We start from the raw sequence: 72,089 nt of genomic DNA on the forward strand, positions 1-72,089 counted from the left end.
CCCAGACAATGGGGGGAAAAATAATAAATACATCGGAGCGTGCCAGCCGCGGGGCTCCTGGTTAGAGAGGCGGGAGGAGGTGGGGAGGGGGAGACGGGGTTGGGGGGAGGGGCAGGGGGCCTGCTCGGGGGCTGGGCAAGCGCATGTGCTCCGGCCTCCGAAGCCAATTCCTTTTTCATGACCCTTGTCCGGTACCAGAAGGGTGTCACCCGGCAGCTCTGCCTCCCTCCATTAAGGAGGGTTTGTAAATGACCCTCTTTAAGGAGCGAGTTTCTCTTTATAGACCCCACTGCAGAGAGGGGAAGGAGGAGGGGGAGCTGAGTGAGCCCCCTTCGCCCTCTTGGGGGTCATTAAGTGATTAGAAAGAAGGGGCCAGTTCTCCAGCCGCCATTCAGACGCGGGGATGCATTTATCACCGGGCGCTATTATTTATTGTTTTTTAAAAGGTTGCATTAGGCTCGCCCTGCTGTCTCCTGGCTCCCTTTGTGTGGTCAACTTCCTTCTGGGGCCGCCTCCTCTAGGATCCCAAAGGCAAGGTTGCCCTAGCACCCACCCTGAGCCCACTTCCCATCCTCTCTCAGTGTCGCTCTCCACCCCACAACATGCCTGCCCCGCGCCTCGCTCCATGGCCTGCTGCCCTCCCTCACTTCCATGTGCAGGATAAGAGGCAATATTACCACGAGGATCCCGCTGCACCGGCCTGGCCTTGGCTCCCTCTCTCGACACAGGATACCTGTCTACTTCTTCCTCCTCTCCACCAGCACTGGAATTTCATGAGGGCAGCAGCTCTGGTGTGTTCATGGTTGTATCTCAGATTGCCTAGCACAGTGCCTGGCACAGAGCAGACATCCAGGGAAAGCATGCTTGCAAGCACCACAGGGGAGATATCATTTATCTCCTCTGGGAATCAGAGAACATTTGACCCACATTAGACAGATGGGAATACTGAGGCTCAGGGTCACTGCAGAGTTGTGTGCACTGAGATGGGCAGAGCAGGGACTTGAAGCTGGCTCTTGGCACTCATGAGAGAGAAAAAGACATTTGAAGGAAAGGAGGTCTATGCAGCCCTCTGATTCTAAAAATCTCTTTGCTTTTGGAAAAAGAAATTTGCAGCCAGCCATGGCCGGAGGACCTAACTTCTCCATTTTCTCATCTGTGATCATTGGAAAATATTAACTTGAAAATTTCCCTCCTCTGCTTAAAATCCGACTCTCCGTGTGACCCTACAAATCTTACCTCCTGTCACTCTCCCTTCTTTCTGTTCCTCCAAGCAGCAAGCTCTTTTAGCTCACAGGCCTTTGCTCAGGCTGACCTCCTTGCCTGGAGAGCTCTTCTCACTTTCTTGGTCTGGCCTGTGTTCCCGACTTTGCATGTTAGAATCCCCTGGTCAAGTTTCTAAAGCTCACCAGCCCTTGAATCCCACACAAGACCAATCGAGGCAGTCTCTGGGGGTAGCACATGGCTGTGGGTCATTTAAAAATCACACTAGGTGATTCTGAAGCCTTGGGGCAGTTGAGACGCCCCGAGCCAGCCACTTCCTATTCCCGTACCTGATCTGAGCCCAAAGGCCACTCCATGACTGCTGGGCAGGTTTAGGTCACCTTGCATTGTCTCCCAGTCAGTTCGGACTCCTCCCTTCACGTCTTTGTAATCATACACTCCTTTGCACGAGCGTGATTTGCACACATGTGCCTCCCACATTCACCTGTAAGCGCTCAGGGACTCGTCTGTTCCGTTCACAGCTGTGTCCTCAGTGCCTGGAGCATCGTGTAAGTAGCTGCTCATCAAGGTTTTGGTGAATGAAGGAGTAAACCCTGAAAGAATGTGAGGCATTGAACCAAGACCTTGGAACAGAACGAACTAGGGGATTTTATGTGCTTCACGGATTCGCCCTTTCGCTGTTCAAAGACTGGAGCACAGATGGGGTGATGAGATGCCCAAATACCACCTGACTTTCCCAGCGCTCCTGCTGACCACCTTGCACCCCTCTGCTCTGTGCAGCTGCCCTTGCCCACCATCTCCCTGGCCTGCCATCACTCACACCCCCACTTTGCCCCCACCACTGTCATCCCCAGGATGTCCTCTCCAGTTCTCTCTGCCAGGGCGTGGAGCTAGGGGTCACCCCCCAGCGCCTAGTAAAGAACTTTCCATGGAGTAAGCGTTCAATGGATTTCTGCTGAATAAACAACTAAGAGTCGGATCTGAATCTTGAAGGAAAGAACGGTAGGGTGTGTGTGCAGTTTGAAAAAGCATTTTCATCTTATCATGTAATTTTATAACGTCATTGTATATCTGGAAAGCAAAGGAGGAAAACCTAAACGACAGTGGAAAAATGAAACTCACGGGCTCTGGAGTCAAGCTGCATGAGATCAAACCTCAGTTTTTCTTCTACTTATGAGCTGTGTTACTACAGACAAGTAATGTCTGTGCCTCAGGTTTCTCATTATAAAACTAGTCTCAGGGCTTCCTTGGTGGTCTGGTGGTTAAGACTCCGTGCTCCCAACATAGGGGGCCTGGGTTCGATCCCTGGTCAGGGAACCAGATTCTGTGTGCCACAGCTAAGACCTGGAGCAGTCAAATAAATAAATATTTTTAAAGAATCCTCCCAAAACTGTGGTCTTTGCCTTTTAAGGTTATTATCATGCAATAGCACAGATATATAATACTTAGTATATGTGTATTATATACAATACATTACAATTATTATATAATCTTGTTAAATGAATAAATATGTATAAAGCTCTTAAAACAGTGCCTAGCACATATGAGTGTTCAATAAACAGTATCTGGATTTTTTATTAATTGTATGTATATGTGTGAGTATGTGAAAGTCACTCAGTCGTGTCCTACTCTTTGCGACCCCAAGGACTATAGCCCACCAGGCTCCTCTGTCCATGGAATTCTACAGGCCAGAATGCTGGAGTCGGTAGCCGTTTCCTTCTCCAGGGGATCATCCCAATCCAGGGAACAAACCCAGGTCTCCTGCATTGCAGGAGGATTCTTTATGGTCTAAGCCACCAGTGGAGCCCAAGAACACTGGAGTGGGGAGCCTATGCTTCTGGGGAGGACACCTGCCTTTTATGACTCAGAGACCCTCACATCTGGATGGGGCATCTTAGCAAGGAGGGAGATGGAGACTAGATCCAGATTCCTCTTTTAGGCTTGTCAAAAGTTTGGCCAATGGGAGGCACCATCAAGGGATTGGAGGGTGGAAGGAAGGGAGAAACCAGGATATTTCTCTCTTTCTCTTCTCTGATAGCAGTTGCATCTCTGTGGCTCCAGCTCCTTCTGGAGTGCTACCGGCTGTGGCTCTAGTTCCTTCTGAGAATCCCCAGTGCCTGGGCTCTGGTGCTGCCACCCTCCTTCCCCTGTCCTTCCTGGTTAGGATGGAGACGACTTCCTGCTCTTGCTAATCTCCCGGTGTCTCCCCACTGTGCCCCCTCGGCTGTCGACACCTTCATCGCCAGAGTAACCGATTCCCTGCATCATTCCTTCTGTTGTGAACACTTCAAGTGGCTTCTTCTTTTTAAATTATTTACTTATTTATTTTTGGCTGTGCTGGGTCTTTGTTGCTATATGGGCTTTTCTCTGGTTGCAGTGCGTGGGCTTCTCATTGCGGTGGTTTCTCTTGTTTCAGAGCACAGGCTCTAGGGCACGCATGCTTCAGCAGTTGCAGCACGAGGGCTCAGTAGTTGTGACTTGCACGCTCTAGAGCACAGGCTTAATAGTTGCTCTGTGGCATGGGGAATCTTCCCCGACCAGGGATCGAACCCATGTCTCCTGCGTTGGCAGGCAGATTCTTTACCCCTGAGCCACCAGGGAAGCCCTCAAGTGGCTTCTGACATCCTCGGAGGACCCTGACAGGTACACGCGGGGACTCTGGGAATCCCGGGGAGGGGCAGGTTCTGTAGCTGGTGGAAACTTGGAGCAGCTTCACAGACGAACTTACACCTAAGTTGAGTGCTGCTGAATGTTTGGTGTCAAGGTTTCCTAGTTGGATCTTCCCTGAGCTTGGCACTCTCACAACATTTAGTAAGCCCTTCTCTCCTCATTCCTCAGTCTTGACACTGTGGATACTTCTTCGTTTGGAGGGTGTCCTGGGTATGAATGTTTACCAGCATCCCTGTCTCCACCCACTAGATAGGCCAGCATCCTCCAGCCCCTAGCTGTAACAACCTCAAATGTCTCCAGACATTGCCAACGCATGCTATGCACACTAAGTTGCTTCAGCTGTGTCTGACTCTGTGTGACCCTATGGATTGTAGCCTGCCAGGCTCCTCTGTCCATGGGATTCTCCAGGCAAGAATACTGGAGCGGGTTGCCATGCCCTTCTCCAGGGGATCTTCCTGACCTAGAGATCGAATCCCGGTCTCCTGCATTGCAGGCAGGTTCTTTATCATCTGAGCCATTATGGAAGCCCATAATATTAACCAGATTGCTCTGGTTGAGACTCCCTTCCTGATATCTATGTAAGACATCTAGCCCATGGTGTCTGTGCCCAAGAGTCATCCCAAAAGGGCCACTTGAAACATGCTGATAGCCAAGCCCTACCCCAAAGTGACTGACTCAGAATATCTGGGGAAGGAACCCTGGGCATTGGGGCATCTTGAAATTTCCAAGGTGATTTTGATGCACGGTCGAAGTTGAGAGTCACTGAGGTCACCCAGGGACATGTGACTTCTCCCTTGATTACTTCTCGATTCACAGAGAAGGAAACTGAGGCTCAGGCAGCCTAATTGTTGTCACACAAGTCTCCTTCCAGGTGAAGGGAGCAGCATACAAACTAGGTGTTGCCGAAATGCCTTTGTTAAACCAAATATCACATCTAAAGGGAAAAAAAATCCATGCCTTCTAAACAGTCGCAGGCGTAAACTCACACCAAGCAACAAAGCAACCTCCACTTGACAAGTGGTGCCAGCCCTTTCTTAACACAGATGACGAAGACCCCCTGGGGTGTTTCCTTCCCCTCGGCGAGGTCTCCATTTCCCAAACCCATTTCATGCTCCGGAATAGCATCTGTGTCCTGCTTTCTCTCCTGGGACGATCGCGGAGTGCCAATGGATGGGAGGTGTTGCCAGCCCACACATCTGTGATGTTGGTGACTTGGGGTGGCCAAGATCCCCCACCTCCTCAGGTCCTGTCATCAGCCAGCCCGACTCTGGGCGGGGACTCTGCTCAGTCCTTCCTCCCACTGCGGTAGGCAGGGCTTTTAGTGGAGCTGCTGCTGCTGCTGCTAAGTCACGTCAGTCGTGTCCGACTCTGTGCGACCCCAGAGATGGCAGCCCACCAGGCTCCTCCGTCCCTGGGATTCTCCAGGCAAGAACACTGGAGTGGGTTGCCATTTCCTTCTCCAATGCATGAAAGTGAAAAGTGAAAGTGAAGTCACTCAGTCGTGTCCAACTCCTAGCGACCCCATGGACTGAAGCCTGCTAGCTTGAGGTCAAACGTTACCGTTTCTTTGCATTCAGCACCTTCATTTTCTCAGGGCACAGAAGTTCTGTCCAGTGAACCTGTGCTCAGTCAGTCGCGTCTGACTCTTTGCAGCCCCAGGGACTGTAGCCCACCAGGCTCCTCTGTCCATGCAATTTTCCAGGCAAGAACACTGGAGTGGGTTGCCACATCCTACTCCATCATATATTCCCGACCCAAGGATCAAACCTGTGTCTTTTGCATCTCCTGCATTGGTAGGCAGATTCTCTACCACTAGCGCCACCTGGGAAGCCCATCCAGTGAGCCTAAATCAGTTAATAAGGTTATTTTTGCACCTTTCAAAGGCTTTTTAAAAATCACTCACTTCTTCTGAAAGTCTTCCTGGGCCATTTTAAGTCAAGAACCAGCAAACTCTGCCCTCCTCCCACAGCCACCTGTTTTTGTAAATAGTTTTACTGGCACACAGCCACGCCCACTGGTTTGCATACTGCATAGGACTGATTTTGAGCTACAACAGAGTTGATAGTTGCAACAGAGACTGTATGGCCTGCAAAGCCCCAAATACTTATGATCTCGTCCTTTACCGGAAAGCTTTACAAACCCCAGTTTACGATGGTGACTTGGGGTGTAGAGGGGATTTTCATCTGGGAATCCTGAGTATGAGTCTCACTTCTACCAACTCATGGGAAGCCTGGGCAAGGTGTGCTAACTTTCCGAGCCTTAGTTTGCCTGTTTGTGATTGAGGATTATTTATTCTTGTTAGCTTCATCTCTGAATTGTATCTCCAAATTGAAATCCCAGATTTCACTCCATCTCCAGTACCACTGCCCTGGTCTGAGTGATGGTCTTCCCTTACTTCTACTAGAGCGTCAGCATTTTCGCTGGTTTCTCAGCTCCCATCTCCTTCTACACACACTGCCAGAGGGAACTTTGTAAATTATCAGTCAGATTACATCACTCCCAGCTCAGACCCTCATTGCCTTACCTTCTTCCCGTGGCTCCCAAAGCCTTGCTAGCTGACACCTTTGCCTCCTACCCTTACCTCCTTCCATCCCTCTCCCTGGCTCACTGCGTGCTAGCCGTCCTGGTCTTCAAGCTGTCGCTCAAACCCACAAGTTCACTCCTACCCCAGGACCTTTGCACTTGCTGTTTTCTCCACCTGGATGGCTCTTCCTCCATCAACATGACTTGTACCCTCAATTCATGCAGCTCTCTGCTCACATGTTGCCTGACTCCTTAGAAAGACCTTTTCCAATCACCTTCTAAAATCCTTAAATTACTTAGTTATTTGTTCATTGTTTGTCTCCCCCAGCTAGATTGTAAACTCCACGAGGGCAGGGACTGTGTCTGTCTGGAAAGGTCATCACCAAATGCTCAGGATGGAGAATTGTGCCTGAGTCTGTATGTACTCAAGATATACTTGTGGTGAGAAAGGAAGGAAGGAATACTCACCTTGCAAAGGTTGTCAGAAAGATGTAGATACTGCTTGTAAAATACTGAGCACCCTCCCTGGCACGTAGCAGGTATTCACTGGACGGTAACTCTTATTAGTCATAGCTGTCCAACCCACTGCTCTTAGCTCCTTGGGTGCTCCGCCTGCCCCCTCTCTGCTCATCTACAAGTTGAGCAGGCTGGGAGGATTTTCAGGTCCTTCTTTGCTTCCTCTCTCTTTGGATCTCTGCTTTCCGGAGGCGCTGCCTGGAGGCCCCCCATCCCCCGGCTCCTCTCCTCCCCCACCTCTCTCCCCATCAGGTGTTTCGCTCATCTTGGGTCTTAATTGAGATGGCAAATTCCAGGGACAGGGCTTGCAGCCAACTCTGCCAGCCTCCCCTGCCAGGAGGAAGAAAACAAAACCCCAGCAACGTTTGGAGAGCAACCCCCTTTCTATCCATAAGAAGGAGTCGCCCGTCTGGCCCACTTGGTCCAGCCCCGGGCGGCGGGAGTCCAGACTGGCCCGGAGGCACGGGTCCCAGCTTCCTCTCTGCTCTTGGCCGAGGAGGACCTGACCTCCCCTTGCCGCCCCCACGGCCGCTGCGCCAAGCGAAGGGGCAGTATTCTACTAAATGGAGACCAGGTGGTTCCTCAGGCAATTAGAACACCCTGAGCTGGCGGTGGGCACTGATGTGTAGGAGGGCGTGCTTTCCGTTCTCTCTTTTCTGGCTTTATTTGTTTGCTTTGGATTAGAAAGGCTTGTGCAAAACCAAGCCCTTGTTTCCACTCCCCGCGGGCTGGGAAAGACCTGACATTTGCAGACACCATCCCCGGTGAGCTGGAGGCAGGCCCTGTAACCTAGGAGCTCATCTGGAAAATGGGAGACTAATTCCTGCCCTATGGGATCGTTGTGAACACGTTTTTGTAAAGGTTACTTCTTATACCTGAGTATTTGAGTCACTTATGTAACAAGGATCTGAAGGTAGGACTTTCTGGCGAGAAGAAACAGGAGATGCAGAGGTGAATGGGTATCAAAAGTAGCAATGCTCACGGTATGGTTGAGGTTGGTGGGATGGGGCCCTATCCCATGGATTTTACTGTGTATCTGGGAGGAAACGAAAGGTTAAAGAGGATGGCAGCATTCTCAAGAATCAAGGGAGATTTGCTTTGTTGGCTTGGGAGCAGGACCTACAGAGACGTGGACATCCACTTCCTGCCTCCAGTTTGGTTGAGGGTGGCAGGGCTTACAGGACAATTTTAGAGCAAACCAGTTCTCTGCATTCCAGTCCCAGCCCTGCCACTAGGCAGCTGTGCCACCTCAAGCAAATCACTTAACCTCTCTGAGCTTTCTTTTTCTCATTTATAAGGTGAAGATGGTAGGGCTGTTGTGAAGATTTACTGACTGTAGCATTCGGAGGAGCTTAGTACAATGCCCGTTATATCATGAGCACTCAGTAAACTTTGAGGTTATCATTATCCTTTGTTTGTTTTTGTTTTGGCTGAGCCATGAAGCATGTGTGATCTTAGTTCCCTGACCAGGGATCAAGCCCATACACCCAGCATTGGGAGTGTGGAGTCAACCACTGGACCACCATGAAAGTCCTTCATTATCCACAATAACAATAACACCTCCCCTCCCATTCACCAGCCACTGGGTACTGTTTTCAGATTGCAAACCACTTTTCAAGTACACACTCCTATTTAGAACACAAACAAGCTCCACTTATATTCCCCGATAGCCTACGGGTGGAACTGGGAGGGAGCTTGGTGTCACCTGATGGAGGTGGCCTTAAGTTAAGCCAGAGGATGGGCTGGATTGGATGGATGGGGGCAGGCAGGGTATTCCAGGTGAGAAGAACCATGTGAGCAAGGACACAGTGGTGGGAAGGTAACAGGACACGGGACAGTGGGAGATAGGTCCATCTGAAGTGGACGGTCGTTACCAGGGGAAATTTAAAATAAGATCTATGTGTGAATCCTGTTTGCTGGAGTTTCTTCTCTTATGGTGTCCTTCCTAGACAATCCCTTGGCTACCGCAGCTCCTTGAATATATTTGAATCTCCTGGTAGCTACCCAACACCCTCTCTCTTTCCTTCCTTCCTTCCTTGCTTCCTTCCTCTGTCCTTCCATTCATTTATCTATTCTTCTATACACTCATTCTTTTTTAAAAAATTAATCATCCACTCAAATATCTATCCAGCTATTTATCAGTCCATCCATCTACTGATCCTCTTCCCTCTTTTCCTTTCACAAATCCTCTACCAGTCTTTTGTAGTCTCCCCTTCTTTCCTTTCCTCTATCCTTCAGCTTCTCCATCCATCCATCCAGCCATCCAGCCATCCAGCCATCTATCCAAATCAATTCATTTCAATCAGCCATTCATTTGTTTATTCCTCCAACAAACATTCAACTGCCTGCATGCCAGGCTCAGAGGGAGAGCTCAAAGATGAGTTCAACAAGGCACATAGTAGGTTCTCAATCAAGACTGGTTACTGGATTTCCTATGAGAGTTCCCCAGCCCCTGTTGAACCTCACTGATCTCAAGTAGATTTCCCAAGGCAATCCAGCGGTAAACAGCATGATTCCCCTCGGAAGTATTTGGATGGAGGAGAGGGGAGATGTCAGAGGTGAGAAAGAGAACATAGAAATCAGTACTGAATCCCTCCCCGTTTAGCCTCCTGCCTCATGGCTTCCCGGCTCTCCCACAAATCCTAGGGCATCAAGTTACCACTCTCATTTCCTCCTTGTGATCCTACTGGGGCCTTAAGCAATCAGTGACCCCCAAAGCACCTTCTTCTCTCAACAAGAGCTGGTTATAGGCAACACGCAGGGTTCTTAATTTCAGTGGCTGCTGGTTCAGTGGGTAGAAAGGGACGTCAGGAAATACCACACCAGTGGTTTTGGTTTGATTCTTTAAAAAACCAATATGGAAACCTATAGGAAGTGGGATGCTGCCTAACCCAGACCCTAGTTAGATCTTGATCGAATATTCAAATTCCACCACCTGTTTGGGAAAACCACTGATGCTTCTCTCAGCAGCAAGCTGGTCTCACTCATCCCAGGGCCCAGGGGTACCAACTGCCCAGAAGTCAGGGCGGGAATAGCCCCAGAAGATCATGGTCCGCAGGGTGGAATGTAAGCCCGTGGGGCTCCAGGAGAGGGTTTTTACCTCTATGTGTGCAGGACAGTATCTGACACTGAATCTCATGGTGAGAAAGTGACTCCCTTTGCATCCTTTCAATCCCATCACGGATGAAGTCTCAGCTGGGTACTGCTTTGCCTGTACCACCACCCAACACTGGCTAATCTCCATTTCTAACAAGAGTGAGCCAAGCCAGACAATGAGCTTTCAGCAGATAGTAGGAACTAGCTAGAATTTAATAATAATATTTTCTTGTGATATTTTTTTGTCCAGTTAGCTTCTGATTATGACATTTCAGTGGTTTCCCACTTAAGGTCAGGATAAAAAGTTTTCCTCTTAAATAAATCTAGAGGAACTTCCCTGGCAGTCCAGTGGTTAAGGCTTCACTTTCCAGTGCGGGGCGTGAGGGTTCAATCCCTGGTTGGGGAGTTAAGATCCCACATGCCTTGCAGCCAAAAAACCAAAACATAAAACAAATGATATTGTAACAAATTAAATAAAGATTTTTAAAATGGTCCACACCAAAAATAAATCTTAAAAATAAATTTAGGTAAAAACTGAGTCAATGCAAATAAACATATGAAGTAAACGATGTTAGGAGTGCTAATATCTGACACAGGGCTTTTGGAAAGGAGTCAAGTTTGAGAGATTGTCATTATATCTAAATTCATAAAGGTAAAGAGTAGATGGCTAATGCTGATATAGTGCCTACTATGTGCTAGACACATTTCTAAGGTTTTAAATGGGCCTCGGGACTGAGGACAGCTCAACAGCCCTAGGAGGTAAGTAAAATTGTTAGCCCATTCCACAAATGAGGAAACTGAGACTCAAAGAGGTTAAGCAATTTGCCCCAAATCTCACAGCTAGCAAATGGCCAAGGCAGGGCTTGCACCCAGGGAGTCTGGCTCTTAAGGACCGTGCTCAGCACCACTAGGCTGCAATTCCAGAAGGGGAAGAGGTGATGACACCCAAAGATAATATTGGGTTAACCAAAAAGTTCATTCAGGTTTTCCTATACGATGCTATGGAAAATGAACTTTTTTGCCAACCCAGTGTATGTTTTACATACTCCCTGCCTCGTGACCACCCCTGGATTATTTCTCTAATTGGTTTGATCCAGAGTCTTAGCAATTCCGAAAGTACAATAGCCAATGGCACTGTTAACACCTAGCCTGAGCTGGGTCCAGTGAGAATCATCTTTCTTCCCCCAGGGAGGTTCGAGCATCCACCAATCTGCTCCTTTGGGCCTTTCATTCTCCCCTTTCATTCTTCTGTTTTGCAATCCTGACTCTGGGCAGCCTTTCCCCAGGGCCCCCTAACCCTGTAAACCCTGCCCCCCAGCTGGCCTGCCCTCTACCCAGGCCTCCCAGGAGCCAGGTACCCCGGGACGGTGGGCCAGGCCTGCAATGCCCCACTGCCTGCCTGTACTTGAGCACGGCCTCTTTGTCTCTCTACCCTTGGGACAAATGTCTCATTCCCCAGGGTGTCAAGGGGAAAATTAATCACCCGGGGGAGATCAGTCAGCCTGCTGACTTGGCAGGGGAAAGACAAAGAGAAATAGGGTGTCTCAGGGATTGGTTGGGTCCCCCATTAAGGGTGGAAAAATGCTTGCTGTGCGATTACAAATGGGCAACAGTCCTGTTGGCGACTCCTGTCCCGTCACCTCGGGGAAATCGCTGCTGATGCGGTTCTGGCTGGAGAAGGTGGCTGTCTCCTCTCCCGGTCACTCTGGCGCTGCCCTCTTCCAGGTCAAACCCCAGCCCCTCCGCCTGCCTTCAGGGCCGGCGTCTGCTTTCTCTCCCCAGCTGTGCATCCTGCCTGGTCACTCAGAAGTCAAGGTCCAGTCACTTTGGCATCAAACCAGGGGCACCTTAAAAAAACACACAAACCAGGAACTTCCCTGATCTAGTGGTTAAGACTTCACCTTCCAATGCTGGGGGTTTAGGTTTGATTCTTGGTCAGGGAACTAAAATCCCACCTCTGTGTGTGTGTGTGTGTGTGTGTGTGTGTGTGTTAGTTGCTCAGTCATGTCCAGCTATTTGTGACCCCATGGACTGTAGCCTGCCAGGCTGCTCTGTCCTTGGGATTCTCCAGGCAAGAATACTGGAGTGGGTTGTCATGCCCTCCTCCAGGGGATCTTCCAGGCCCAGGGATCAAACTCGTGTCTCCTACATTGGCAGGTGGATTCATAACCACTGAACCACCTAGCAAGCCCATTCAACTATACACTAAGTGAATTAGAAATAGAAGATTTGGACTTCCTGGTGATACAGTGGATGGGAGTTCACCTACTCCCTTCTGGACCCAGGGATCAAAACCATGTCTCCTGCATTGGCAGGCAGATTCTTTACCATTTGAACCAACGGGAAAGCCCCAAGATCCCACAGGCCCCGAGACCCCACATGCCCTGAGACCAAAAAACAAAACATGAAACACAGACAATATTTTAACAAATTCAATAAAGCCTTTAAAAATGGTTCACATCAAAAAAAAAAAAAAAAAATCAAACCAGTGGTTCTCTGTGGGGAGGGAGCTGAGGGGAGAGGCAGGATAGGGGTAGGGTCTAAAGAGCCACAAACTACTCTAGATAAAATAAATAAGCTACAAGGATATGTTGTGCAGCACAGGGAATATAGCCAATATTTTATAATAACTATACATGGAGTATAACCTTTAAACATTGTGAATATCTATGTTTATATTTATAATTTATATAATGTGATACAGCAACTACAATAAAAAAGTAATATTAAAAAAAATTTTTTTTTTGGCCACACTGTGCGACTTCACTTTCACTTTTCACTTTCATGCATTGGAGAAGGAAATGGCAACCCACTCCAGTGTGCTTGCCTGGAGAATCCCAGGGACGGGGGAGCCTGGTGGGCTGCTGTCTATGGGGTCGCACAGAGTCGGGCACGACTGAAGTGACTTAGCTGCAGCATGCAGCACACAGGATCTTATTTCCCCAACCAGGGATTGAACCTGTGCCCTGCAGTGAAAGTTCAGAGTCTTAACCGATGCACTGCCAGGGAAATCCAAAAACTTAAATCAAACCAGTCAATCCTAAAGGAAATCAACCCTGATTATTCACTGGAAGGACTGATGCTAAAGCTGAAGCTCCAGTATGTCGGACACCTGATAAGAAGAGCTGACTTATTGGAAAAGACCCTGATTCTGGGAAAGACTGAGGGCAGAAAGAGAAGGAGACAACAGAGGATGGGATGCTTGGATGGCCTCACTGAGTCAGTGGAGCTGAGTTTGAGCAGGCTCTGGAAGGTGGTGAAGGACAGGAAAGCCTGGCGTGCTGCTGTCCATGGGGTTGCAGAGTCTACTTAGTGACTAAACAACAACAAGGTAAAGAAAATGGATCTTAAAAAAAATTGAGCTCCAATTCACATATAATAAAAAATTGTGAATCATTATTTTGTACACCTGGAACTTATTTAATATTGTACATCAACTATACTTCATTAAAAAAAAAAAAAAAAAAACCCTGAATGACTCTTGAACCATCGTATGGGAGGTACCATAGTGTAGGGTTTATGGGCACGGATTGGAACTGGGTTACGGGGAGCCTGTGTGACCTCAGGCAAGTTGCTTAATCTCTCTGGGCACCAGTGTCCTCCTTTGGGAAATGGACAGTCCCTACTGTGCCAGCCTTGGGCTTTGGATCCCATCCCTGCTCTCCTGTCTTTCCCACAGACAGCCCAGCCCAGGCTCCCCTGCGTCAGCCGCGTCTAGCCGTTGAGAGTAGAGGGGAAGGGAGAGGCCGGGGGATTTCTCCCTCTCTCCCCCTGCCCTGGGGGCATCTCTGCCAGCGGCTGCCTCTCCTTCTGCTGGGTTTCCAGCTGTGGGTCCAGCTTCCAGCAGGAGGCTCTTGGTCGCTGGGCTCTGGAAACGTCATTTCACTCCCTCTTTACCTCCAGCCTAAGTGGAGGGAAGCACTGGCTGGTAACCAATTTCTTGCCTTAACTTCCCTCTGGGCTTGTACTTAAAGAGGTGTCTGTCTCCTGGTCAGATGCTGATTGATATGCTATCTCATAGGGCTGTTATGGGATTGGACAAGTCAGGGTGTGAAGAAAGACTGAAGCACTTTGAAAAGCATCTGGCACAGAATAGGTGCCACACAAGTGCTTGTTACATAAAATAAGAGCAGCTAATATTGAGCGCTTACACCCCAATAGGCATTTTGCCTTGTTGCATGATCTTGCTTAATTATCACAAGGCCAGTCCATCCTAAAGGAAATCAGTCCTGAATAGTCATTGGAAGGACTGATGCTGAAGCTGAAACTCCAATACTTTGGCCACCTGATGCGAAGAGCCAACTCACTGGGCAAGAGGAGAAGGGGACGACAGAGGATGAGATGGTTGGATGGCATCACCGACTTGATGGACATGAATTTGAGTGAACTCCGGGAGTTGGTGATGGACAGGGAGGCTTGGCGTGCTGCAGTCCATGGGGTCACAAAGAGTCGGACACGACTGAGCGACTGAACTCAACTGAGACATTTTGATCATCTCCAATTTACAGGAAGCACACTGAGGGCTCAGAGAGGGTCAGGGATGCACAGGGTCCCGTAGCTTATATGTAGTAGAACCCACAGGTTGTGTGCCCTTTGACAGAGACTCTGTACATCTGTGGGTCTCGGTCGCCTCAGTCTCAGTCGGGTTGTTTAATTCCTGCCCCGTCTGCTTCAGAGGATCACTGTGACAATGAGATGAGATGACAGATTCTGCTGCTGCTGCTGCTAAGTCACTTCAGTCGTGTCCGACTGTGTGTGACCCTGTAGACAGCAGCCCACCAGGCTCCCCCGTCCCTGGGATTCTCCAGGCAAGAATATTGGAGTGGGTTGCTATTTCCTTCTCCAGTGCATGAAAGTGAAAAGTGAAAGTGAAGCCGCTCAGTCGTGTCCGACCCTCAGCGATCCCGTGGACTGCAGCCTTCCAGGCTCCTCCATCCATGGGATTTTCCAGGGACTGTTATTGTAACCTCAACCTTTCATTGCAGAACATTCAACCATTCATTGTGAGTTACACACAGTTGTCCCATTTCACAGATTGGCAATCTGAGGCTCAGAAACAGCTAAGTATGTTTGCAAAGTTGGATGTCTGGGCACCATTGTGTGTCTATAGGTTAATATCATCACATTTTTCCAGTTCTTTCCTCCTTGCCTTTCTCTCTGGTCTTGCTCTTTCTTTCTCAGGAGAGACAAGTCACCCGCAGACGTATCCGACCTCTTAAGGGGCTCAAGTTCTGTGTTCTCTTTTCCTTCACTCCTCTGCCCAGTTCTTGAAAGCTATTTCTAAAGATAGAAAGGATTGATCTAGCAAAAAATGGGTTAAATCCACTAGCCACGTGTGGCTATTTACTTTTACATTAATTAAAATTAAACAAAATTTAAAGTCCGTTTCCTTAGTTGCCCTGGACACTTTGAGGGCTCCGTGGTCACCCTTTTGAATAGCACAGGTCTAAAACATCTTCATCATCATGGAGTTCATTAGTAAGGCTGGTTCATGTTTGACATTTCACGTTGAATATTCCTTGCCGTGGGAGCAGCAACCCTGACCTCTACCCACTGAATGCCAGTAACATCCCTCTCCAGTACTGACAACTCAAAATTGTCTCCTGACATCATCAAATGTCCCCTGGGAGGGTTAATGTGGCCCCTGGTTGGGAACCATGGCCATGGTGATTTAAAAAAAAATTCTTTTCTGACTCAGAACTAAGAGAAATGGGCATATTAATGCAGCCAGAAGGACTGAGGTTTTAACGCAGAGAAATTCCTTGCTGAGATGGTGATAGAAATATGGATTTAGGGATCAGCTAGACCTTTATTGAAAGCTCCACTCTGCCACCTTCTTGCTGAGTTACTTTAGGCAAGTTGGTTTACCTCTCTGAGCCTCAGCTATAGTGTTCTCAGCTATCAGATGGGGGTAATCAGATGATGTATTTGAAGTGTTTGGAACACAAAAGTTACCCAGAAAGGGTAGCTCCCCTCTTTTTTAGAGCAAGGGTATCTCCTGCAGACAGGAAATCTTTGACCAGTGGTCTTAGGAAGCAGGGGATGGAAGATCTTGCCTGCTGTGAGGCTCCCCGAGCCTGGAGCCAGACAGACCTTATCCCTGATCTCCAGGGGGACGCTCTGGGGGCCCTGCCCTCAGGTCATGTCCTGCTGGGGTGGGGGCGGACAACGGAGGTGCACCGCTGTAGGGGCCAGAGGAAAGGGGGGACCAGGGGTCCATTCATCCAGAAAATCCATCAATGCAGAGGAAGGGGGTGGGCAGCTCCACCCAGGAGGGGTTTGCAAGCCAGGAGTGAGGAAAATTGATGCCTGCAGGAGACAAAGAGAGCAGGCCAGAGTGGGCCCCCAGGCCAGCTCCTTCCACAGGTGATAAGATTGATGGGCAGACGAAGGAGGCCATCTGAGTGATAGATAATTTCAAATCGGCAGTAAACACGGCTGTGGGGACTCCTGGCTTTTTTAACAAGTGTGACACACCAGTGTGGAGGGGAGATCAGGTGACTGATTAGCAAACAAGACAGCCAGAGACCCTTCTGAGAGGCAGCTGGGCTTGGCGGTGCTGTCTCTGGAGGAGGGAGCGTGGAAATGAAGCTCGGGGTGGACAGAGGTGTACGCAGCACTTTGAGGCTCAGGCATCTCAGCCGTTGTGTGTTCTTTTTGTTATTCACACAACGAGTATCTACTGACCTCTTATTATGTGCTACGTGCTGGGCTCCATGCTGCCGATACAGCTGGGCGCACGGCAGACAGGGTCCCTGTCCTCATGGGGCGTCTAGTCTTGTGGGAGAGACACTGAGTAAACAATGAAACGAATGAACAAGTCGATTTTTGAGTTGTTACGGTCTCTCTGAAGGATATAAAGCAGAGGATGGGGGCTTCCCTAGTGGTGAGTGGTTAAGAATCTGCCTGCCGATGCTGGGGACACGGGTTCGATCCCTGGTCTGGGAGGATCCCACACGCTGCAGAGCAACTAAACCCATGTGCCACAACTGTTGAGACTGTGCTCTAGAGCCTGGGAGCTGCAACTGCTGAAGCCTGCGTGCCATGGAGCCCGTGCTCAGCAACAAGAGAAGCCACCGCAATGAGAAACCTGAGCATCAGAACTAGAGAGTAGCCTCCATTTGCTGAAACTAGAGAAAGCCTGCACACAGCAAAGAAGACTCAGTGCAGTCAAATAAATAAATAAATATTTAAAAAATAGAGGAGAGGGTGGGAAAGAGTGGCAGAGGGGCTGCTTCAGATCAGTAAACTCAGGCACAGCCCCTCTGAGGACAGGACGTGCTGCTGAATGGTGAGGAGGAGCAGGCCATCCAAAGAGTGGAAACTTGAGGACAAGCAGGAGTCATCGTGGGGCTTCCCCAGTGGCTCAGCTGGTAAAGAACCTGCCTGCCAATGCAGGAGACATAAGAGATTTGGGTTCGACCCCTGGGTTGGGAAGATTCCCCTGGAGGAGGGCATGGCAACCCACTCCAGTATTCTTGCCTGGAGAATCCCCACAGACAAAGGAGCCTGGAAGGCTACAGTCTGTGGGGTTGCAAAGAGTCAACACGACTGAGTGTGCACGTACGCACACACAGGAGTCATCTTACCTACATGGAACTTTTTCACACAGTGCTGTGCCTGGCATACAGTAGGTGTTTAATAAGGAGGAATGAACATGGGAGGAGAGTGGAGGGTGAGTGAGAAGGGCCTGTAGGAGTGTGGGCTTCCTCCTCCCTGGGACGTTTCAGGAACTTGGCTGACTCTCTCTGGGTGTCTTAGGACAGTCTGGGCCCGAGGCAGGGGAAGGAACCACGTGAACTGGCTGTGTGTGCTCTTCTGTGTGTGTTCTTGTCTCCTCTCATTAGCTTGCAACCTCCAGAAGGGCAGGGATTTCTGACAATTTGTTCATTGCTGCATCTCCAGTGCCTCGAACAGTGCCTGGCACATAGTAGATGCTCAATAAATGTTTGTTGAAGAATGAGCAAATGAATGAGTGAGTGAATTAAATTCTCACACACCTCATCGGGTAGGCACTTTTATCATCCCCATTTGCAGATGAGGAAATGGAGGCTTAGAGCTTTCAGTGACTGAGCAAAGTCTATGATAAGTAAAAGGCAGGTTGTCTGATGTCAAAACCCAAGGTTTTCCCCTTTAGTCCAAATGGTCTCTAATTTCATAAGCAGTGTATTAACTGGTAAATGAAAATAAAAGTGTTAGTCGCTCAGTTGTGTCCAACTCTTTGGGATCCCATGGACTGTAACCCACCAGGCTCCTCTGTCTATGGGATTTCCCAGGCAAGAATACTGGAGTGGGTTGCCATTCCCTTCTCTAGGGGATCTTCCTGACCCAGGGATCGAAACTGGGTCTCCCACACTGCAGGCAGATTCTTTACCATCTAAGCCACCAGGGAACTGGGACAGCAAGCAAAAGGCAAGAGAAAAAGATTCCCCTATCATCCCACTGGATGAGAAACTCATCCTGATTATTTTTCTAAGAGTTGGGATCAGGTCTTGTCCACAGGCATGGTTCCTTTACATGCTTTTTGTTTGTTTTTGTTATTTGTTTTTTGGGGGGCATGCTACGTGGCATGTGGGATCTTACTTCTCAGACCAGGAATTGACCCTCTGCCCTCTGCAATGGAAGCATAGAGCCCTAACCACAGGCTGCCAGGGAAGCCCACGGCATGTTTGTTTTGCGGCTGGATCTACTTTGAGAGGTCATCAGCTACTTCTTCCAGGAAGACAGTTTGGGGCCCAGAGATGAGGTGATGCTTTTGGCTGGGTTCTTCCTCCTCACCCTGTTTACCCCAATAAATCTCAAGTTGTGTCTACCCAGGTCCCTTTGCAAGAGTACCTGGCAGGCAATAAATTCAGTTCTTTATACCCAGCCATTTTCCAGGCGCCAGAGGGCTTGGTTACATCATGAGACAGGATGCCTAGGACACCAAAGCAGCCCAGACTTTCAACAAATCTTTCTCATCCAGATTCTACGTGTGACTCATGGAAGTGTCTATCTTGGGGCACAGCTTTCGCAGGCAGAGCTGGGGGAGAGCATTGTCACCTTTTATCTCTTACAACATCCCCCGCAGAGAAGTTGTCTCATTAGCATAAAACATAACAAACCACTCTGGGCCTCAGTTGCCTTTTCTGTATAATGGGAATAAGAGCGCCCATGTCGCGGGGTCACTGAGGGGTTGCCTCAGTTGTACTCAGAGGACACGTAGAACACAGCCTGGATGTGCAGGCCCACAGGCCATGGGGGTGTTAGACTCCCCCCTGACCCCTGCCCTGGGCACTGAGCTGTGCGCTTCTCACATACCCTGTGCAGCCATGTGCTGTCCGTCCAGACAACATTCGGTCTCAGGGATATGGTCAGTCGTAACAGCACATGCTTCCAGATGCTCACTTGGTACCAGGTATGCGGGGCTAAGTTCTGCACACAGATTAGCTATTGAATCCTTCCAATAATCCAGTGAGGTGGGTGCTACTGTTCCCATTTTACAAATGAAGAAACAGAGGCATGGAGAGTTTTGATTGCTTGCCCAAGCCGATGCCCAGTGCACAGGCCTCTGGCTTTCCTGCTCTGCTGTTGAACTCATTCCAGGGACACAGACCTCAGAGGGGACCGACTAGGCCCTTTGTGCCCTGTTGGAGCCCAGAGAGCGAGGAGAGAGCCCACCAGCCCACACTGGCCTAGCTTCCCTCTGAGGGCTTCAGTCCTCTGCCCTTCCAGAGTCCTTGACCCTGTGTGGTGAGGGGTCACCGTCTCATCTGTATGACTCCCACAGAAAGCCGGTGACGGCTCCCAATGCATCACCGGGTGGCAGTCACGCCAGAGCCAGCGTGTCATTTCCATCCATCTTTTTTCCAACCGCTCCTTGTCAGGAAGCAGGAGAGGCCAGGAGGGGGTAGGGGGAGAGGAACAGGGAAAGATGGATGGGGTGGGGGCGGACAGGGATGAGGAGGATGGCAGAGAGGAAAAGGGGGAGAAAAGAGGAAAGAGAAAGAAGAGAGTGGTTGAGGAAGAAGAGGCTGATGAAGAAAGGAGGTGAGACAGAAATGTGGAAGGGGGACAGAGGTGTGTGATGATGAAGGAAGGGATGAGAGAGAAGGCAGAGGTGCCCAAAGAGGACTCGGAGAGGGGAGCAGGGGTGTGGGAGGGACAAGGGAGAATGGTGAGCAGCAGGGCTGCAAGGGAATGCAAAGTGTCAGGATAGACTTTTGCAAGGGAACCCAGGCAGGAGGGAGCTCCGAGGGAGGGGTTGAGAGGCAGGAGGCAAGGAGGCTGAAAACCACCAGCTCCTTCATTTTCTTGTTTTCTCAATCATGGCTGGTCCCGCCTGTACTAGGTGGCCCCCGCGCAAACACTAGATCAAGGCGGTGGTCATCGGAGGGACATGCCCGTGTGCGATGGGGAAGTAGGAGGCTCCCAGCAGATGCCCCTCTAGGACTGGGCCGTCCCTGTGTGTCCTGGGGCTGAGACTTAACCTCTCTGAGCCTCATTCCCTCATCCACAAGGCAGGTGTAATAAAAGCCTTCCAAGGCATGGAGGGCACGCAAGTGAGGTAGGCACAGAGTACCAGCCCAGTTATCGTAAGGGGTATGCCCCTTGTGGTCAGGAGAGAATTTCTCAGAAAGAAATCATTTCTCTACTCCCCTTCCAGGTCTTGGAAATCCTAGAGGACTGTCGAACGAATGATGGAGCCTCTTCCTGGAGCAGAAATGTCCCAAGAGGGTATTTTTGTGGCAGAAAGGGCACTGGACTAGGCGCAGATTTGGCAAATTCTTGATAACACTGAGTGAACATCTTTGTGCATCCATCTTCTGGTTTCTGAGGAATTGTTTCTCAGAATAAATGTGCAAGGTAGAGTTTAAGGCATTGAGCAGGGAGCTGGTTATTCCCCATCAACCCATTCATTCTCTGTCAACCCATTCATTCTCTACCTTCTTCTGCCCTGCTCTGTGCCCTACGAAGCTGAATATACTTCCTGGGCTCTCTTGCTTTGGGGCTTATATATCCAGCAATGGAAGGCTCCCACAAAAGACTGGAAGTGAGAGGAAAGAAAGACTGGGCTATTGCTTCCTGGCTCCCTCCTGGCTTCTACACTGCCTTGAACCATTCTTGTCCCTCCAGACTACAACTCCTATGGTCCCTCCCCAAACTTAACTGTGCCTTCCTGGAACCATTTCCTCCCCTTCAGCACTAGGATCGGGGGACAGCTCCCCCATTGTTGCTAGCCTCTGGGCCCTTCAACCTTTCTTACTGATTCTCTTGATTCTCCGTACATCTCCATAAGCAGTCCTTTCATTAAAATCTTTTTATTTGAATCATCTTGGAGGCTTGCACCATTTACCAACAACATCACAAGCATTAGCTGATGAGGTTTTAAAAAAAATAGTATAGGGGTTGTGAATGGCATTTCCAAATTTTCATTTGCCCTTCTTTGATGATTAGTAAAGGCTGCACTCGGAGAAGGCAATGGCACCCCACTCCAGTACTCTTGCCTGGAAAATCCCATGGATGGAGGAGCCTGGGAGGCTGCAGTCCATGGGGTCGCTGAGTCAGACATGACTGAGTGACTTGACTTTCACTTTTGACTTTCATGCATTGGAGAAGGAAATGGCAACCCACTCCAGTGTTCTTGCCTGGAGAGTCCCAGGGACGGCGGACCCTGGTAGGCTGCCGTCTATGGGGTCGCACAGAGTCAGACACGACTGAAGTGACTTAGCAGCAGCAGCAGCAGCAAAGGCTGCACTATGCTTCTCAATGAGTGGCAATTTTGGACCCAGGGGATGTTTGACAATGTCTGGAGACATTTTGATTATCTCCAAAATAAGGAGGCTACTTGAAGCTAGTGAGCAGAGCCCAGAGATGATGTTAGATGTTCTATAATTCACCGGACAGCCTTCACAACTGGAAATTAGCTGGCCCCAAGTGTTCCAAGATTGAGAAACCATTGTCCACAGACCACATGGGGGCCATTTGTTTAACCCTTGATGGGAACATCTGTGTCCTAAGAATTTGGCAAATACAGACTATAGACCTGACTTGGCAACCATTTGTTTTGTGATCTTGGCTGACATTCTTCATCAGTTCAGTAAGGCCTTATCTCCTTGTTCTGTGCCCCCACCCCCCACTGACTTTTGGTGATGACCAAGTGGGGAGACAGGCAGGAAAGGGTTTGAAAAAGTGTACAGTCTCTTGCAAATCAACCAGACTTATGGTTCCTGAGCACCTAGTAGGTGCTGAGGGTTCAGATCAGGAATTCACTGCCCTGGAAAAGTGTAACAGAGATGCATGTAATCCAAGAGGGGCCACTGCACATGTAGGTCTCCAGAGGGTGGGGCTGCTGGTGGCCAGAAAGCCATGGGAGCTTCCTGATCCAACTTTTCCTTACACAAGGGAAAAGGTCTTGAAACAGTCCATATTTTCCCTACTGGCTAGGACACAGGAAGGGCATTTGTGGGCACTGACACTTAGAATTTTTTAGCTTTGAGGGAGGAGAGGGTGAAGCTGGGGTGGAACCATCGACCGCAGGTCCTAAGATAATAATAACAACAACAGCTCACCTTCATGAGCACACACCAGGCACCAGGTGTGTAACCCTTCAACCCAGCCCCCAAAGAGCAACAGTCCTGCTTATCACCCCCATTTACATCTTGGGAAACTGAGCTGTAGAAAGAGCAATGACCCGTTCAAGGTCACACAACTTACAAGTGTCTGATCAAGGATTGAAAAGCGATCCCATTTGATTCTAGCATCAACACCGCTGACCACCGAAAATACTTCCTATGTCTTGTTCCTTCCATGGCATGTTTTGGTGGGATTGGTACATTTGTCCATGAAACTCTCTTCTTTTCTAGAAATATATAGTCAGCTCTGCCTTTGCTGCTAAAGCCTGGGAGCTCCCATCTTATTCCCCACTTTTCTCATCACAGCTTAGCATGTTGTGTTTTGGGTGTTGGGGGGCCAAGGGCAGAGCATCCTATTCTCTGGGTCAGTGTCCTCAGCACAGAACAAAGCCAGGTCCACATCCGTGGATGTGTGCCTGTGTTGTGCACACATGCACACCTAGTTGGTGCTAGAGAAACATGTGTTCAAGGAATGAAGGGAAGGTATCTGCTTCTTCCTTGGGATGGGGGCACTTTTGTCTTTGTGTTTGAACATAGGTGCGTTTGACACGAAGGCACCATCTCACACTGTGAGGATGGAAATCGTGCATTGATCCCCAGTTTTGGTTCAAGCTCTTTGCGTCCTGCACTTCACTCCCTCCTCCAGCCCCATCCTGGACTAGGCTGCCCTTCTCCATCTGCCACGCTGCTCCTTCCCTGCCTCACTGCCATCCCAGGTGAGCAGTGCCGATGCTAGTGATGGAGGAGAGGGAAAAAAGGAGGGCCTTGGGCCTTTCCTGGTGGCTCGACTGGGCTGCAGGGAGGGACCTCACACTCACACGTCTTCCTTCCCCATCTCCTGCTGAGCTGAGAACAGACCTGGAAAAGAAGCAAACCGAGGTGGTGAGAATATCAACAGAGGCCAGACCTGTATGGTCTCTGCTCAACCTTTTGCTGAAATGCTGAAGGTTGGCCAAAAGAGAGAGAGAGAAATGGAAGAGAGCAAAGGAGACAATCCACTGTGGATTTCTGTTTACACAGAGCAGAACTGGTGTATAAAAGCACTGAAACACACACACACACACACACACACACACCCATTTTATCTCCTCCACTAGACTATAAGCTCCAGATACTCTATACAGACATCTGATTGAGTGTCTTTCATGGGGATAGCAATCAAGAACATTTGAAACCAAAATGGCCCCAGAATATGGCTTGTGTGGTTGCTTTTCAAACAGACCGTAGACATATCACCCCTAGTAGAGAGTATTTTCTTGTGTCCTCCCTACCCATTACCCATCGTCTAGTCCCTCCCCATCACCACCTATACAAGGGGAAAAAGATCAGGTCAGAAGCTCAACTGATTTACAGGCGCCATTTTCCCCATCCTTAGACACACAGGCATGACATCTAGTGTCCCCAGCAAACACTCACACACACACACACAGATACACACTCATATAAATAGCATACACACTCAGGTACAGACACAACTCCTCCTGGAAACATACACCCAAATACTTGTAAACAGAGTTGTGATGCACAAAAACATAGGCTATATGTACATATATATACATATGAAGTGAAAGTGAAAGTCGCTCAGTTATGTCTGTCTCTTTGCAACCCCATGGACTGTACAGTCCATGGAATTCTCCAGGCTGGAATACTGGAGTGGGTAGCCTTTCCCTTCTCCAGGGCATCTTCCCAAACCAGGGATCAAACCCAGGTCTCCTGCATTGCAGGCGGATTCTTTACCAGCTGAGCCAAAGGGAAGCCCATGTGTATAAATATATATATACACACCCACACAAACCACACACACAAGAGGCACATTCACACACACCCAAACTACAAGTAATCCTCACATGACTAATCACTCTTCCGTGTGTGCGTGTGCGTATATCCCAGCACCCCTCTGGCAGGCACACGCCGACCAGCCACCACTTGAATTAGCACCAAAGGATTATGGGACCCTGGGCCATTAATCTAGGTGACAAACAGGACTCAGAAGGCATATTTGCACCCCGAAATTGAAAAGATTAGGCCATATTTGTCAAGGATTGGTAGGGCTTTATCGCTTCCACGGCAGATGCTGTTAAATATTCATGAGCTGCATAAGTGGGAGAAACCCTAGCTAGACCTGACGACTTTCAGCTGTAGAGGGGGAGGAGGGGGGAGATTTATCTGAACTCGGCAAGGGATGAAAGGTATGAGATCATGTACCCCGGCTTGCCGGGCACAACACGCCGCTGCCGGCGTCGGGGGAGGGGGCCGGCCGGACGGGCGGGGCCTCCGGGGCTGCTTTGTGCGGCTGGGGGCTGGGCCAGGCCGAGCAGAGGTGATGGGAGGGGGACTGGGAGGGTGTTCTCTGGGCTCTAATCTCGCGCCCGTGTTGTGGGGAGCGGTTAACTCGCCTGCTGCCCTCCCCGGCAGTGGATGTGTCCTTTGAAGGAATGAGACATGTAAGGGTCTCACTGCTGGATCCCAGGGCTGGTTCTCAGCTTGTTCTAGAAGCCAGTCTGGGCATAGAAACATCTCTGGGGATTAAGAGTCAGGCAGACCCAGACCCACATCCTGGGTCCATCTCTTCTCAGTTGTGGGCGTTTGAACACACAGGGCTTCCCTGTCTCATATTCCTATCTGGAACGTGGATTTGATAAGCAGAGTACCCACCTCCCTGGGTTGTTGGAGGATTAAATCAAGCTGTTGGTGTGGTGCTGGCATATAGTAAGTGCTCAATAAATGGACAGAGATGGTGATTTATGGGAGGGCCCATGTGGTGCCAATCGCCATGCCTAGTTGGTCCAATCTCAACAGAAAAACCCAGGCATTGGGCAGAAATTAGATAGTGAAGGAAAATTGTTGTCCAATAATAATGGAAATATTAGCCAGGTGCAGTTGTTTAAAGTTAAATTAATTAAATATTTTTTAAAAATGTAGTTCCCTGGTTGCACTAGCTACATTCTAAGTGCTCAAGAGCTCCATGTGGCTACCATATTGAATAGCCCAGATTTACAGCTCTTCCATCACGGCAGAAAGTTCGATTGGACACAGCTGTGTGTGCTCTTCCCCCAGCTTAGAAGGGTTGAGATTCCAGTGACTTGCTTGGCCCAGTTTTGCTGGGTTGGACTTGAACCTTAGACAATAAATAAATATTTATGTCAACTCTGGGTTAAACAAAGTGAAGTCAGTTTCTTTTTTTGCAGGGCTTATCAGAGCCTTTACGATGTCCTGACTATTGAGTATAGAGTATATAGTATTTGCCATGTGATTTGACCACAGTTCTTTTTCTCCCCCTCAGAGCATCTCCTGGGAGTGGAGATCCCTGGAATACATTTTGGGAAACACAGTGGTCACATGAATCCCCCATAAGGTGTTCATGAATGATTATGACTAAAAATAGGCGAATGTCTCCTGGGGTCGTTTGCACTCAACTATTTCATTATGGTTCGCTTTATGTGTGTGTATCAGTCTTCTCTGCTGGCATGAGTGTTTCAAGGGCTCAAGGTTAGCTCTACATTTTCAGAGCTCAGCATGATGCCAGGCACACAGAATGTCATTCATTCAATCAGTGAACATCTACTGCATATTGAAGCAGACACTGTCAGGGTCCCACCCGTACCCACTCAGCCCTTGACCTCTGCTTGGGGAAAGGATGTTTACTTTCTGCCTGATGCTTCTGCCTGTCCCAGGGCACAGGCTGGCAAGGCAAGCAGCCCTCACTAAACACACACAAGAACTCAGGCTTTCTTGTCCCGTGGGAGGGAATGGCCCTGAGGTGCATGGTGTGCAGTCTCCCGCGTTTCCCAATGGGTTAAACCCCAGTTGTGCACAGAGGCAACTGCCTTGATAATATCTCCTTCCTCACGCCTCTCCCTGTTGAGAGTACCTCCCCAATAAACCACCAGCATTTGAACCCCCATCTGGGGGAACCAAACTGAGACAGGCTGGGACCTGGGACCCTTTGCTGCCGAGCTGCAGTGTGCTTGCACCTGGACAAACCTTTCCCCGATCAACAAAATACAAAGAAACTGTAAAGGGACTGAAATAACTGTGTACAAGCTCAGTTGGCTCAACATTCAAAAGCTGGCTTAAAACTCAACTTTCAAAAAACTAAGGTCATGGCATCCGGTCCCCTCACTTCACGGCAAATAGAGGGGGAAACAATGGAAACAGTGACAGACTTTATTTTCTTGGGCCCCAAAATCACTGCAGATGGTGACTGCAGCCATGAAATTAAAAGATGCTTGCTCTTAGGAAGAAAAGCTATGACCAACCTAGACAGCATATTCAAAAGCAGAGACATTACTTTGCCAACAAAGGTCTGTCCAGTCAAGGCTATGGTTTTTCCAGTAGTCATGTATGGATGTGAGAGTTGGACTATGAAAAAAGCTGAGCGCTGAAGAATTGATGCTTTTGAACTGTGGTGTTGGAGAAGACTCTTGAGAGTCCCTTGGATTGCAAGATCAAACCAGTCCTTCCTAAAAGAAATCAGTCCTGAATATTCATTGGAAGGACTGATGCTGAAGCTGAAACTCCAATACTTTGGCCACCTGATGGGAAGAACTGACTCCTTGGAAAAGACCCTGATGCTGGGAAAGATTGAAGGCAGGAGGAGAAGGGGACAACAGAGGATGAGATGGTTGGATGGCATCACCGACTTGATGGACATGAGTTTGAGCAAGCTCTGGGAGTTGGTAATGACAGGGAAGCCTGGCGTGCTGCAGTCCATGGGGTCGCAAAGAGTTGGACATGATTGAGCGACTGAACTGAACTGATGCTCAGTTAGGGCAAATTTCAGAAAAAGATACAGAAAGACCAAAAAGGTCCAACTGTCACTTCTGGAGCAAAAGTGGGGGCTTCCCTGGGAGTGCCAGTGGTTAGGACTTTGCACTCTCAATGCAAGGGGCATGGGTTCAATCCCTGGTCTGGGAACTAAGAGCCCACATGCTGCTCAGCCAAAAAAACACCCTCAAAACAAAACAAACCAACCAAACCAAACCAAACCAAACAAAACAAAAAACCTAAAGTAGGGTATGCATATACCCTCTGCACTCAACACCACCAGAGTGGTGGGCAAAACACCTAAGCCATCCTTCCAGCCAGACTCCTAGACACAACCCTAACCTCATTCCCATATAAAGAACCAGCTCTTCCCCTTACTCCTTCAGCGAACAAGCCAGCAAGGGAAACTGTTACTTGTTTTCACTCCTTCCTGTGGCCACAGGGGCCCCAATAAAGCTCTGCCTGAATTTCTTGCCTGGCCTCTAGTCAATGGAAGGCCAGGCACCCTGATCGGTATCAAAACCAAGACAGGCACATACTACACTCTTCTGCCATCCAGAAGCCAAGTCCTTTACCTCTGCTCAGACCCTTCAATGTTTCCTTGCTGCCAATCAGGTCAAGTCAAAGCACCTTGGGCTGAGCTGCAAGGGTCTCCCAACACTTATCTAGCCACGTCGTCCACATCCCCATGCTCTGTTTGGATTAGCCCCAGCCCTGGAAGCTGGTCCTTCTCCCTTAAATCATTGCCTTCATCTCCTTTCCTGCCAGGCTGCTCTGCCTGGTCAAGTCTCACCTCAAATGTTGTTTGAAGTTCCCACACATTCTTCCTGGGATAGTAGCTATTGATAAACACCCAACACGTGCACATCCGACCCTTCAAGAGGTGCAGGGCAAGGGGACATGGAAGCCCATGGTTGAGCTGATGTGGGTGGGGCCTTGGGGATTTATTTTGCCCAGAGAAGAAATTGCTGAGGTTTGACAATGAGGCCATTTCACTCTGGGTGTTACGGGGGCTGCTGAGCTGGCAAAGCTTTCTGCTGAGAGCCGGAGGAAGCAGAGTAGGATCAGAGTGGGGAATGTTTCCCCAAAGCAAAGATTCTGAATGAGAGAGGCGCCCTGGAAACTCTTCCCCTAGATGCTTTGAAGGACGGGATAGATTCCACGTAACTTTGATCTCTGATGTTTTCATGGGTCATCATTCCCAAAGATTTGGGAACCCATGGTGATCCTTCAGGGTGAATCTGAACATGCCAGTCCTGTATCAATGACCAGAAATGACCCAATGGATGAAACAGGGGAGAAAGAAACTCAGTCAAGCACCTGAGTGCTGGTCACCATGAGGTCAGACCTCTTAGGACCATCTGGATTTAGGGCTGGGGTTTTGGTCAGTCCCCTAATGGAGGCTTCCTTGGTGGCTCAGATGGTAAAGAATCTGCCTGTAATGCAGGAGACACGGGTTTGATCCCTGGATTGGGAAGATCCCCTGGAGAAGGAAATGGCCACTCACTTCAGTATTCTTTCCTGGAAAATCCCATGGACAGAAAAGCCTGTTGGGCTACAGTCCATGGGTTTGCAGATTCTGACACAACTAAGCAACTAATTTTTTTTTTTTTAACTGGTGGAGGCAGGCAGGAATTGGAGAGCGATAGGGGAGAAAGAAAAGAGAGAGGGAATGAATCAACCTTTGTTGAATATCTACTGTGCCGAATCACGGAATGCTTGAGAGCATTGACTCTGGAGCGGGGCTGTCTGAGTTTGCATCCCAGTTCTGCCTCCTTCTAGCTGCCTGATCTGGGTAAGTTGCCTTGCTTTTTTGCACCCCAGTTTCCTCACCTGTAACATAGAGATAATAGTAGTACCTTCTCCACAGGGTTCTTGCAAAGATTAAGTGAGTTCATCCATATGAAAACACCTACAACAATGCCTGGCTCATTTCTATATATGTTAGCTATTATTATTATTTTTCTGAGTATTTAATATACATGATTAATCTCATTTAATTCTCTAGTCAAATCCCCTGGAGGTAGACCAGGGATCCAATTTTATGAATGAAAACACTGAGGCTTGTGGAATTTAAAAAAACTTTTCTGAGGTCACATGGTGGGTAATTTAGTGGACTGGCATTTAAGCAGAGGACAGAGTACAGAACCCTTATTCTCTCCACTTCTTGGTATGAGGCTTAAGGGTAGGGGAGAGGGAAGCTGGTGAGAATGTTAGTAGAGGTCCGATCCACATGGTTCAGCCCAATCTTTTGGTGAAATGTTGAAGGTCTGCCAAAAGATGATGGGTCAAGCTGATCTGTCTACACCATAGACCTGTCTATACTTCAACAGAACTAGTGAATGGACATACACACACACACACATGCATGCATGTGCCCATTTTATCTCCTCTACTAGACTGTGGATACTCTACATGGACATCTGTTTGTGTGTCTCTTGTGGGGACAGCAACCATGAACATTTGAAAGCAAAATGGCCCCAGAATATGTGGCTTGTGTGGTTGTTTTTCAAACAGACCACAGATGTATCGTGCCCTGTAAACAATATTTTCTTGTGTCCTCCCCACCCACTTTCCATCATCTATTCCCTCCCCATCACCACCTATACAAGGGGGAAATCAGATTAGGTATTTAACTGGTTAACCACCCCACAATAGATACATGTGGAGGGGGGAATGGGGATGCAGAAGAGGAAAGAGGATGGATAAGGCTGAAGACCGCCCCTCACCCCCAGCCATGGCCAGGTCGGCTCTCCTCTGTCCAGAAACACCAGGAGCTGAGTCCCAGCCTGCCCCCACCCTGAGGTTCGTGGCGAGGAGAAGCAGCGTGCCAGGAAAAGGCAATAAGTATGGTGGAGATGCGTATTCTTCTCCTCGGTGACACAGCACGCTCTCTCACCGGCAAAATGTCCCTTGATCTATTTCCCCTGGTAGTGATTTCAACAACAACAATAACAGAAATCCATCATTTCCTTAGCGAGGGATGAAGGGTGGTGGGGTTTGTTTTTCTTCTGGTGTGGACAGAAAGCTCTTTATTCTCTTCTTGTTTGGGAAGACTTCCTGCCAGTGGAGTCCAGCCCGGGTCCTGAGAAGGTACAGAGGTGAAAGATGGTGAGAACGGTAGAGTCCTGGCTGACCCTCTGACCTTGGGGAAGCCACCGCCTCGGTTTGTTCCTCTCAACAATGGGGAGAACCAGCCGGTAAGGCGAGAGGGAGGCAGACAGGACGAGGTAGCCTTGGGAGCTGAAGATACCGGGCCACCTGCTACCACTGGTAAAAATAATAATGAACTTATGCTTGTGCTGTGCTCTAGTCTAGCGGATGTAATGATTACGGATTTTGTGTTCTGAGCACTTCTCTTGTGCTGTGTTTTTTTTTTAATCTTATTTTTATTTTTTAAAATAATTTTATTTATTTTTGGTTCTTTGTTGCCGTGCAGGCTTTTCTCTAGCTGCGGCAAGCAAGGGCTACACTTTGCTGCATTACCCAGTGTTGTCACTGGGGTGACTTCTCTTGTTGCAGAGCACAGGTTCTAGAGCTCACGGCTTCAGTGGTTGCGGCACCTGGGTTCAGTAGCTGCCGCTCCCGGGCTTTAGAGCGCAGGCTCAGTGTTGCAGTGCATGGACTTAGTTGTTCCTTGGCATGTGGGATCTTCCCAGACCAGGGATCGAACCCGTGTCTCCTGCATTGGCAGGTGGATTCCCACTGAGCCACCAGGGAAGCCCATGCTGGGTATTTTTACATTCATGATTTTTGGATTTTCCAGTTAACCCTCCAGAGTAGGTTCCACCCACATCCATTTACCCCATAATAAAATAGAGTTTCAGAGAGCTTACGTAACTTGCCCAAGATCACACAGCCCCCAAAAGGTGGTGTCAGGACTTAAAAGGTCTCTTTGAATCTAGACCTTATGCTTTTGTCCATAAGACCTCATGCTTTTTGTCCACTTCAACTGGTGGTCCTCAAGGTGTATTTCCTGGACTGGCAGCATCAGCATCACCTGGAAACCTTTAGAAATGCAAATTTGCAAGTCCCGCCTCAGGCCTACTGAGTCCTAAACTCCGAGGATGAGGTCCAGCACTCTGTTTCAGCAACCGTCTCCTCTGCCAGTGATCCAGATGCACACCTGAGTCTGGGAACTTCCTCACCACCCTAGCCTGGAAGTGGTGATGCCATTGCGGTTGTCGTTAATATTGTCTTTTCCACCCACCTAAAGAAGCTCACAGCCAACAGGGAGAATACAACCAGCTGTCCTTGCTATCTGCAGGCTCACATTTCTCTTCTCTCTAAAGAAAAGGCAAGAGGGGCTCAGGGTCTGGTCCAGGCTCTACCGTTTATTAAATGGATGTCTCAGGACGGGTTCCCTGGAAGGAAACCGTTGTGGAGGTGGGCGTGCAGGTGGCTGGTTGGGCAGTGCTCTCAGGACAAGCACCTGGGAGGAAGTAAGGGAAGCAGGGTGGGCAGAGAGGGACGTTGGGCTGTGATGTGGTTGCAGTGGGGGCCTCAGCCCATTTCAGGGGAGCTTGGGAGCTGGGGTGACCTATCAGAGATGCCCCAAATGCAGGCAAAGGGGGCTTGGCCATTATATCTCCTGCCTCAACCCAGTCATTGGATATGAGCTGCTCTAGGAGAGGCAGAACCCTGAGTGGGGTGGCTCCCTTCAGCCCATGGCAGGTGCTAGGGAGGGCATGCAGCTGGGAACCATTAGAAGCCACCACTGCCAACAACTGGGGAATGAGAGTCAGTCTGGATCCTGGGTAGCACACCACAGCAACCACCACACTCGGTATATGACTTCTCCTGAGTCTCTTTATCTGTAGAATGGGAATCATGATACGTTTCTTCTCATCCAACCCCCCCAGAGTGTTTTGATCAAGTGACGTGGTGACGATATAATAAGAGTGGCTGTTGCGCTTAAGGACGTCCTATGCAATCACAGCTCAGCTTCATTCCAACCCTGGGAGATGGGAGCCACAGTGATTAACTATTTGCCCAGGGGCCTCTCAGCTATGAAGAGGTGCGGTTGGGCTTTAGAATACACCTCCTTAACCATTGCACTACCTACCCTACCCCAGTGTCTGCTAAGTCGCTTCAGTTGTGTCCGACTCTGTGCGACCCCATAGACGGCAGCCCACTAGGCTCCTCTGTCCCTGGGATTCTCCAGGCAAGAATAAATGGAGTGGGTTGTCATTTCTTTCTCCAATGCATGAAAGTGAAAAGTGAAAGTGAAGTCGCTCAGTCGTGCCCGACTCTTAGCGACCCCATGGACTGCAGCCTATCAGGCTCCTCCATCCATGGGATTTTCCAGGCAAGAGTACTGGAGTGGGTTGCCATTGCCTTCTCCGTACCCCAGTGTGGCTGACTTGTATTCAGAGAATAGCACTATGTGAGTGTCAGAAGTAGAATTTCCTACCTCCCTTTAGGGGTGAATGAGTAATTCTGGGGAGGATCTGTGTATAGGTGCATGCACACATGGGCACTATGCTTTCAGATTATCCTGGGTCCCACTTGTGAGAGAGACCAGGCACCCCCAGTATTAATAATGGGGAAACCAAGGAATTGATTCCAAGATTCCAGTCAGGAAAAGAAGCCCACAGCTCAATTTCCAGCCTCAGGTTCTCTCCCTGGGCTTCAAGATTGCATGGTAGGGCTGGAAAAATCCAGCCTTGAGCTGGGAGACCATCTGAATGTGGTCACATAACCAGTACTCACTTGAAGACATGGGCTGGGGCACCCAGGCATGTGGGGCACCCACCATGACCAAACATGCCCCGCTCTTTAAATTCCTATCTACTGGCCTCTAGGGATTGGACCTTCTGGTCAACCTTTGCCCCCAGCCATCCCTTGGGTCGGGAATGTGAAGGTAGAAATTCCCTTTATCCAAATACAACCCCATATAATTAAGTAAAAGAAAAGCAGCGAGGCTGCTGACCAGGAGAAATCTAAGAATCAGGAACCCCCTCAATCAAGAGTTAGGAGATTAAAGCCCTCAGGGCGCATTTAGCCCAGTCTGTCTTTGTAAATAATGTTGTATTGGAACGCAGCAAAGTCTATTTGTGTACATCCTTCCCCTTATAACGGCAGAGTGGAGGACTTGCAACAGGGACTCTATGGCCTACAAAGCCAAAGGTATTGACTATCTGACCCTGCAGGAAGTATGCCAATCCCTGATCTAAATTGACAGCTATGCAAGGCCAGGGTCTGTGGCTTTTGGCACAGTTGGGCTGGAGGGAGGAACTGCCTAGAAGTTCTGGGAAAGATGACTTCAGGGACTTCCCTGGTGGTCCAGTGGTTAAGACTCTGCCCTTTCAGTACGGGGGGCAAGGGTTCTATGCCTGGTGGGGGAACTAAGATCTTGGTGGGGGATATGAGGTTTTTTGGCTCCACCAAAAAAATAAGAATGACTTCAGAAATGACTTCAGTGAATGAATGCATGGATTATTCTCCAGCCCGCTGATTGACCTCGGGGGAGTCTGACGTTCTGTGGGTCTCAGTTTCCACATCTGTAGAATGATCACGATCAAGGCCAGTTTCTCAAGTCCCCTGTCTGCTCGGAGTGTGGAGGTAGAGGAGGGGCTCAGGGTTCAGGGTCTGTTTCAGGAGCAGCGAGGAGCAGGAGGCTGGGATGCGGCTGCCAGGAGAGACAGGGGAGCAGAAAGATGAGCAGGTACCAAGGAAGTCAGGAAGTCCAGAGGGGCGGCAGGCAGCGCGGAGGGGAGAAGACAAAGGGGGAAGGCTTCGGAGCGGGGAGGCAGATGGGAAGGAGTGGCCCCCGGGTGGGATGGCAGGGAGGCCAGCGGCCACAATCACAGGCCCAGCAGTAAAGCGTGATGCCACACGCAGGACGCCAGCTTCAGCGGAGAATGAGACCGGGGAACTAATGAGCTCCGGAGGTGCAAAGGACGCTTTCGTGCTAATTCCTGCTCCCTGGGAGCCGCCGGGGAAGGGAGAGAGGACCGCGGCCCGGGCTGGGCAGCTGGGTCCCCACTCGGGGGCTCGGCCAGACGGTCGGCCGCCGGCTGGGGCTTCACGCCAGGCCTGCCATGCCCGGCCAACCCGCCCACCCGCGTGCCCACCTTGTGCCCGGCTGCCTCTGGCTTCAAGCAGGGAAAGAAGGGGTCTTCCCGTGGCTTGGTCCCCGGAGCAAATGTTGAGACCATTGTGTGCTCACCCGGATGGAGAATCAGCTCAGTGGCTTCTGGGAGCTGGGGCTTGGACAACGGACAGCATCTTTGAGGCTGAAAAAACATTCAGCTCTTCACCACTGTTGCCGATGACAATAACCAGCTTCATGATAATAATAACATCGATGATGATAAGAATAGTTTCCTGTTATTGGCACCTCCTGAAGTCTCATGGTAGCCCTGGAAAGTATCCAGGGGTTATTATACCGAAGATTTTTCATCCTTGGCAAGACAGACATTTTTGTCCAAATAATTCTTTGTTGTAAGCAGCTGTCTGGTACCTTGGAGGATGTTTAACAGCACCCCAGGCTTCTACTCACCAGATGCCAGTGGTACCAGCCCCCGTAGTTGTGACAACCAAAATGTCTTCAGAGATTGCCAGATGTCCCCTGGGGAGTGGAGGCGACTGATTGAGAACCACTGATTCTATCCATTTTACAGATGTGGAAACTGAGACTCATGAAAGTGACTGCTGTCTACCTTATGGCAGCAGTCCCCAACATTTTGGGCACCCGGGGACTGGTTTTGTGGAAGACAATTCTTCCATGGACAGGGGTTGGGGGGTGGCGATGGTTTGGGGAGATTCAAGTGCACTATATTTACTGTGCACTATATTTCTAGTATTATGACATCAGCTCCACCTCAGATCATCAGGCCCTAGGTACTGGAGGGTGGAGACCCCTGCCTTGTAGAACTGGGTATCAAATGTCAGTCTGCAGTATTTCTCCTCACTCTCTTCCCACCCCCACCTCCAACCAGTTCTGAGGAGCTGTTACTTATTTATTTTTTGGATATGGAGTTCTGGATCTTCAATGCATATATTTACAAAATTGGGATCAAACTGACGGTGCCATTATGTAACTTGCTTTTCTCATTTAACAACCTAGCACATATATGGTGGAGTGAGAAAAGCAAGTTGCCGATCTGTGTATAGGACCTGACACTCTTTCTGTAAACACACACACTCATACATGTGGGTGTTTTTGTATCTGCATAGAAACTGTCCAGAATGACACACACAAAATTGTGGTCCATGATTTCCTCTGAGGTTAGAGTGATGGGAATGGGAATAGGGAAATGTAAATGTATATTCTACATGTCTGAACTGTGTGAATGTTTAACCACCTATTTCTCCTTCGTTTTGAAAACTAATAAAATGACAAGACTCTCCCTCTTTGTTAAGAGCCACCTAGAACATGAATTTTTAAATACTGCAAGATACTCCTTGGCATTGGTATGCTATCATGAGTCTGACCCTTCCCTCCGGTTGAATCTGGAGGCGGTTAACAGACATCCTGATTGTATATAATGCTGCAATGAACAGCTGAAGCTTGCCATTTGAGAATGGAAGCCTGGGGACTTCCCTGGTGGTCCAGTGGTTAAGGCTCCGGGCTTCCATGGCAGGGAGTACCGGTTCGATCCTTGGTCGAGGAACCAAGTTCCTGCATGTGGTGTGTGGTGTGGCCAAAAAAACCCAAAAAGGAAGCCTGGCCAGAGTGGGGGTAGGTGGGAGGAGATTCCTAGGTTTTGCATTGGCTCAGCCCCCTAAAACACATTTCACTGCATCACCTCATTTAATCCCGCAGATGGATAGGATTATGGTTTCCATTGTACAAATGAAGAACCTGACGCCAAGAGGCCCAATAACTTGCTCAGGGTCCCACGGGGATTAGCACGGGTCAGAGAGATGTTAAGGAAATACTGGTTCCGTACTAGGACTAGCCCTCAACTGAGTCGAGGGATTGAAAGAAAATACAAGAGATGATAACGCTTTCAGTATTTGATTTTTAACATACACGTGAATTTTCCGGGGATCTGGCTGGAAAGCATCAGAAAGGCGGGAGGGTGTGGGTTGGCTGTGCCTCTAACACAGTAGCACGAGGGGTCCTTGTGATAGATGTTCTGTGTCTGGATGGTGGTGGTGACAAAATTGCATAGAACTCAATACACAGGCAAGTGAGTGAAAACTAAAAGTGGGAAAGTGAAACTGGTGAAATTTGAATAAGGTGTGTGGATAGATTTCCTGGTTGTGATTTGCACTATGGTTATGAAAGACGTTACCACTGGGGGAAGCTGGGGGAAGGGTATACGGGATCTTTCTGTACTATTTCTGCAACCTCATGCTCATCTACATGGGTCTCAAAATTTTAAGTTTTTTAAAAACCCAGATTCCGATTTAGGAGGCATGGGGTAAAACTGGAAGACTCTGAACTTCTAAGGACCTCTCAAGGGGTGCTCTCTAGCCAAGATCTAGAACCAAGCCCTTCAATATGCTTATTAAGCAGTTGAAATGCAGCCAGTCTGAATTGATTTGCACTAAAAACGTAAAACACACAGTGGGTTTCAAAGACTTAGGGTGGAAAAGAGAAGGTAAAATGTTTTATTAGTGATTTAAAAAATTTATTGTATGTTGAAATAGTATTTTGAATACATTGGGTTCAATAAACTAGATGAATACATTTAATTTCACTTATTCCTTTTTGCTTTTAAAAATGAGGCTATTAGACAATATAAGATTATGTTTGTGGCTTGCATTGTATTTCTACTGGGTGGTTCTGGGCTACAGCATAGGAGGAAAATGGTATCCAAGAAGTTCCAAAGAACTAGGAGGTGATTGGTTCATTAGTCAGTCAACAAACAGTTCCTGAACATACACTATGGGTTAGAGGTAAGTCAAGAAGCCATAGACCCTGATTTCAAGGAGCTGGCGCTTTTGGATGAGACAGTTGGGTGACTGACCAAGGTCCTGAAAGCCAGGGAGAGAGGATTTCAAGGAGGAAGCGAAGGACAATTATGGAATCAGAAGCTGTGGTGATATTACAGCTGCCTTCTCTACCTGGCTGCAAGCTGATGTGCTCAAAGGATGAGTCTAATCTTTTTTCCTTTGATTCAGGCATCAGGGTAAGTGTGCTCTGTGTGCTGACTCACTGAATAATCGCCCAGACAACCTCAGAAGGCAGGTACTGACAGTAGCCCCATCTTACAGTTGCCAGAGAGAGGCTCAGAGAGGTGAAGTGACCTTCCCGAGCTTGCACAGCTGGAAAGGAGCCGAAGGTGGATTTGAATCCACCTCTGCCTGACTCTGGGATCTCGTGGGCTTAACTGCAATGAGATACAACTTTTCCTTGCTGGAGAAATGCAGTTGCATTTTTGCATGAAAAATCCACTGGCGCAGGACTCTCTCCCATGCCAGTTCTCCAAAAGATGGAAGGGCTACCCAATTCCTGCCCCGACCCTCAACCCTCCAACCTTGATTGACAGCCTCCCCAACTGGTGTCGCTAGAAAGCTTGATTCTTCCCCACCCCTGCATCTCCAGCCCCGACCCATCCCCCATACCAGCCCGCTGTGGCTGTGGATATGGGTCAGCTCTTGGAGTTGGGTGGGGCTGCCAGCACCTGGGGACTTGCCCTGTGGCCCGAGCAAAGTTGAAGTTTAAGTCACCTCCACCTTCCTCCTCTTTCTTCCCACTATATCCTCCCGGTTGACTGCCCGGCCCCCAGCCCCCTCCCCCACCCCGCCTCAGCTTCAGCGCAATTTAATGTCTCACCGAGCTGTCCTTATTTGACAAACAGGTGATTTTGCTAATGAGGAATAAATGAGATCCACAGGATAAGAGAGGGTGTGCAGCAGCTGGCGTGAGGGCAAGATGTGCCGAGTTTATTAAAATAATATCTGGCCACATGCTCGGTGCCCGGGGTCCAGGCTGGAGGAGCGCCTCGCTTTTCTCTGATGCCTTCTGCTCCTCTCTGGCGGTCTCGATCCCCTCCCAGCTTCTGGAAGGTGCCTATTCCCAATGCAGGCTGGCAGGGCGGTGCAGACCCCCGGGTCCCCTCCAGTGCCCGTTCCTTCCTGCGGGAAGCAGGGGTGGGGGCCGCTGGAAGGCTCTTAATTGGAACATGATGGGCCTGATGGATGATCCGAGTGGGGTGGGGTGAGTGTGTGTGTGTGCGTGCACGTGTGTGAGTGTGTGGAGGGGATCTGAGTGGGAGTGGCATGTCTCACGGGACACAGAGCAGGACAGAGTTGGGGGGGGGCGGAGAGCTGGAATTGGGTGAGGAGTGTGGTCAGGAGCGGGGAGGAAGGGAGAGGTAGGGAGTGGGGGACCGGAGGGAGAGAGAGGACAGAGAGAAAACGGAAACGCAACAGGAAGGCAGAGTTGGAGGCACACACGTGCAGAGAGAAAGGGAGGAGAAACAACAACCACACAGCGAGAGCCCAGAAGGTTGGCGGGAGGAGAAGGAGAGGAAGCAGGGGGCCAGGGCAAGAGAGAGACAGGCAGACATTTAGAATCACAGAGATGGACACATATAGAAAGATGGAGACTGAGACTCTGGCGGCTCTGCTCAGGGCAGGGAGATGGGGAGAAAGAGGAAGAAGGAATCTGGAGCTGGAGGCAGAGGAGAAAGGAAAGCAGCAGGAGAGGGCAGAGGCTGGGCATGAGGAAGGAGGAAGGAAGCTGAGCAGCGGAGAAGCGAGAGCAGCTGGGGATTCCAGGAGGGCTCCGCCTTGACCTGGGCTAAGCATCCTGCCTCTCTGCCTCAGTTTCCCCACCCACACGCTGAGGGGCTGGGTTGAATGCCTTGTACCCACTCCCCCCTGTGCTGCTGGCTGGTTGAAAAAGGGGAGAAGAGAAGGTTTTGGTGGGGGAGAGGCGGGGGTCACAAACGGGTGTGACATTTCCTATTCTAAGGCTAAGACTGGGATAAAAATGTGACCCCGGCTTCACAGTTGCAACCTGCCCATGGTCGCACTGAGCCATGGCTCTCCATGCTCTGGGCCGGGGATGAAGGAAAAGTCTGGAACGAAGGAAACAGAGAGGAGGCAAGAAGGTGGGTTTGGGATGAAAGGGGGAATGGGAAGCCGGAACTGGCTGGTGTCTGGAAGCCCAAGGGGCGAGTCCTGCCCTTCCCGCCTCTGTCTCCACTCTGTTCCCTCTGCCTATTTTTCTGCCTCTGTTGGGAACTTCCTCCTTTTCTTTATTTCTGGGCCACCTGGACTCAGCCTCAAAGTCCAGCCCCAATACACCTCCTCTCTGAAACTATCCACCACCTCCCATCCCTCTTTCCCCCTGAGCCTGGGAGCAGTCAGGGGAAGATGAGGCTGGGGGAAATCCTGGAAGGCTTCCCAGAGGTGGTGAGGTCTGGAAGTCAGTTTCAAATGAGACCTTGACTCCCAAACTTCAGTCAGGTACCCTCTTTGGAGCTTATACCCCACCTGCCTATGCCCACATTTACTTAACAATGCCAAGAAAAAAAATTAGAAAAATTTGGAACTCTAAATATCTGGGTATAATACAGTGGGGAGTGAAAATCCAGTAGCCCTTGATGGGCTTGTTCATGTGCTTTCTTGTAGGAATTTCTCTTCCTTTGTGACTCATGGAGATTAAACACATGTGTTTGGGCACTGCCTATAATTCCTGGATGCAGGAAGACAGGGACCAGCATCTGGTGGCCCCAGATGGAAGCCTGGGCCAAGGCAGGAGGTGGGAGAGGGTGTGGGTGTAGAGAGGAGGGGTGGGTGGGGCAGGCAGATCTGAGAGGACCTTTAAAATCAGAGGAGAAGGGTGGGCTTCCTTTGGGAGGCAATAGGGAGCCAGAGAAGGTTAGGAGAGGCAGGCGGAAGCCTGTGGTTCCAGGTTACCAGGAGGCTCGGGCGCGGGTGCTGGGAGTCTCCCATGGGCCACGTCTCTGTTGCTGGCCTGCCCTGTACACCTGTCAGTGCTCTATACCCACTGCCACCTCCATCCTTCTGTTTCTGTCACTCTCTGTGCCCCGTTTTCTTTCGAGTGCCCTTCTGTCTGTCTGTCTTTTAAAATCACCATTAGGACTTCCCTGGTGGACCAGTAGTTGGGACTCCACGCATGTCCATTGCAGGGGGCACAGGTTAAATCTGTCGGGGAACTGAGATTCCCGCATGCCACGTGGTGTGGCCAAAAAAAAAAATTTTTTTTAAATCACTGTCATTTTCCCTCTGGGTTCTAGCACTGGCTCGGCCCCTTCCCCACCAGGCAGGCTGCCCCCTCCTCACTGCCCACCTCTTTCCCCCTCCCTCTCTCCTTTGACTCCCAACTCTGTTGTCTCTACCAAGCTCTCTCCCCAGTGTCTCTCTGCATCTGCCTGTCTCTGAGTCTGTGTCTCTCTGACTCAGTGCCTCTCAGGCTTTGTGTCTCTTCCTCTCTTCCTCTCCTCTGCCCCAAAAGACCCAAAAGGGTGTCCCATCCCACTCAGGGGCTGTCATCCTCCAGTGCCCCCACCCCCACCCAAGCAAAGCATCTCTCACACTTGTGCACCCAGACTGCAACGGGTACCCACGGCTCACATATCCCCGCCCCACCTTGGCCACCTGTCCTGAGGATTTGCCCTGTCTTCCTTTGGGTATAATTAAGCTTGGCCTTGGGGCTTCCCAGGTGGCACTGGGGTAGTAAAGAACCTCCCTGCCAATGCCGAAGATGTAAGAGATGCAGGTTCAATCCCCAGGAAGAGGGCATGCCAACCCACTCCAGGATTTTTGCCTGGAGAATCCCATGGACAGAGGAGCCTGGTGGGCTACAGTCCACAGGGTTCCAAAGAGTCGAACACCACTGAAGTGACTTAGCACGCACAAACTCCTCCCTGACCAGCTGCAAGCCCAGGGCAGAGCACACAGTAGGTCTTCAGGAGTTGTTTGAGGAATCTTTCTCTGGCTGTTTCCTGCTCCTGTGTGGATATATCCCCCCAAGAAACTCACCCTCCCCCGGAGCAGAGGAGAGAGGGAAACACACCCTGCTAGTCCGCCACGTTCCCCCCTCACACTTTCTTGGCAGTTTTCCTGTCGCAGGCTGTCTTCCTTCCCATCCATCATTTCCTCTTTTCTGCTGCCTCCTCCAGTCCCACACCCCCATCACTCTTGCTCAAGCGAGCTGAGAGCTGCCCAGCTCTGCCTCCTTCGGGTGCCCTCCCCAACCTCCATCTCCACTGGCCCCAAAGCAACCAGCTTCCCCTCCCAGCAGCATCCATCAGGGAGTTTCCATGATGGGGAGGGAGGTGTTTGGAGAACTGAGATTGGAAATGATTACAGGACATGCTTGCTGCTGCTGCTGCTGCTAAGTCGCTTCAGTCGTGTCCGACTCTGTGTGACCCCATGGACGGCAGCCCACCAGGTTCCCCCGTCCCTGGGATTTTCCAGGCAAGAACACTGGAGTGGGTTGCCATTGCCTTCTCCATTGTGTGAAAGTGAAAAGTGAAAGTGAAGTCGTTCAGTTGCGTCTGACTTGTAGCGACCCCATGGACTGCAGCCCACCAGGCTCCTCCATCCATGGGATTTTCTAGGCAAGAGTACTGGAGTGGCTTGCCATTGCCTTCTCCGACAGGACATGCTTAGAGCTCAGTTAATCGCCCAGAGGCCACACAGATACAGGCTTCACCTGACCCTCCTCTCCCCAACACTCAGCCACACACCCCAGGCTGCAGTGACAAGTGGAGGGCAGAATTGTCTTCTGAGATTTCCCAATACCAGCCAATACCAATGGGAGCCCCAACACCAGCCTTTAAGAAGGAGACTCAAAAGTCCTATCATGGTATGACATTGTAAGCATTTATCCATGTTTAGATCTTTAAAAAGCAATTTCTAAAACTCTAACACAGAATGATTCAAACCACAACATGACAACAAAACAAAACAGACTAGAAAGAAATAAGCCAGAATATTACTAGTAAATGTCCCTGAGTGGCGGGACTCTGGGTTAGACATATATTTTCTTTCTCCTTTTCTGAATTTTCCAAATGTTTCTTAATGAACATCCTCAAATTAATTGTTTTCAAAAGGCTGTGTTCGTCCATGAGCGTGTACATACATTTAACACATGGTACACTGATTTAACAGTGCTATTTGGAAAGTACCTGATTTTCACGTTTAAATTTTATTTATTTTTTTGAGTAGGTAATACATACACATGGTTTATAATTCAAAACGTACCAGAAAAGGTAGAGTGAAACCTCTATCTTGGTCCTCACCACCCCTGGCCACCTGGCTCCACTTCCTGGGCAGAAAGACTAGCACCTGTTCTTGTGTATGCTTCTTGACACAGCATCATGTTAGGAATTTTTTTGAACTTTTTTTATATTGGAGTATAGCCAATTAACAATGTTGTGACACTTTCAGGCGAAGAGCAAAGGGACTCAGCCATACATACACATGTATCCATTCTCCCCCAAACTCCCTCCCATCCAGGCTGCTACATAACATTGAGCAGAGTTCCCTGTGTTGTACAGTAGATCTTTGTTATCCATCTTATTAATAACTATAGCAGTGCAGACACACACTTTTAAGAAGAGAGATGAAGTGATGATTTCTTCTGTTGTTGTTCAGTCACTCGGTCGTGTCGGACTCTTTGTGACCCCATGGACTGCAGCACGCCAGGCTTCCTATCCCTTCACCATCTTCCACAGCTTGCTCAGACTCATGTCCATCGAGTCGGTGATGCCATCCAACCATCTCATCCTCTGTCGTCCCCTTCTCCTCCTGCCTTCAATCTTTCCCAACATTAGGGTCTTTTCCAATGAGTCAGCTCTGCACATCAGGTGGCCAAAGTATGGGAACCTCAGCTTCAGTATCAGTCCTTCCAATGAATATTCAGGGTTGATTTCCTTTAGGATGGACTGGTTGGATCTCCTTGCAGTCCAAGGGACTCTAAAGAGTCTTCTCCAACACCACAGTTCATGAGCATCAGTTCTTCGGTGCTCAGATTTCTTTAGCATCACTCAATTTTCCTTTCTGCTTCAGGATGACTCAGTCCTGGACCAAAGGCTGAAATTTCCCCAACCTGGGGAAAGTGGTCTCTCAGACTCTTGAATGAACTGTTCTAGAATCCTGCCTGTCAACCCACCTGGCTTCTCAAGACATCAAGGACCCCAAGAACCCCTCGCCATTCCCCTTTTCAAACACTCTGTTATTCCTGACTACATAAGCAATCCTTCAATGAAAACATCGTAGAAACATGGAGCATAGAATGTCCTCTGTCATCCCACCCTCAGACATAACCAAAGGGAATGCTTTTGGCTAATATTCTGACAGCTTTTTCTTTTTTTAAAGTGTGTATTTTTAAAAAGTAGGTTGGAGAGGGGGTGGATTTCCTGGAAGTCCAATGGTCAGAACTACTCCAAGTTTCCAGTGCAGGGGGTGTGGGTTCGATCCCTGGCTGGGGAACTAAGATCCCACATGCTGTGTGGAGCGGCCAAAAAATAAAACGCGGAGCTGGACTGAGCAGTGTGTTGATATTTTCCATTTTTTAACTTAATTTATCTGCCCACCTCAGCACAGAGAGATCTCTCTCATCAAGAAGATCATTTTCGAGAGGTATTCTGGCTGAAAGAAGGGCAACCCTTTGAGGTCCAACGGCTTTTGTTTTTGCGGGACCTGGGACTGGATGAGGTCTAGATGGGTGATGTCAGCCAAGCGAGGTGACCCAAGGTTTCCCTGATGTTTTTCCTGGAAGGCAGGAGACTCCAAGGTGCCCAGAGAGGAGCAGTGCCCCCTGCCAAGTAGGAAACGGACTTTGCTAGAAATGATGAAGGGCTGCCTTGCTCTAACCCAGCGCCCGTGGTCCAGGCAGTGGGGCCCTGTGAAGCCTCCTCTCTCAGTTTCCAGCCGTGTCTCTCCTCTGCAGATGGAGTCAGGCAGACTGGCAGGTGGAGATGATGGAGGTGGTGGTGGCAGGTCTGGGGAGAGCTGGGAGGGGTGAGTGCAGAGAGGGAGGTAATTAGGAACCAGGCGGTATCACAAATCTCCCAGCCGTGCTGACACCCGCCGAGAGTGATCACACACTTGGAGTCAGCCCAGACAAGTGTGAAAGCCCTTCACTCCATCTCGAAGGGAAGAAACAGGAAGGGGAAGATGAGGGCTAGGGGAGCCACACGACAGCCCCACCCCCCAGCTCTCCCTCCAAGACTGCCCTGAGGTCATCCTCACACTTCCCCTCCCTCAGCCCTGACCTGGGGCAGGGAGCTGTGACTCAGAGGTGTGGAAGGGCAGCCGCAAACCCTGCAAGACGAGGAAAAGGTCCTGGAAGCATGTGCCCCGAAGAAGGAAGGTGAGGAAGGACTCTATCATGACACCCAATCAAGGCCAAGTCCTCAGCCAACTCCAACTGCCTCTCATCGGGAGAGGCAAAACATGATTCCTGTGTTTGAAAAATTGGTCCCCAAGGAAAGGGGAAATTGACACGGGTTGAAAGGAGCCTGTGTACCAGAAATGAGACGTGCGCTATTGATATTTCTCAACCATCTTGCCATTTGCTCAGCAAAGAAATGGAGGCTCAGAGAGGCTGGGTCCTTGGCCCGAGGGCACAGAGCTATGAAGTGGTAGAGATGAGATCTGCCTATTTTGGAAGTCCAAGCTTCCATCACACCATTTCCCCGTCTCCCTGAGAAAGAAGAAGTGAAGGCTGTCTCTATAAGGGATAGGTTCTTAGAGGTACAAGGGTTTCAGACGCCGGGAGATGGGTAAGTGGCCCTCCGAATTCCAAAAAGAAAAACAGGAACAAAATCTCTCCTCCACTCCCCAACACCCACTGGGGCTAGCTTTGGCTCTGCTGAGTCTTTGGGGTCAAGGATTCTGGTTCTAAGGGAATTACAGAACTTTTGGGGGGAGGTGTCTTCTTTCTCTGGTTGCAGCAATTTCTCACCTGGGGAGCTGCTTGCAGGAGCATCCTTTATTGGTCACGGCACAAGGCCTGTGGTTGAATCAGGTTTGTAAGTTCATTCTCTTCTCAGCTGGGTCTATAAGGAGTGGAAAAGTGGGAAGGTGGGGTCATCAATGGAAGGTCCCCAAGGTTAGGCTAAGACTTCACTAAGGATCTGTAGTGATAGCCTCTCTCCAGCCTTCTCTCCTATCGATCCCCCACCCCTCACCATTTTTCACTCTGCTCCCAGAATATTTCCTAACTTGTAGCCTCTGCTCCCGCTGTTCCCTCTGCCTGGAACACACTGAGTTTTAGATCGCTGCTTGACTGTTTTCTACCCTACACTGAGCACTTAACTCCAAAGTTACCTCTCCTAGAAGACTATCCCTGGCCAAAGTCGCCTCCTATGATTCTGTTTTCCTATAGCTGCTGCTGCTGCTAAGTCACTTCAGTCAAGTCCGACTCTGTGCGACCCCATAGACAGCAGCCCACTGGGCTTCTCTGTCCCTGGGATTCTCCAGGCAAGAATACTGGAGTGGGTTGCCATTTCCTTCTCCAATGCATGAAAGTGAAAAGTGAAAATGAAGTCGCTCAGTCGTCCCCGACTCTTAGCGACACTGGGGACTGCAGCCTACCAGGCTCTTCCATCCATGGGATTTTCCAGGCAAGAGTACTGGAGTGGGGTGCCATTGCCTTCTCCGTTTCCTATAGCACTTGATGCTAAACTCTATAAACAAATTAACAGAAGGCAGCGGCCGTCGGGGAAAGGAGAGCCCTGCATATACCTGTGACTATGAGGATGTATACGTGTGCACGTGTGACTGTGAATGACCACATGTGTGTGTATCCTTGAGTCTAGCCATGCATGTGAACGCGCTTGTGAATTTGTATGTGATCCCTGAGCACCTATGTGTCTCTGTGAGCATCTGACAGAGTGTACATGTGCGCCTGAATGTATGCATATACATCTTTGCATATGTGATTGTGTACGTGTGTGGTTCTGTACATGGAAATATAAATGAATGGATGAGATAGATGCATACATATTTATGCGTCTGTGTAATACCTCATTCACATACACACACGTGGATCGGAATGTGTACAAGTGTATACGTATTTATGATTGTGTGCACTTAAGTGTCTGCAAGGAGATCAAACCAGTGCATCCTAAAGGAAATCAACCCTGAATATTCATTGGAAGGACTGATGCTGAAACTGCAGCTCCAACAGTTTGGCCACCTGATGCAAAGAGCTGACTCACTGGAAAAGACCCTGATGCTGGGAAAGATTGAAGGCAGGAGAAGAAGGGGACGACAGGATGAGATGGTTGGATGGCATCACCGACTCGATGGACATGAGTCTGAGCAAGCTGTGGGAGATGGTGAAGGACAGGGATGCCTGGCGTGCTGCAGAATATGGGGTCGCAAAGAGTCAGACACGACTGAGTGGCTGAACAACAAGTGTCCACACTGTTCCAGAGATGTGTGTCTGAGCGGCCCTCCCACTCTCCTTTTGTTTCACCTCCTCTATCTCCCACCGTCCTCCCGCCTCCACTCTTCTTCCTCCTCTTGCCCAGATGCACTGGCCTAAGAATGACCACTTCAGGTGGCCCTCCCTGCTTCTCTGGCTTCGGGCATTCCCAGCAGGTGAGAAGCAGCTCAGGAGGGGATCTCAGCAGGTGAAAAATCCAGCTCCAGCCCCCACGGAGCCCCATTGAGAAAGGAATTCCCTGCAGGCCCTTCCCTAATCCCCCAACAGATCCCTCCCCCACTTACCTCTAGCATCTCCTGGAACAAAGGACCCTTTTTTTCTGTTTTGTACTCATGGGTGGTCCCATTCCTGGCAGCTGGGTGGGGGCTGGGAGAGACTGCAGAGTTGGGGGGGAGGGCAGTTGGGCAACCTCTACTGGCCTCAGTTTCCCCTGAGAAACAGAAGACACTACAGAAGGGTCAGCAGGCAAAACTGTACTGCCCAGATGGTTCAGTTTTATCACTCTCTTTACTTACCCATCTCAGGCAGTGTTTACTGAGAACCTGCTACGTGCCAGGCTCCCTATTACGGACTGGAAACCCAAAGAAGAACAAAAGGGATCTCTCTATCTTGAGGAGTCCATGGTGGAAATAGAGGTGGTGGGGGGAACCACAAAGAACCACAGAGATCAGTAGACTCCTGGATGGAACAGGGTTGTACCAGAAGGCAGGTGGAGGATCTAAAACCTTTGCACAGCTCCACTTCACCTACTTAACTGAAGTCTACGTTCCTTAGCATGGCATTCAAGGCCCCCTTCAATAAGGTGTCCTGCATGTGCAGCTGTGTGAGAGAGAAGTGGACCTTAGAGTGGAGTTTTGGTGACTAGAGATGTCAGGGAGGAGCCTTCTGAAAGATAGGCCATGGCTTAAGAGCGTGGCAACTGGACCTTGCAGCCCGATTGGTCCACAGCTGTTGGTTTTGGGGTGGTGAGGGGCTGTGACTGATTCCATATATTGATATTTGTGCACTGGCAGGAGGTGCTCCAGTTGACCAAGTGCCTACCCTCTGTCACCTTTTCCTCTGAATCCCAATGAGGCTGTTGCTATGATGCCCATTTGGCATGTAAAGAGATGGAAGAAACGGAAAAAGTGGTGACTCATCCCGAGTCTGCATGGGGCCCAGTCCTTGCCTCCCTGCGAGGGGAAACACTTGGGAAACACCTTGAAACCCCCATGCCGAAAGGTATCTTGGAGTTAGCAGACTCCTGTTTTGTTTATACCTGCTTCTGTTTTGACTTTTTCATTAAACAGCTGTCCCTCATGTCACCTTTTGGAACACTTATCTTCCTATGAGTTCCAACATTTACCTGGCCACCCATCCATCCACTCCATCTACCTATTCACCATTTCTACACGTCCTCCACACCATTCCTACACCTCACGCCTCATCTATCCATTCACCCGCCTATCCACCTCCTCACTCGTCCATCTCCTCACCCTTCCACCCAACCACAAATATCTTAACCCGTTCACCCGTTTACCTACTACCCACCCCTTCATTTAGTCACCAATCCATCTATCCATCCTCCATCTACCCATCCACTCATATTTTTGTTGTTGTTTTAGTAAGTCTGTGGGGTCACAAAAAAGAATATTCCATCCCTATAACCATCTACACTGGAAAGACTGATGCTGAAGTTGAAACTCCAATACTTTGGCCACTCATTTGAAAAGATCCTGATGCTGGGAAAGACTGAGGGCAGGAGCAGAAGGGGACGCAGAGGATGAAATGGTTGGATGGCATCACTGACTCAATGGACATGAGTTTGAGTAAACTCCGGGAGTTGGTGATGGACAGGGAAGCCTGATGTGCTGCAGTCCATGGGGTCGCAAAGAGTCGGACACGACTGAGCGACTGAACTGACTGAATGCTCTCCTATCCATTCAGCTACTCATCCTTTACCAAACCATTCACTCATCTACCACATACCCACTAGGGAATCTTCCTATCCATCCACATTCTCACTTACCCGCCAATCTACCCATCCACTCACCTACCATTATCCAGCCTCACCCACTCACTTATTGTTATACTATTGCTCCATTAACACTCTGATCTGCATTCATGTCCACTCATCTACCCAGCCATTTGGTCATCCCACGCTCGTCTACTCATCCATCATTCCACCCATTCACCTATGTTAACCACTGCTTTATTCACCCACCACCATCTACCTATCCATTCACCTACCCGTTTATCCAGTCATCCACACACATCCATCCAATTACCAACCCACCCTAGACTATCCACCCATCCATCTACCTACCTATTTGACCAACCAGTCAACCATCCCTCCAGATACCCGAACAGACCACCTTCTGAGCAATCCATTCATCCAGCCACCTACTCATGCACCCATCCATCACTCCCGGACACAGATTCCAGGTGGGCTTAATGGAGCCATTGCATCAGACTTGTAGAGTTTATCCTGGGACATTCCAGTGACCACCCACCTGCCCAGGCCTGCAGGAACTGGAGGCGGAGATGGTGGTGGTGGGAGTAACTTAAATGCAGTCTTCTCCAGGGTGTAAGGATCAGCTGGAAACTCTTCCAGGCTCAGCACTAATAATTTTAGAAACTGAAGGAAATGGGAGATGGAGGCAGAAACCTGGGGAAGGAGGGGGGGGTGGTGGTGGTAGTGGAGAAGACTAGTAGGAAAGAGACTAGTGAGCTAACTGAAAAGGGGATGAGAGGGGCTTCCCTTGGGGTCCAGTGGTTAAGACCCCACACTCCCAGTGCTCGGGGCACAGGTGCGATCCCTGGTAGGGGAATTAATAAGAGCCCACTTGCCAAGTGGCAGGGCCAAAAATGAAAGGAAAAAAATTAAATTAAAAGGAGAAGAGAAAGAAATAGAAGTTTATAGAGAAATAGAGTGGAAAAACACAAAGGGCAGGGGGCTGGGGGGTGGAATGGAAGAAAGAGAAATAGAAAGGCACAATACTTGTAGCGGTGAGGAGGAGGACGAGAAAGCCTGGAGAAAGCGGGGTGGCGGGGAGTTGGGGGACGCGAGGGTCGTGAGTGTCCCTGCTCTGGCCCTCCCCTCCCTCTCCGGAACTCCCGGAAGCCCATCCCGGGATGGATCCAGAAACCACAAAGCCCGCGGAGAGCGCTGCGCTCCAGGCGCACCGGAAGGGCGGCTGCGTGGGCTCTGCCTGCTGCACCATCAATTAGGCGATCACTGGGCCCGGCGAGCCGCAGCGTCTGTGGAAATTACCTTTTAATTTCTTAATTACACTGTCCTTACCTGCAGCTCAACCCGCCTCCGAGCGGTGCACGGGGAGCTGATTTTCTTGAACCACTCTCCAGGTGCCATAAATTAGGACGCCGATCGCCTGTGAGCGCGCGGAGAACGCCACCGCCTCCGCGCAGGCGCACAGCCTATGGGATATTTGTATTTCTTTCCGCACCCTCGGGTAGCTTCTGCTAAGGCGCTCCCTTCACCCCGCTTCATTGCTACCAGGAGACCCCAAACCGGTTCCAGGGTCATGGGTACCTGGGCTCCCATAGACCCGAATGCCAAGCCCGGCCCCTGCTGGGCACTAGCTGTGTTACGCCGGGTGAACCTCAGTTTCCCCATGTGTCACATGGAAATAAAAATAGCATCTATTTGTAGAGCTTGTGAGGCTTAAAAGAGATAAGCCTTATGAAGCACAAGATCCCAAAGTGCTGTCAAAATGTGAGCTAGTTTTCATTCATTTGTTTAGTGAGTATTTATTGAGTGGCTACTATGGATCAGGAGCTCCTGAAGGCACTGCCTAGACAGCATATTAAAAAGCAGAGACATTACTTTGCCAACAAAGGTCTGTCTAGTCAAAGCTATGGTTTTTCCAGTAGTCATGTATAGATGTGAGAATTGGACTATAAAGAAAGCTGAGTGCTGAAGAATTGATGCTTTTGAACTATGGTGTTGGAGAAGACTTTTGAGAGTCTCTTGGACTTTAAGGAGATCCAACCAGTTCATGCTAAAGAAAATCAGTCCTGAATATTCATTGGAAGGACTGATGCTGAAGCTGAAACTCCAATACTTTGGCCACCTGATGCGAATAACTGGCTCATTTGAAAAGACCCTGATGCTGGGAAAGATTGAAGGCAGGAGGAGAAGGGGATGACAGAGGATGAGACTGTTGGATGGCATCACTGACTTAAAGGACATGACTTTGAGTAAACTCCGGGAGTTGGTGATGGACAGGAAGGTCTGGCGTGCTGCAGTCCATGGGATTGCAAAGAGTTGGACACGACTAAGAGACTGAACTGAACTGAAAGGCCTGCAGACACAGATGAACAAAACACAGTGTCTGTTGTCCTGGCAGGCACAGTGCTTGTGGATGATGATGGTGATGATGGTAATGGTGGTGATGGTGATGATTTTTCTCCTATGCTCAAGGGATTTGTGAGAGCCATGCTGCAGATGCATGCCTGGAGAGGAGGTGATGATGGGGAGGCAAATGAGGACTTAGGGTGGAGGAGTTGTCAGATGGGAGTGGAGTTGATCCCTAACACAGGTGCAAGCACATCTTGGAGATGGTGTTGCAGTGGCCTGCTTAAGCCCACCCAGTCACTGAAGGGTCTTGGGTCTGCCCGTTCAGTGCTTTCTCTTCCCATAGCTCAGTGGTTCTCAAAGTGTGTCACTCTGACCAGAAACAGCAGCGTCACAAGGGAGCTTGTTAGAAATACAGATTCTCAGCTCCTACCCAAAGATCCTCTAAATCAGAATCTCTGGGGTCAGGGCCAAGGAATCTGTGTTTTAGCAAGGTCTTCAAGCACTGTAAAGTTTGGGATGTACTCTCCTAACTGACACAGTGTTTCCTTTGCTAACTGCCTTTATTGGAGGAATTGGATCAGGCTGCCCAATTTATGACAATCCGAGTGGCACCCAGGCTGAGATATCACTACACATTCGTGAGAATGATTAAAATAAAATAGACGGACAATACCAAGTTTTAGTGAGAATATGGAGTGACTGGGACTATATTGCTGATGGGAAAAAACATTTGACAATTAAATTGTTTTTCTTATAAAGTTAAAATACTCTGATTATATATAACCCTGCAGTCCCACTCATAGGTATTTACCCAAGAGAAACAAAAACCATGTTCACACAAAGACTTGTTCTTCAACCTTTTTGGCAGTTTCACTCATAACAGCTCCAAACGGCCAAATGTCCATCAGTTAGTGAACAGACACCAAATCCTGGTGCGTGCTCGGTGGCTTCAGTTGTGTCCGACCCTTTGCTACCCCATGGACTGTAGTCCATTTGGTCCTCTGTTCATGGGATTCTCCAGGCAAAGATCCATTTCCTCCTCCAGGGGATCTTCCTTACCCAGGGATAGAATGTGTGAGAGCAGGCAGAGCTAACATTTGTTGAATGACCCAGTGAGTGAATACACAAAGGGCCTGGAACCAGGCGTGGCATATCTGACACTCAGTACAGGTTCTGAGTGGACCCCATAGGTTCTACCTCCAAAAGGCATTCTTGATCTGTTTGTGTTTCTCCATCTTCACCAACTTTGCCTCATCCAAGCTTCCATCACCTCTGGCCTGAGCAACTAGCCAGTTTCTAACTGGCTTCCCAATTTCCACACTTGCCTTTATGGCTCTTTCTGCCCATAATTGCCAGTCATCTTTGCAAAACGTGGACCAGAATTGTGTCCTCCCCTGCCTAAAACCTTCTGATGGTGTCCCATTGCTTGTGGCCGTGGCCTCCAGGTCCTGAATGATTTGGCCCTGTCTACCCCACTAACCTCTCCTGGGGCTGCTCTCCTTGCAGTTGCTGGAATAACCAACTCTCTCCCACCTCACAACCTTGGCACTAGCAGGTCCCTAAGCCTAGATTACTTTTCTCCAGGTCATCACATGTGGCTCCTTTCATCAATTTAGGGCTCAGCTCAAAGGTGTCACCTCTTTGGAGAGGTCTTCTCTGAACCCCCTGTCTGAAGCAGCCCATCTCCAGTCTTCTGTTTCACTTACCCAGGCATTTACTGAGCGACTACTAGATGCGAGGCACTGTTCTAAGTGCTGAGGAAATAGTAGTGAACACAATAAGGGGTGTCATGCCTTCTTAGATGCCTCTGTAGATCTCAAAACATTCCACTGCCTTCTTTGGGAACCTGCTTGTCTTCCTCACCAAGTGCCAAGAGGGCTGGGTCTGAGTCTGTCTTGTTCACCCAAGCACATTAGGTACTGGGTAAACATCTGTTCAATAAAAGAGCAAATTACCGGATGGATGGCAGGCAGGCCGGCCAACTGGGTAGGTATGCAGAGCAGCCGGAACACCCTCCACCTGGCACTTGGCTCTTGCTATGATCTCCCTGAGCTCAAATGAAGCTTTCTTCAAAGAAATCTTACTGGCAGCCCTTCAGTTCAGTTCAGTTCAGTCACTCAGTCGTGTCCGACTCTTGCTATATCCATATAGTAGAATACTACTCAATAATACAAAGGAATGAACTACTGATGTATACAATAACATGGATGAATCTCAGAAGCATAATGCTGAGGGAAGGAAGTCAAAAACAAAAGGTTACATACTGCATGATCTCACTGATATGAAATTCTAGAAAAGGCAGAACTATAGTGACCTGAACCTGAACTTTGGTTGCCTGGGGTCAGAATTAGGGTTGAGGGAAGGGTGGAGAGGGAATGACTCCAAAAAAGCACTTTTTTGGGTGGTGGAAATCTTCTATATCATGACTGTAATTAGTTTAGTCGCTCAGTCGTGTCCGACTCTTTGTGACCCCACGAACCGCAGCACGCCAGGCCTCCCTGTCCATCACCAACTCCTGGAGTCCACCCAAACCCATGTCCATTGAGTTGGTGATGCCATCCAACCATCTCATCCTCTGTCGTCCCCTTCTCCTCCTGCCTCAATTCTTTCCCAGCATCAGGGTCTTTTCAAATGAGTCAGCTCTTCACATCAGGTGGCCAAAGTATTGGAGTTTCAGCTTCAGCATCAGTCCTTCCAATGAACACTCAGGACCGATTTCCTTTAGGATGGACTGGTTGGATCTTCTTGCAGTCCAGGGGACTCTCAAGAGTCTTCTCCAACACCACAGTTCAAAAGCATTAATTCTTCTGCGCTCAGCTTTCTTTATAGTCCAACTCTCACTGTAATGGTTATGCATAATTAGTCAAAATTCATTGCCTTGCCCACTTGGAACTGGGGGATTTTACTGTATGTGAATGATCCCTCAATGAGGCAGGTGGGGCATAATTCCTCTCCTAAGATGGTATCCTAAGGAAATATTCATAGTGTGAACAAAGATTATGTACAAGGATGGACTTCAAAGAAATGTTTATTATGATGAAAAACTGAATACAAGCAAAATGTTCAGCTGTAGAGGTGGGATGAAAAAAATGATAGCTTTGGGACTTCCCTGGTGGTCCAGTGGCTAAGACTCCTCACTCCCAATGCAGGGGGCCTGGGTTCGATTCCTGATCAGGGAACTAGATCCTGCATGCTGAAACTGAAGATTGAAGATCTTGCGTGTTGCAACTAAGATCCAGTGCAGCCAAAAAGTATTTTTTGCACAGGATTGATTGCTGTGCAAATCATTAAAATAATTTAAGGACATGAAAATATATTCAGATAATGCCCACTGAAAGACAAAGGATAGAATGTAGGTCTGGGGGCAAAATGCCTGTATTGAATCCTGGCTGTGTCACATACTAGCTGTACAATGTTGGGAAAATATTTAGTCTCCCTAATGCTAATTTTCTCATCTGTTCAATGGGGATGCCAGGAACATACTGTATAGATTATTGCCAAGATTATATAAAGTAACACAAGTAAAATTCTTAACATCTGGGGACTTCCCTGGTGGCTCTGTGGTTAAGACTTTGCCTTCCAGTGCAGGGGGCATGGGTTTGATCCCTGATCAGGAAACTAAGATCCCACATGCCGCACTGTGCAGCCACAAAAAAAAAAAAGTTTTTGTTAAAAAAAAAAAAAATGGTTAGGACTTCCTGGTGGTCCAGTGGTTGACTCTGAGTTCCTAGTGTAGAGGTCATGGGTTGCGTCCCTAGTCTGCGAAGATCCCACATGCTGCATGGCATGGCCAAAAAAAAAGATTGGTTACAGTTCCAACAGTAGCAGGTGGTGGAGCCAGGCCTTGACCCCAGGGTGTCTGGCTCCAGAGACCACATTTTTTGCCACAACCCAATCCTGCAGATGTCAGGCTAAGATCAACCCGGGCATTTCCTTTTTGCCACAGGAAGTCATGGATGGTTTTATAAAAGAACTGGAGAGAGACCAGTCAAAATGCAGTCGGGTTTCCATACCAGAATAATTGCTTTCTCTCTCCTTCCCACCTCAAAAGATATTCAGGAAGAAGCCAAAGATGTTCTATTGGCTAGGAATTAGAAACTTGAACCTGACCTTTCAACTCTGACCTGCTAGGAGAAACAGATCATTTCCATCTGTGCTGCAGATTTCTTGTCTTAATAAAGATAGAGCTGGGGGGGAGGGTGAGGGAGAAGGGGAGGGAGTGTTTCTAAATGTGAACAACAACAACAAAATACCCTGAAATTTTATCTCAGCCTCAAGAGGAGATCAGCCATGCCAAAGTATCTGTGTTATTGATAACAATAACGATAGTGATTATTATATTTTATTTTTCAATCGTGGTAATTATTGTACATTAAATCATTAGCATTCATTATTCCTACAATGTGTAATTAGGACAATGGTGGATAGATTGCTCTTGACTGTAATGAAGTTTTTATAATTGTAATTTATTGGCATCAAATTACCTTTCTTAAAACCAATCTGAACATCACACTCTTAATTCTGGGGAGGGGGGTGGCAATTATTTTTAATTAATGTTTCTTGTTTGTGCCACACAGGGGGAGCTGTCCGACCAATCCAATTCCCTGCGTCTGTGAGGAAGTTAACCAAGAATATCAGAGGCATTCTTGAACCACTCATCTATCACAAAACCTCCCCCTCCTCCCCGTCCCCGCTCTGTGTGCAGCATTTTCCCTCCTCCGATGCAGCAGCCACAGAGGGAAGGAAAAAAAATAAAGAACCAACGATTTACCAACATGATTAGCTGAGAAGACAAGAGACGATGACGCAGATTATTTAAGCCAATTTGTTGCTAAGTGTGAGAAGAATATGTATATTTTTCCTTCGAAAATGGATGAATAGCCAGCCTTGTGTTGGAGGACATAGACCCTGGGGGTGTATTTCATTTTTGCTGTCTGCAAGTTTTATTGTGAGGTTTAATATAGGCTGGTGAGCTTCCCCAACCCTCACCAACCCCATCCGATGATTAGTTAAGGTGGCCTTTCCCAAATATGAATCTACCTCTTGAGTCTAGAAAGGCTGAGTGAGAAGTCTCAGGGCATTTACTGTTTTAATATGAAATTGCCTATATTTGACTGGTTTTGACCTACAAAAGGGCTTCCCTTGTGGCTCAGCTGGTAAAGACTCTGCCTGCAAAGCAGGAGACTTGGGTTCGATCCTTGGCTTGGGAAGATCCCCTGAAGAAGGGAAAAGCTACCCACTCCAGTATTCTTGCCTGAAGAATTCCATGGACTGTATAGGGGTCACAAAGAGTTGGGGTCACAAAAAGTTGGACCTACAAAAATGGCAATTTAATGGCTCACATGAATCTGTCCACTGGGATAGTAATGAATGAAGTGACTCCTCCCCAAAGATGATGATGAGGAAGGAGAGAAAAGGTCATTAGTTTGGGAGGCTATTGGATGAATAAGAAGGTTATATGGGGACTAGAAAAGACCCTGATGCTGGGAGATATTGAGGGCAGGAGGAGAAGGGGGTGATAGAGGATGAGATGGTTGAATGGCATCATCGACTCAAAGGACATGAGTTCAAGCAAGCTCTGGGAGTTGGTCATGGACAGGGAAGCCTGGTGTTCTGCAGTCCATGGGGTCGCAAAGCAATGGACACGACTGTGTGACTGAACTGATTTCCCAGGTTGCCCAGTGGTTAAGACTCCACCTTCAATGCAAAGGGCACGGGTTTGATCCCTGAGGGGGAACTAAGGTCCCGCATGCTGTGGGATGTGGCCAAAAAAAATTTTTTTTAAGGAAAAAAAGGAAAAGTATATGTAAGAGCGGTGGGCATAAGGAAAAGAGGGGAAGCAATGTGGAGAAAGGTCGTTTGCTTATCACGCATCCTGGTGGGCTGCCGTCTATGGAGTTGCACAGAGTTGGACACTACTGAAGCGACTTAGCAGCAGCAGCAGCAGCATGTACAAAGCGTAGCTCAGGTCCTTTCTGTGTAGAAATGAAATTATCTTCACAAGCTAGTTAGTGGTTGGAGCTGAAATAGAAATTGGGGCAAATTCTGACGTTAGCGAGGCAGCACCTCTGTTAAGGAGGACAGAAGCTTTAGTACCCGCCCCCAGGAAAGGCAGTATGAGGAATGAGTCTGGCCAATCAGACCCAGTTGTGTCCCATACGCCCTGTGAGAACTTCAGCAAGCAGTTGGTACTCCTGCAAATGTTGTTGTTCAGTCACCCAGTCCTCAGTCGTGTCCAATTCTTTGTGACCCCCCACTCCAGTACTCTTGCCTGGAAACTCCCATAGGTGGAGGAGCCTGGTGGGCTGCAGTCCATGGGGTCACTAAGAGTCGGACACGACTGAGTGACTTCACTTTCACTTTTCACTTTCATGCATTGAAGAAGGAAATGGCAACCCACTCCAGTGTTCTTGCCTGGAGAATCCCAGGGACGGGGGAGCCTGGTGGGCTGCCATCTATGAGGTTGCACAGAGTCGGACATGACTGACGTGACTTAGCAGCAGCAGACTGTGGCAAGCCAAGTTTCCCTGTCCCTCACCATCTTACAGTGTGCCCAGTTTCATGTCCACTGAATTGGTGATGCCATCAAGCCATCTCATCCTCTGTCTCCCTCTTCTTTTTCTGCCTTCAGCCTTTCCCAGCATCAGCTTCTGCAAATGCTACTCTGCAAAATGAGAGGAAACTGGGGTTCCCTTTTCACAGGACCACGGTGAGGGTTAAACGAAATCATCTCCGTGAACATATTTAGCATTGTGCCTGGCACAGAGTAGATGCTAAAAAAAGTTCACTTCCCATTCCTTTCATTAATGAATCTCTGTATTTAAAATGGGGTCTGTGGCTTCCATGTGCGAGCAAGTTGTGTTGGGAATGTGTCAGCAGAAGAAATAGAGGGCGGGGGAGAAGATATCATTTGTGACGGGGTGAAGGTGGGCAGGGTACATCTCATTTCTTGGCAAAAGCTGCAATTTGCCAGTCCTTTTAATTATTATTTTTTATTATAGATACAAATTAAAAATAAACTGTGTGTCTCATTCACAGCAGGGATTAAATTGTTCTCTAATTATTATCTTTGAATCAATCTAGCTTCCATTAGCTCTGCTTGCCGAGGTATAATTGAGGTGTGTGTGTGTGTGTGTGTGTGTGTCTCCTTGGTTTGTGGAGAAGACAACTACTTCCATTTGATGTGCTCAACTGTCTCTTCCAAGGCTCCCATTTCATGTTTTCCTTCCTCTTTGCCAAAAAATCTAGGAAAGCAGTAGAGCTGAAGGGTATTCAGCACAAGAATCCCCATTCCCATTTCACCATTCTTAAAATTTCTATTTAAAAACCAACATACAGTGTGCCACACAGAGGTACTTTTTTTGTGTGTGTGGCCGCAGAGCTTGGCATGCAGGATCTTAATTCCCTATCAGGTATCGAACTTGCGCCCCCTGCATTGGAAGGTGGAGTCTTAACCACTGGACAATTAGGGAAGTCCCCAGAAGTACTTTTTTGGATTGGGCTAGGAGTGGGAGCAGTGACCTAAAATCAATAAAGTCAATACATAGAAATAGCCAAGCTCAATTTCTTCCTAAATACAGGCATTGCCAGTCTGTGAACGTCATAAGGACAAGGAAGTTCATCTGTCTTGCTCATTGCTGTGTCCTCAGAACTGAGAATAGTACCTAGTATCTGTTTAGTTCTCAGTAAATATTAATTGATTTACACAAGCATATCCCTAGGATAATATTTGCAAAATGCATAGTAGATGAACACACAGTGCCTAGTACATGGATCGTGATAGCCCTCAATGAAACACAGCTCCTATTATTGTTATCACGATATCCAAGCTCAGATGGGCCATCCTGAGACTATCTTCTTCCCTTAAATTATACTTGTAACTTTCACTGTCTTACTAGCTCCGTTTACCCATCCCTTGCTCTGTATCTGTGGTGCTTTGCGTGTATCATTGCTAATTCGTAGGCAGTCTTTGTAGGTTTATTTTGTGGTTCAGTCACTAAGTGTGATTTGCTATTTAGTCCCTAAGTCATGTCTGACTCTTTTGTGACCCCAGGAACTGAAGCCTGCCAGGCTCCTCTGTTCATGGGATTTCCCAGGCAAGAATACTGGAGTGGGTTGCCATTTCCTACTCCCGGGGAACTCCCGACCCAGGGTTCAAATCTATGTCTCCTGCATTGGCAGGAGGACTTTTTTTTAACCATTGAGCCACCCGGGAAGCCCAGGCTTATTTTTACAGATAAGGAAAACTGAGGGTCAGAGAGAGGAAGTCACTTGCCCCGAGTCACACAACTGATAAATGATGGAGCTGGGATTTGAACTTAGGTTTCTGTTGGATTCCTAATACTCAGGATCTCTCGTCACTCTTCTTCCCTATCTTTCACTCTCCAACTCATTTGTTTATTCCAAGTGTGCACAGTAAGGATTTTTGGTGTCATTTTCCAGGTGAAGAGAATGAAACCCAGAGAGAAGTCTTCTGACTTGCTTGGAGGTCAGGTGGTGTCATACGTCACATACACGGGGATCTCTTGCTAGTGGCCAGTGTACCAGGTGTGGATTCTTACCAGGGAACCTCCATGCCTTCCTGTACTGGGCAGCTAATCAGATGGAAATTAAAAAATAGGGACTTTGAAAAGAAAAATGAGAGGTTTAAATCTAATAAATAAAGTTCAGATATTGAGACCAGAATAGCTTCATGGTGCTTTCAGCAAGAAGCTTAGTTGAAATCATATAACTAGAAAAGGGTTAAGTGCCAAGCTTGGAAAAAAATTAAGCATTTGTTCATTCATGCTTTGCACAAATATTTTTTGAGCCAATATTGCAGGGAACAAAAAAGCTGGACTCTGCCTTCAGGAGTTTATGATCTAGTGGGGGAAGTAGACTTTACAAAATATTCACATGACGTATGTAATTATGACTGTGACAACATATAGGAGGGAAAAACACAGGGAGTTACAAGAGATGGTATCAAAAGGACACAGTATCATGCTGTCGATATCAAGACTTGCTTTGGCCAATGCTACCACTCTCCCCCTGATTTCTGGTAAAGATAAAATCAGTGTCAGATCTAGGCCAAGTTTTTATAAGCATTTACCTTTGCCGTCATAGAAGGTTGGGTCCAGGTGGTGCCTCCATCAACCTAGGCAAGCAAACTGCTGGGGTTGTTTGTTACTGCAGCATAACCTAGTCCGTGTTGACACAGACATTGGTTCTCCCATTGCTGTGCACTTAGCTATCAGGTGAATTTATTTTTTGGTGTGAGTTGTTTTGTTATTGTTTAGGAATCGACCCCAACGAAAGAATCTGAAATGCAAACAATACTATATGCACATGCAGGAAGATTTTTCCTTTTTAAAAATTCATGATCTTAAAGCATGAGAAATGATCTAAATTTTCATCAGACGACAGGTTAGCATAGAATGAAACCATTGAAAGTAACAGAGGGAAAGATACAGAACTTAACATATGGAAACAGATTTGTAAAAAGGTACATACACACACACACAAGCAACAGACAGGCATGTAATACACCATGATGTCACTAATGATTCACTTTAGTGAACTGGATTACAGATCATTTTTTGTGCTTTTCTGTGCTTAGAATCAGTAGAAAAATATGACTACAAATTCAAAAATATTGTTTAAGAAGGTTTTTGAAATAAGATGAAAATAAGTCTTGCATAAATATGTCTTTGTGAAGTGGGTATGAGATTGTGTACAGAAAAAGGTACAACTTGGATATGTCTGCATGGAAAAAAAAGACTGGAAGGAAACATTCCAAAATGCTAATAGTCAATTTCTCTGGATAGGCTGATTTAGAAAGCCTTCTAGAAACTTCCATTTTCCCCTGGATTTTCCCATTTAGAAAATTATAGACTAATGAGCACAAATTGGTTTTATAATAGGAAATACAGTATTTTAAAAGCTGGCAGCAATGCCAATACCTTGATAAAGTGTAAAATACCTCTCTGTCTCCCTTTTTCCAAAGACTTCTCTCCTCTCATCTATTTTTATCACTATATAAACGTGTCCTTCTCATAAACTGAGTGGGTCTAAAATGGAATCCTAACTTTTACTGGCTGTCTTGACTTGGTTCTAAAAAAAAAAAAAACGGTGCCATATTCCCTTAAAAAATTAATATGAACCAGGTTGCTCTCACTCAGAAAACCAGAATTAATAACAGACACACAAACCGAGGGAAAGGCTAACAGCTGTCAACAATACAGCACCAATGACACATCCGTACATTCTAGGAACGACCAGCGCCGACTGCTGTTTCTTTGGAACATTTATTTCAAAGGTGCCAGGATGTTTTTCAAAGATGTGATCATACGGTTGATCTTCGCAGGCTTGGGAGAGAAGGTGGAAGAGGCTAGCATCTCCTTGTATGCCTTTGCTGGCTGAGTGAGGGAGGTGTCTTCATGTACACGGAAAATCACTGGGCTAGCCTCGCTGTGACCCACTCTGGATTGCTGTGATTCAGTGGCCCTCACCCTGAACTTGCTCGCTCTCTTCAGTTGGCAAAGCCCTTGGCTTCCTGTGTAGGTCTCAGACTCCACGTCACATCTCAGAATCAGTCTCAGGTTCTCTATGGGAGGTTTCTGAAGGACACGGACCCTTCAGCACACTTACCCCAGATAGTGATCATGGCTTTCTTGCTGTGCTCATTCATTCAATATGTGCCTCTCCCTGTAGACTCTGGACTCCAGGAGAGCATGGCTTTTGTGTGTTGCTTGCTGTGTCCTCAGAGCCTGGCACACAGAAGACACTCATTGAATGGTTGCTGAATGAATAAGTGCATGAAAGAAACCCATGGGATCCTCAATGGCCCACTCCCACCATGGAGGAAAGAGGAGTCCAGAGTTCCCTTTGCCTCTGGCCAATTGGTCTGTCTGAGCCAGGGCCATATTATGACTTTCATGGCCTTCTTCTCTGATAAAAATATAAAAACTGTATTTTCTGAATGTGTCGTTATAAAGATGAATATAATACGGGCTAGAGTCATTGTTATATGTACATTATTCATTTTTTACTTTTAAAATAAACATTTAAAGTTGTTCAACAAACAACTTTGTTTTCTAGTCCCTAGAAGTTGTGTTCAACAAACTGGAAAATTTTTAAAGAGATGGGAATATCAGACCACCTTACCTATCTCCCGAGAAACCTGTGTGCTGGTCAAGAAGCAGCAGTTAGAACCTGAAACAACTTACTGGTTCAAAATTGGAAAAGGAGAACAAGAAGGCTGTATACTGTCACCTTGCTTGTTTAACTTACGTGCAGGGTACATCATGCAAAATGCCAGGCTGAATGAATCACAAGCTGGAATCAAGACTGCCAGGGGAAATATCAACAACTTCAGATATGCAGATGATTGCACTCTAATGGCAGAAAGTGAAAAGGAACTAAAGAGCCTCTTGATGAAAGTGAAAGAGCCCGCTTAAAACTTAACATTCAAAAAACGAAACTCATGGCATCCGGTCCCATCCCTTCATGGCAAATAGAAGGGGAACAAGTGGAAGCAGTGACAGATTTTATTTTCTTGGGCTCCAAAATCACAAAGATGTTTGCTCCTTTGAAGGAAAGCTGTGACAAACCTAGACAGCATATTAAAAAGCAGAGACATCATTTTGCTGACAAAGGTCCATATAGTCAAAGCTATGGTCTTTCCAGTAGTCATGTACAGATGTGAGATTTGGAATATACAGAAGGCTGAACACTGAAAAATTGTTTGAATTGTGATGCTGGAGAAGACTCTTGAGAGTCCCTTAGACTTCAAGGAGATCAAACCAGTCAATCTTAAAGACAATCAACACTGAGTATTCATTGGAAGGACTGATGCTAAAGCTGAAGCTCCAATCTTTTGGTCACCTGATGTGAAGAGATGACTTATTGGAAAAGATCTTGATGCTGGGAAAGAAGAGGAGAAGGGGACAACAGAGGATGAGCTGGTTATATAGCACCACTGACTCAATGGACATGAATTTGAGCAAACTTCAGGAGCTGGTGAAGACAGAGAAGCCTGGGGTGCCATAGTCCATGGGGTCGCAAAGAGTTGGACATGACTTAGTGGCTGAACAACAAGCCTACAAGTACTGTGGGCCCAGGCACTGTGTCTACTGTGCCTGGTTAAAGGGCCGCCCTGTGCCGACCTCGTCCCCCGTGCATACGTTATAAGGTTATAAGGTCTCTTGAAAGCCAAGAACAAGGACATATGAGGTGGTCTGGGGGAGAGGGAGGGTCAGTTAAGAAACCCAGCAGGGGCTCCTGGGCATGGCTTTTCTGTGTCCTCCATTCCTTGTTTGTAGGGAACAGACTCCAGCCTCCAAGACCTTCCTGAGTTCCTAAGGGCAAATTTGAACAGTTGCTCATCAGGGAAGGGAGAGGATGGAGAGACAAAGGAGGAACAGCCAGGAAACAATAGTGTGGCCTTGGGGCAGAGTCCTGGCTCTGCCTCAAGGGATACAAGAAACAGTATCTTTAAGCTCTCTACAGAGAGGGAGAGAGGAGCTACCTACCCCTCGCCCAAGGTCAGGGGCAGCGACTGAGAGTGCCAGGCTGTGACAGCACAGGAACAGCCTAGAGGAGCCACCCCATGTCCAAGGAGCGGCGGTTGCGCGGGCACAGGAGGGCCGAGAGGAGCTACTCCACGTTCAAGGTCAGGAGGGGTGACTGTGAGGAGATACCCCTCGTCCAAGGTAAGGAGCAGCAGCTGCGCTTTGCTGGAGCAGCCGTGAAGAGATACCCCATGTCCAAGGTAAGAGAAACCCAAATAAGACGGTAGGTGTTGTGAGAGGGCATCAGAGGGCAGACACGCTGAAACCATAATCACAGAAAACTAGTCAATCTGATCACACGGACCACAGCCTGTCTAACTCAGTGAAACTAAGCCATGCCGTGTGGGGCCACCCAGGACAGGCGGCTCATGGTAGAGCGGTCTGACAGAATGTGGTCCACTGGAGAAGGGACCACTTCAGTATTCTTGCCTTGAGAACCCCATGAACAGTATGAAAAGGCAAAATGATAGGATTTTGAGAGGAACTCCCCAGGCCAGTAGGTGCCCAATATGCTACTGGAGATCAGTGGAGAAATAACTCCAGAAAAAATGAAGGGATGAAGCCAAAGCAAAAACAATACCCAGTTGTGGATGTGACTGGTGATAAAGAGCAGTATTGCATAGGAACCTGGAGTGTCAGGTCCATGAATCAAGGCAAAATGGAAGTGGTCAAACAGGAGATGGCAAGAGTGAACGTCAACATTCTAGGAAGTAGCGAACTAAAATAGACTGGAATGGGTGAATTTAACTCAGATGACCATTATATCTACTACTGTGGGCAAGAATCCCTTAGAAGAAATGGGGTGGCCATCATGGTCAACAAAAGAGTTCGAAATGCAGGAAACAATAGTGTGGCCTTGGGGCACTTTGGATGCAATCTCAAAAACAACAGAACCATCTCTGTTTCCAAGGCAAACAATTCAATATCACAGTAATCCAAGCCTAGGCCCCAACCAGTAACACTGAAGAAGCTGAAGTTGAACAGTTCTATGAAGACCTACAAGACCTTTTAGAACTAACACCCAAAAAAGATGTCCTTCTCATTATAGGGGACTGGAATGCAAAAGTAGGAAGTCAAGAAACACGTGGAGTAACAGGCAAATTTGGCCTTGGAATATGGAATGAAGCAGGGCAAAGGCTAATAGAGTTTTGCCAAGAGAATGCACTGATCATAGCAAACACCCTCTTCCAACACCACAAGAGAAGACTCTACATATGGACATCACCAGATGGTCAACACCGAAATCAGACTGATTATGTTCTTTGCAGCCAAAGATGGAGAAGCTCTATACAGTCAGCCAAAACAAGACCGGGAGCTGACTGTGGCTCAGATCATGAACTCCTTATTGCCAAATTCAGACTTAAATTGAAGAAAGTAGGGAAAACCACTAGACCATTCAGGTATGACCTAAATTAAATCCCTCATGATTATACTGTGGAGGTGAGAAATAGATTTAAGGGACTAGATCTGATAGACAGAGTGCCTGATGAACTATGGACGGAGGTTCGTGACATTGTACAGGAGACAGGGATCAAGACCATCCCCATGGAAAAGAAATGCAAAAAAGCAAAATGGCTGTCTGAGGAGGCCTTACAAATAGATGTGAAAAGAAGAGAAGCGAAAAGCAAAGGAGAAAAGGAAAGATATAAGCATCTGAATGCAGAGTTCCAAAGAACAGCAAGGAGAGAGAAGAAAGCCTTCCTCAGCGATCAGTGCAAGGACATAGAGGAAAAAACAGAATGGGAAAGACTAGAGATCTCTTCAAGAAAATTAGAGATACCAAGGGAACATTTCATGCAAAGATGGGCTCGATAAAGAACATAAATGGTATGGACCTAACAGAAGCAGAAGATATTAAGAAGAGGTGGCAAGAATACACAGGAGAACTGTACAAAAAAGAGCTCCATGACCCAGATAATCACGATGGTGTGATCACTCACCTAGAGCCAGACATCCTGGAATGTGAAGTCAAGTGGGCCTTAGAAAGCATCACTACAAACAAAGCTAGTGGAGGTGATGGAATTCCAGTTGAGCTATTTCAAATCCTGAAAGATGATGCTGTGAAAGTGCTGCACTCCATATGCCAGCAAATTTGGAAAACTCAGCAGTGGCCACAGGACTGGAAAAGGTCAGTTTTCATTCCAATTCCAAAGAAATGCAATGCCAAAGAATGCTCAAACTACTGAACAATTGCACTCATCTCACATGCTAGTAAAGTAATGTTCAAAATTCTCCAAACCAGGCTTAAGCAATATGTGAACCATGAACTTTCAGATGTTCAAGCTGGTTTTAGAAAAGGCAGAGGAACCAGAAATCAAATTGCCAACATCCGCTGGATCATTGGAAAAGCAAGAGAGTTCCAGGAAAACATCTGTTTCTGCTTATTGACTATGCCAAAGCCTTTGACTGTGTGCATCACAATAAACTGTGGAAAATTCTGAAAGAGATGGGAATACCAGACCACCTGACCTGCCTCTTGAGAAACCTATATGCAGGTCAGGAAGCAACAGTGAGAACTGGACATGGAACAACAGACTAGTTCCAAATAGGAAAAGGAGTATGTCAAGGCTGTATATTGTCACCCTGCTTATTTAACTTCTATGCAGAGTACATCATGAGAAATGCTGGGCTGGAAGAAGCACAAGCTGGAATCAAGATTGCCGGGAGAAATATCAATAACCTCAGATATGCAGATGACACCACCCTTATGGCAGAAAGTGAAGAGGAACTAAAAAGCCTCTTGATGAAAGTGAAAGTGGAGAGTGAAAAAGTTGGCTTAAAGCTCAACATTCAGAAAACGAAGATCATGGCATCTGGTCCCATCACTTCATGGGAAATAGATGGGGAAACAGTGGAAACAGTGTCAGACTTTATTTTGGGGGGCTCCAAAATCACTGCAGATGGTGATTGCAGCCATGAAATTAAAAGATGCTTACTCCTTGGAAAGAAAGTTATGACCAACCTAGATAGCATATTAAAAAGCAGAGATATTACTTTGCCAACCAAGGTCTGTCTAGCCAAGGCTATGGTTTTTCCAGTGGTCATGTATGGATGTGAGAGTTGGACTGTGAAGAAAGCTGAGCGCCGAAGAATTGATGCTTTTGAACTGTGGTGTTGGAGAAGACTCCTGAGAGTCCCTTGGACTGCAAGGAGATCCAACCAGTCTATCATAAAGGAGATCAGTCCTGGGTATTCATGGGAAGGACTGACGCTAAAGCTGAAACTCCAATACTTTGGCCACCTCATGCAAAGAGTTGACTCATTGGAAAAGACCCTGATGCTGGGAGGGATTGGGGGCAGGAGGAGAAGGGGATGACAGAGGATGAGATGGCTGGATGGCATCACCGACTCAATGGACATGAGTTTGAGTGAACTCCAGGAGTTGGTGATGGACAGGGAGGCCTGGTGTGCTGTGATTCATGGGGTCGCAAAGAGTAGGACACGACTGAGTGACTGAACTGAACTGAAGGGAAATGGCAATCTGGTCCAATATTCTTGCCTGGAGAATCCCTCAGATGGAGGAGCCTGGCGGTGGTGGGTGGGTGGGGGACAGGGGGAAATGGGGTTACATTCCAGAGGGTCTCTAAGAGCTAGGCACAACTGAAGTGACTTAGCACACATGAACTAAAAGCTCCAACAGATGGAAGATGGAACTGCTTGATGAACAGTTCTTCAGAGAAGTCAGGAGACCGGCTGAAGCCAGACTGTAACTCCTCACCAGTTCCTCCTGGGTTGGGACACAGGTTTGAGAGGCACGAGCTCGCTGTGTTCCCTTGTCTGGCAAAGCAATAAAGCTCTTTTTTTCTACTTCACTAAAAACTCTTGTCTCCAAGATTCAGTTGGCATCAGTGCATAGAGGCCAAGCTTCTGGCATCAGTTAGAGACCGCTTCCCCAATCAGAGCTTCAGGAAAACTCTACTGAGAGGGTGAGAACAGCATCCCAGGCAGAGGTCTGGGTATGTGCAAAGGACCTGGGGCAGCATATTTAAGTCACTAGTGGGAAGCCAGAGGTCTGGGGGAACAGGAGGGATGGGCAGGAATTTCAACCAGTTTCTTGAGTCTCATTAGGAAGCTCTGGGAGTTGGTGATGGACAGGGAAGCCTGGCGTGCTGCAATCCATGGGGTCGCAAAGAATTGGACAGGACTGAGCAACCTAACTGAAATGAGGAAGCCACCCTTAGGACTCTTGTGGCTCCTGAGGTTCTCACTTTCCTGGCTGGTCCCCAAACATTCCCAGCCCAGGCCACCCAGCTCTGGGGCACAGAGCAAGACTCAGGGAGGGCTGGTTTGATTAGATCACTGTCAGGGAGGGACGGGAGGTTAATTGCTATTCTCTCTGAGTCTGGCTTGGCTGGGGAGCTCTACTCACAACTCTGTGTGTGTGTGTGTATGTGTGTGTGTGTATACGGATGCGCGCGTCTGTGTGTCCCTGTACTGAGGGAAGCTCGGCCTCGGGTTGGAGGGAGGCCACGGGGCCAGGGGGTGGGTTGCACAAGTTTTCTCTTCGAGTTCTGAGCCTTGTCTTGTCTGGTGTGCAGCAAAGAGCAGTACTTAACAAGCATTAAGGGACACAAATAATGCCCCCTTTCTCCTCTCCACCTATTCTTCCCTCTCTCTTTTCTTGTAAATCCCGCTCCTTGCATGTGAATAGCGGAATGGCTTCATCTGGGACCTTTAATCAGATCCCTGGTAGGCACTAGGAGGGCAAAGTACTGGAGGGATTACCTTTTATTTTAGGGTTTTTCTCCCCTAGTTTTGCCTATCCACCCCCGCCCCCTCCCCCGGGCGCGTTTTCCTCCCTGCGTTTGTTCTCAGCAGAAGTAAGTAAGGAAGGCTTACAGGGCGGGGGAGGGGAGCTTACAAACTTAAGGGGATCGGGCCCTATTCAGCAGGGCTTGTCCACAGTCTTTCTGCTTTTGTTCCCGGGCCATTCTTCAGCTGATTTCTTCACTCCAGTAAAAGCACTTTAATTCCCTTTTAGATACGGAGAATCCGTCTTCTTCCCCTGGCTGCCCCCTCCCTCCCTCCACCCCACACACCCCATTCCACTTTCTCAGACCCTTTATGCTGAGTCCTCGTCCGCCCCAACAAAGACCTAACATCCTCGCTGCAAAGTATTTCTTTCACCGATCGAGTGAGGCTGGGGAGAATCTGGAGGAGGGGGAGGGGAGCAGAGCGCAAAGGAGGAAGAGAGGGGGCTTCTTGGGGAAGAGACCCCACCCCCACCATAAACCCGGGCTGGAGGGACCCTTAGCTTCGGACTGTACCTGCTTTGGTCGCTGCCGCGCCTTGGATCCAAAGGAAAGGCCTGGATGCCGGCACGTGTGTTGGGAAGGACCGAGTGTGTGTGAGCGTGTGCCCGTGTGAGCCTGACAGGGGCAATAGAGACATCTGAGGCCTGGTGTGGGCTTGGTCAGCATTCCTGAAAGAAGCCAAGAGGTTTCCAGGAAGAGGACACAGGCCCTTCAGCCTCCATCAGAATCCCTGAGACCTCTCAGGAGAGCATCACAGGGACCAGACACAGAGCCTGGGGCTCCTGATCTCTCCCGGCGAAGACCAGACAGCATCTTGCAAAAATGTTTGACACCTGGAGGAAAATGGCCGGCTGCAACATAAGAAAATAAAGCCCTCAGCTCCAACACGAATCAGTGCAGAATTTTAAAGTCTGCACAATGTATCTTAGGTCAGCTGTCCTAATTGTTCAATTCGACATTCACAAAAATTTCACGGCATATGAAAAGAACTCGTGGGGCAGGTTTCATTTTTCTCTCTCCATCCGTGCCTCCCTCTCTCCCTCCTTGTCTCCTTCCTTTCCCCTGATATAACTGAACACCTGGGGACCAACCCAAATCTGGAGCAATGCTCTTACTTAGTATAACATACTTAACACTCGTACCACACTGACAGTGTATCATGACTTATACTATCTTGGTCCTCCCATCCTGATTCCGAACCTCTCCCTCCCTGCCAGAGGTAACCATCTCTTTATATTTCCCCCCAAAATATTCCTTTATCTATTTAATTTTTCATTTTGTAGCTACACCTATGGGATCTTAGTTCCCCAACCAGGGATTGAACCCTGGGCCCTGGCAGTGAAAGCACCAAATACTAACCACTGAACCACCAGGGAATTCCCATCCCTTTCTTCTTCCTCTTCTTTTTTAAAAATAGTTTTATTTATTTATTTTGGCTGTGCTGGGTCTTGGTTGCTGTGCAGGCTTTTCTCTAGTTGCAGAGAACGAGGGCTGCTCTCGAGTTGCGGTGCGCGAGCTTCTCATTACTGTAGCTGCTTTTGTTGCGAAGCACAGGCTCTAGGGTGTGGACTCAATAGTTGGGGTACACGAGCTTAGTTGCTCCAAGGCACATGGGATCTTCCCGGACCAGGAATCGAACCCCCATCCCCTGCATTGGCAAGGCAGTTTCTTTACCACTGAGCCACCAGGGAAGCCCTCCATCCCTTTAGTTTCAGATCAGATTTTTCTCAGTCTGCAAGAACTTGCCAAGCACACCTGCGGATGGCTGGGCAATCATAGCCGACCATCAATTCAGTGAGTCCCTTACAAGCAAACTGCAAAAGGAAAATGTGAAAAATCCTTTCAGATTTTTTGACAGCAAAACCAGGTCTCTGTCCTGCTTTTAGTTGGATTTTATAATGTGGGAAGGAGTCTTCAAGGTAAGCGTGTCCGTGTGCCTACCTATCGGGAAATGGTTCTGCCTGGAATCCTTCTTTCATGATGGAATTGTGTGCTATCCGTTATCAGCCTTGGTGTCCTCATCTATGAAATGGGAACAACAAGTAGGCTCTCTTCACCGAGAAAAAAAATGGGGGCAGGGAGGATGAGCAAGAAGCAATCTCCCTGAAAGGTAAAGTGAGCTATTCTATCTTCTCCTTTTTCTGTGTGAGACGTGAGAGAGATGAGACCCTTTTCAAAATGTCGACAAATTGACGCAGGGCCATTTAAGAGAAAGTGGGCCGGGGCCGTAATAGCCCAATTGGGAGTCTGAGCGGCAGAAGGGGCTGGCTTCCTCACCATGCCAGAGGATGGGCAATTACTGCCAGGCATTTTTCGGGCAAAATAGAAGGCAGAAAAATAGCAAGTAGGGGCCCCAATTATGGAGAGTCATTCTCAGGACGAAAAATGCTGTCTCATTCTTTTGCCGCAAACTGTGGTCCGTGAAACGAGGCGTGGGGCAGTCAGAGTGGTTACAAGATGTGGAAATTTCAGCGGGGATAATGTCGGGTCTTAGCCTAGAGGCTGAGCTGGGGGAGGAGGAGGATGGCTGGGTGGTTTGGGAACCCGTATGGATTGCTTCTCCCTGCTGGTTGGTCTGAGACCTGAGGGAAGCAAGTCAATTTCTCCTGGTCCCCCAAATAAAGCAAGGGATCTTTGCCCCTCTGTGCTTCTAGACTTGCAGACAGAAATGACTGTGTGTCTTAAGCCACCATGAGGGTTTTAGGCAGTGGTGTGCTGGTAAAGCTTTAACATCAGGCTCTATCACTCCTGCCCACCCTCTCCAGTCTGTGAGCTTGTCAGTTTCCATGGTGCAAATATTCCCGTTTGACACGGCGGAACAGAGTTGGGAAGCGACAACTGTGTGTCTTTTCCACTCTCCTCTGATGCGGGCAATTGTTGTTTAGTCGTTAATTCGTGTTCAACTCTTTTGCGACCCCATGGACTATAGCCTACAAGCTCCTCTGTCCATGGGTTTTCCCAGGCAGGAACACTGGAGCGAGTTGCCTTTTCCTTCTACAGGGGATCTTCCCGACGTGGAGAATTGAACCCGCGTCTCCTGCGTTAGCAGGCAGATTCTTTAGTGCTGAGCCACCAGCGAAGCCCTGCTGTGGGCATGTTTGGTCCTTCTGCGACAAAGAGGCATTTCATTTCTCCTGTGGAAATCTCAGCCAATGGGGTCTGGGATCTAGTGGAGACAGGTTCCCCACTTCCTTTATTTAAGCAGATGGTCCTGGCAGGCATTCAGTACATTCGGGGGTTCCTAGCAGAACCGAGCTCCAGGGACCCAAGGCAAGGTCTCCACAATTCACCCTGGTATTGCCTTCTTTTTGAAAATTTTTTTGATTCTGCTTTGTGACATGTGGGATCTTAGCTCCCCGACAAGGGATGGAACCCGCGCACCCTACAGTGCAAGTGTGGAGTCCAAACCACTGGACTGCCAAGGAAGTTCAGTATCGCTTTCTTTTTTCTCCCTGATGTCTTCCCTCCTTCCTGGGATCATCAACCAATGTCCTACTTGCACACAAGGAGGAAGTGGTGGTGGTGGGGGGGAGATTCAGGCTCAGCAAACACCACCGAGTGTCGTGCAGTCCTGGGAAGCACAACTGGATTGGAAAAGCACAGAGTGGAGTGCGGGGAGCGGGAGAGGAGGGAGCAAATAAGGTATCTGATGCGGCACAATCCGCATATGTAAAAAATGCACGCACGCAAATAACTGGCCATTTTGCAAGGACGCATTGAAAGCAATCATTAAAATGATATCTG

The sequence above is a fragment of the Bos mutus genome, chromosome 17 (assembly GCF_027580195.1).
Source record: "Bos mutus isolate GX-2022 chromosome 17, NWIPB_WYAK_1.1, whole genome shotgun sequence".
NCBI lineage: Eukaryota > Metazoa > Chordata > Mammalia > Artiodactyla > Bovidae > Bos > Bos mutus.